The 72089-nt window shown below is 39.7% G+C and overlaps 2 protein-coding genes across 5 annotated transcripts; one reads left to right on the forward strand and one right to left on the reverse strand.

Moving 5' to 3' along the window:
- Positions 1-4526: 4526 nt before the first annotated feature.
- LOC137965854 (V-type proton ATPase subunit a1-like) lies at positions 4527-50485 on the reverse strand. The gene is made up of 18 exons (XM_068812221.1): positions 50206-50485; positions 48963-49007; positions 47599-47721; positions 47369-47476; positions 46866-46979; positions 46598-46771; positions 45350-45487; positions 35403-35510; positions 35169-35276; positions 34907-35055; positions 23289-23442; positions 22165-22325; positions 21113-21319; positions 20824-21007; positions 20647-20730; positions 5791-5984; positions 5630-5689; positions 4527-5152 (listed from the first exon to the last, which is right to left on the reverse strand). Exons 1-18 carry the CDS (start codon positions 50344-50346, stop codon positions 4948-4950), a joined length of 2457 nt encoding a protein of 818 aa, XP_068668322.1. The 5' UTR covers positions 50347-50485; the 3' UTR covers positions 4527-4947.
- Positions 50486-69161: 18676 nt separating this feature from the next.
- On the forward strand, positions 69162-71172 carry LOC137965982 (dof zinc finger protein DOF2.1). Of its 4 annotated transcripts, none has more exons than XM_068812406.1 (3): positions 69162-69352; positions 69698-69876; positions 70231-71172. In XM_068812406.1, the coding sequence occupies exons 2-3, from the start codon at positions 69859-69861 to the stop codon at positions 71005-71007; spliced, it is 795 nt and encodes a 264-aa protein (XP_068668507.1). In that variant the 5' UTR covers positions 69162-69352; positions 69698-69858; the 3' UTR covers positions 71008-71172. The 4 variants fall into 4 exon arrangements, with proteins under 4 accessions (XP_068668507.1, XP_068668508.1, XP_068668506.1 ...); XM_068812407.1 differs by having other exon boundaries at positions 69806-69876; XM_068812408.1 differs by having other exon boundaries at positions 69337-69352; positions 69809-69876.
- Positions 71173-72089: the final 917 nt, after the last annotated feature.

A 72089-nucleotide genomic window follows, 5' to 3' on the forward strand; every position in this document is an offset into this window, starting at 1 on the left:
CGATTTCTTCCTCTCCTCGTCGTCACCTCTGTTTCCGTCGCTGCCACTTTCGTCACCGCCGATTCCGTCGCCGCCGACTCCGTCGTGGCCGTCATCTCCGACGATAAATCCTCCCCGGCGCCGTAAGCCCCTTCCCTCGGGGTCGTCTCGGCGGAAAACCAGAACAGGGGAGAAATAATCTCCCCCTTCCTCGCGAGAAGATGATCTCGCACGTGCGATTTCGCACATGCGAGATCATAAAATAAAATAAAAACTTTTTCCTCTGGAAAAAATTAAAAATAAATTTTATAGAAATAATTTTCTATAAAATATTAGTGTCTCATGTTTTTTTAAACACTTTTCTAATTGAAATTTTTTATTAAAAATCATATAATTTTCAAAGTAAGATTTTTTGTACCAAGATGGGGTAGAAAACTGTATAGAAAATTTTTGAATAAGTATTTAACAGTTGATGCTGTAATACTTTTAGCATGAAATAATTTTCATTGCAATTTTGTGTTTGATATTTTATTTAATTAAAAATTTATCGATAAGTATAATAACATATTAGATTGATTATTAATTTTTATTTATTTCCCTAAAAGAGACAATAAAAGGTCCATTTTAACTTTCCTAAGAAAATTTTAAAATATTTCCTATAATTTTATAATAAGTCACTAATAGTAATAAGATTTTATTTAAAGGTTTTTTTGGGAATATGTATCATAGGAAAAATATTTTTAGTTTTTCCTAGAATATAAATTTTTATCTAGGGGCACTAAGGAGGCCATAATAAATTATGGCCAAATTCAAAAATTACAAAACAAGCTAGACAACAATTGGAGTAAAAAATATTAATATTAGTGCATTTTAATCCATTATTGAAATTCAATCCTGAACCTCCCCTATCATTATATTTTTTAAAAATGTATGCATAATTTTATATATAATTTATTCAAAGCCACCCTTACGTGCGAGATCATAAACAAGGAAAAAAAAAACTCTTTGTCCCTTCCTCATGGCTCTTAAATAAATTGAAAAGATATTTTAGTAGAAATACGTTTCCAGAGACTAGTTTTTTCAATAAATGTTGAAAAAACATTTTTAATAGAAATATAGGGACCATTAGTGCCTCGTATTTTTTCAAAATATTTTTCTAATTATAAATTCTTTTTAAAAAATCCTATAATTTTTCAAGTAAGATTTTCTTGCCAAGATGGTTTAGAAAACCATATAGAAAAATTTTGAATAAGTATTTGACAGTTGATGATATAATACTTTGAGCATGAGGCAATTTTCATAGTAATTTTGTGTTTGACATTTTATGTGATTAAAATTTTATCGATAAGTATAATAATATATTAGATTAATTATTAATTTTTATTTATTTCCTTAGAAAAGGCAATAAGAGGTCCATTTAATTTTCCTAAGAAAAATTTAAAATATTTCTTGTAATTTTCTAGTAAGTATGTAATAGTAATATGATTTTATTTAAAGAATTTATAGTTTTTATTTGGGTGATTGTAAATTGATAGTGATATTTTATTTAATTTTGTTGTGTTTGATTATTGTATGGAGTTTATTTATAATGTTATGCAGTGTATGGAGTGTTTAGATTATTTTATGGAGTGTATAAACAATTTCATGAAGTGTTTATGAAATGTATAAACAATTTTATGGAGTGTTTATGGAGTGTTTATGCAGATATTATGTATATTGATTATGCCCAATTTTAAGTAAAAGTCATGCCGAATTTTATACAAGTATTATATATATAGATTATGCTCAATTTTAAGTAGAGATTATGCCTAATCTTATACACATATTATATATATAAGTTATGCCCAATTTTATGTAGAGGTCATGCCCAATTTTATATAAAATGTATGCATAATTTTATATACATTTTATTCGATATATATTTTTTAAAAAGTTTGAAATGTATGTTGAGGCTCGAGCTCGGCTCGAAGCTCGGCTCGAACTCGTTGGGCTCGAGCTCGATAACAATTTTAGGCTCGAGACGAGGCTCGGCTTGAAGCTCAGTTCGACATATTTAAATCAAGCTCCACTCGAACATAGGCAGGTTCGGGCTCGGCTCGGCTCGATGCCACCCGTACTTGTAAGGACCCTCCACAGGCACACTAATGTACTCAAGACTATTCAGGCGTGAGTTTCGTCAGTTAGGCACCAAGCTTGCTCAGGTGAAGTGCGGCCACCTTCTCATCCAAGTGCTTAGGCAACACATACACCTTCTCATACTTGCCTGATTCCTTCTCGTTCGAGAACCAGGTTTCAGGATTGTTGCAGTTGTTCTGACCACAACAACCACTAAACACAGAAGATGAGAGGACTGGAATTCATTTTACCTGGTTGGTGAAGGAGCAGGACATGACGAAGCTGGGGTGACCAGTGGCACATCCGAGGTTCATGTGATGACCCTCAGCAAGCACAATGATACCGGAGTTGGTGTCAGGGAAGACCCAACGGTCAGTCTGGGGCTGGACGGTGATCCTCTTCACATCAGGGCATGTCTCAAGACCATGCATGTCAATCTCATTGTCAAAATGTCCGATGTTGCAGATAATGGCATTGTTCTTCTTCTGCCGCATCTGCGAAACCATGATAATATCCTTGTTGCCAGTGGTTGTAACAAAGATATCAGCCTCGCCAAGAACATCCTGAAGGGTGAGAACAGGGATGCCCTCCATGAGGACCTGCAGAGCACAGATATGGGATCAATCTCTATGACGATAACACGAGCTCCATGTCACGGGGTCGCAACTCCTTTGCTTAACCCGTGCGGCATTTGTGTGCAAGCTCCTTTTGCAAAGACACAAGTCAGCCTAACTCTCACTCTTACTTGCAAGGGCTACACTCACTCGCCCGATGAAAGCAATAAGAGAACTTAAGAGGACTCAAAGGACTTGCTCAAGAGAGATTGTATTACACTCCAATGAGTTGTGTACAAATGAGAGGCTCTCCCCTATTTATAGTTTTGAGGGGGAGCAAGGAATGTTCTAGATTATGTACACTTGTCATTGATCCAATGGGTTGGATCCTTCTAGACTATTCCACTACCATCTAACTATGGACCTTTCTAGATTCCTATATACAATACTAGGGTGTATGCCCAAGTATATATACCGGATCCAACTTGGTGTATGTGCGGGACCTTCTAGAGAGCTTCTAGAGATCCTTCCTTCTAGAGCAAGTGTTGGGCCATCCATAGAGGGCTTGGACTAGAACCTCCTCTATGTATCCTCAAATTGGCCCAATGGGTGGACAGTGGGCCTAGGTCCCGTGACATTCTCCCCCGCCTAATTCACGTAACGTCCTCGTTGCGTTCCTTGTACATCATGATCTGGTCCTCGAACTGCCACAGCGCCTCAGCTTTCTTTGTGAATTCAACCAACTTCTCCGCTGTTGAGAGTGCGGTGGCCAGGTCTTGAACTCCCCGCCTTTGCAACTCTTGCTCCGCCCAAGGTTGCAAACCGTCCATGAAGAAGAAGAGCTTGTCTTTCTCAGCCATGTCAGATATATTTAGCAGCAATGCTGTGAACTCGTTGACATATTCTCGAATAGACCCCGTATGTTTTAGCCGCTTTAGATCCTTCCGAGCTAAGTACTCCACGTTCTCTGGGAAGAATTGAGACTTGATCTCCTTCCTGAAATCTTCCCACGTTGCTATAGTGCAACGGCCTTCGGTCACATCACCGTACCTCCGTCTCCACCATAGCATTGCATCATCGGTGAGATACATAGTGGCTGTATCCACCTTCAAGGCTTCCTCTGAAATCTTGGCGGCTTTGAAGTATTGCTCCATTTGCCAAAGAAAATTCTCCAACTCCTTGGCATCTCGTTTCCCATTGTAGCTCTTAGGTTCTGGGACTTTGACCTTTGGAGCAAACTCCCTCGGTCCAAGCCCTCCCCCAGAAGCTACCGCCTTCTCCAATAGGGTCAGTCGAATTTTGACATCTTCGAGTTCAGCTACTTCTTCGCGGAGGCTAGTCATTTCTCCTTCTTAGTCATCCTCAAATTGGCCCAATGGGTGTACAGTGGGCCTAGGTCCCGTGACATCCAGCCTGCTTAACTATCAACCCTCCTTTTTAATTAATTTATATGACAAACTTATAAAATCAATATTGATAGCTAAAAATAAAGAAAAATCTTCTGATTACCTTGATTATGCATATCAATTAATTGTCACATAAATCAAATAAATTTGAGTTCTTGATTAAGGATTTCAATTTTCTTTCTTAGCCTATGAATAAGCGTGTAATCGATATAAGAATTCAAGTAAAATTTGTTCATGCCTTTGCTATATATAATTTTATATGGTATCACAGTCAAGAGTTCTTATCTTTGACTTAACTCTTGATACCATGATTACATAGATCAAGTAATTGATGACATAAATTATAAAAATTTGAATCATTGAGTAAGAATTCAAATTCTCTCTTCTGAACCTATAAATAAGCATCAGAATTCATCCAAGGACGAACTACATAAAATTTCTTTATGCTTTTTTTATTTTTCATGAGCTCAATTTCATTTTTGCACAGATTCTTACATTTTATTCATTGTTATTCAAGTAATATACAAATTGTTGAAAAGACAAAGATCCCTTTAAACTCAAAATTTTGAGAACCAGTTTCTGGCAAACTCGACAATCTTTTTGTGTGTTATGGAAATAGGATCTCTAACCTGAATCACAACTAGAGATACCAGGAAATCGCAAATCTTCCTCATTTTACATTACAACAAAGGCTGCCATAGTAAGCGAATTTACAAATTTCAGCTGTTGAATTTCTGAGCAGCATCTTGATGAAGAGCTTCTGAAACCATCTGAGCAAAGGAACTTCTGAAACAGTGGCAGGGAAGTGACTTCCATCAGGTTGTATGCTTGGTGCTGATTCAATATTCTCCAGTTGAGCAAAATTGTTATGATCACCATAATATCTAGACTATTCAATCTTCCTCATCTGAGAGTAAGGCAAAAGAGAAGGGTGTGAATTTGTAGCCGTCTCCTTGGTAGAATTTGTTTTGGAACTCAACCCAGTGAAGCCGCAAGGCATGAAGAAAGGCACTAAGAGATTCCATCATCAACAATATGAAAGCAGTGGCAAAGGCAAAAACTGTGAGCCCCACTAGCCGAATTACAATGTTATCGTACCTGTTGATCATGATCAAATGATTGTCAACCATCAACTTGAGGCAGGGAGTAATCAAGATTCTTACTAGTTATTCTTTAGAATCTTCTTCATGTTCAGAAACTGTTGAAAAGAGGTGAACTCAGGTACTCCACCTGTGTTCTCCTCGGGAATAAAACCCTAACTGTTAACATATTGGCCCATGTAAATATGAACCAATGCATATATCAGAAAGAAAAAAAATCCCCATTTTGTTTTTGAACCCACAGTACTAGCCAATAAAAGCAGCCGGACAGTCTAAAATTTGAAGCAATCCTTTTTAAAAAAAAACTACCTACAGAATCAATCCAAACCAAAGGAAAACTTCACTATAAGAAGAATTAGAAGAAGAGAGGAGAAAAAAGGTTCGGAAGACCAGTCCAGACCCATTTCTTGTTGCAGTATGATAAGGATGAACATGTGCAAACGAAATCTACCAAAAGCTAAAGAACAATACCCACCCCCAAGTAAGGAGTAGTAGTTTCTCATAGAAAACGGTTGACAACTCTGAGTGAGCCAAGCTGCAGAGTTAAGAAAAAAATAGTGAAGAACTCATAAACAAGCTTTAACAAAAAAAAAAAGTTTAAAAAAAATCCAAAATTGCCGGAAGAATAAGACTTGCCTCAAAGCCCATAGTCGCAGATAAGATGCAGTATTTGAGACAGCACTCAAGACAAATTCAATAGAATGTATCATTTGATGGACAAACACTTCACTGAAATTGAACTCCTCATGCTTTTGCCGTGCAGAATCAGGCTCAATATCCAGATCTCCCTCAGAGGTTCCAAGTATACCATAAGTACGACCTTGAAATCTCTAGAACCACATGGAAATTAATGGAATTCAGATATGCCAATTTTGAAAAAGAATAACATGTGATGTCCAGATGATGGAGACAAGAGTACCAAGCAAGGATAAGGCGGAGCAAAAGAAATGTAGTTATTTAGCCCAATGAGGTACCCAAGATTTGAATTGTATTAATTAGCAGGTTTAGAAAATTGGGTGAATCTTACTTGTAATTTTGTTGTTATTTTCATCGGGTTATGTTTCAAATGGCTGTCTTGGTCCTTAAGAATTAATTGGTTTTATTTTTAATTTGCATTTTTTAGTTTAATAGGCCTTTTTAGTGTTAGTTTAAGGTCCACTAGGGTTCTTTAAATTTTAATATTGGCCTTTAGTTTTAATCAATAAAATTTTTTAAATCTGGTCAATTAAATTCTAGGGTCGTGACTATTTAAAGCTACCAAAGTTCTGTAACTAAAACTTAACGAATGAAATTCCAGAATTTTGTTGCTTAGGCGTGAAGCCTCTTTCTCTTGGAAATGAATTCCAAAATCAGGTATGATGCCAACTCTTCTCCTTCTTTCTTAAAATTTTGCTTGCAAAATATTCTTCTTTCACTGTATTTTCCTTCCAGTTCTATTTCAGTGAGAGAGAAGCCATTTTTTTTTTTACTATAGCACAGTACTATAACAAATCCTGAAGTTGCTGTTCTACATCTTTTACCCTGTTTTCTACAAATTTCAGTACTGGACTATCTGCTTCAATTACGGCATCTCTCTATTAGTTTTCCCATTCACCTTTAGTTCTTTAATCAAAATTTGCTCTTCCTTATTTGGATTTGCCTAAATCAAAGTTGGACATGACAGCACCTAGCCAATAGAACCCAACAGACCGATCTGTTAGGTGCGGAAAGCTACCGCCTACAAGAGTGGGCGGAACCACTCTGACACCCACCCCGCCCATTCTTGACTATCTCTCACGGGATTCGAATGCGGGATGTGGTGTGCCCAGCTCTGATACCATGATAGCGGTTAGCCAATACAACCCAACAAACCGATCTGTTAGGTGCGAAAAGCTACCGCCTACAAGAGTGGACGGAACCACTCTGATAGGACAAACCTGAAAATATTGCATCTTTTCGTTTCCTAACCTGTTATGAGCCCTTTTTGAGTTTTATTTTCCTTTATGCCCTAGATTTGTTAGAAATTTCATCCGTAAGGTATTTCTCCTTCAGTTAGTACTTGTTATGCATGTTTGTAGGGACTTTAATACATTTTCACTATTTAAGATATTTTTATTATGGTGTTAGCATGCAATTGATATACCTTATCTTGATTTGTTTAGTCAGACCTAATTCAGCACCTATTAGAGCCCTAAAACCTGAAATCCTCATTGTTCTCATCAATTCTGTATTAGATCCTCGTTTGAGGCATTATTTTAGACCTTCCCATATCTTTCTTCCATTAACATGTGTATGCCCACTCGTAGTGGCTTAGACTACCACAAAACCATGTCCCCAGAACAAAACTTTTAGTGAGCATCAATACTAAGTAGGGTGAACCACGTAACCCAATTTGATAGATTTTCCAACAAGACCCAAGAGCATGTTGTTAAGCACCTAGCTAATACTACCCAAAAGACTGGCCTGGTAGGTAGCGAAAAGCCAAGTACTTAACCCCATGATCATAACAATACTCCCACCGTTATGAGTCGACATCCACGGTGGCCCACTCTAGCGACCCGGACCGCCTTTTTGCGCTACACAGGTCTCTAGGTCACTCCCTCTAGGTTGCCCCCTTGGGGATTCGAACTCACAACCGCGGTATAGCTCTGATACCAAATGTTAAGCACATAGCCAATACTACCCAAAAGACCGGCATTGTAGGTAGTAGAAAGCCAAGTACTTAACCCTAGGATCATAACACTTGTTACGAGCCTAGAGGCTGCTAATCGTCTCAATGGACAAGGGTAGAATGATAGGGAAAACGGTCAACCAAATCCTCATGAGTCATGTAGTACCGTTGTGACTATAACATAAGTTAGAAAAGGACCAACTCAAGGAAATCTCCCAAGAGGCCCATGTCAATACCCACGCCCTCCACATCAGGAATTTTAAGATGAGCAGTGGAAAGCCCCAAGACCATGACGTGGTACCAATTGGAATGACTAGGGGAGTGATAGTATTACGAAAGTTAAAGTAAGGCCCATAGTTATGATGGAAAACTTGAGCCAAAGGTTTTTTCGGATTAGTTAACTGATATAAATAGTTATGTTGATTGGCATGGTATGACGGATAATCAATGTGTGAGGTTTGCCAAGTTGAAGCTAACTTGCTAAGGCAACCTTCACTGGACTAATGTGGAAAGGCAAATTCAACATTCAGTCAGGATCCTTAACTTTCGGGATGAAATGAAAAAAAAAAAAACTCAAAGAAAAGTACCTCCCTACGTCTTTTAGGGATCTGTTAATGAACCAATTACAAACATTTTTTTTATAACTTTTTTTTTCAGGATCCTATAACCAATTGCAAGCATTGCAACAAAATAACATGACTATTACCAAATATATGAGGAAATTCGATGAACTGTGGTTTTCTGTGACCTTCAAGAAGACCCTAGGTTGACACTTTCTCGATTTTGCACAGGAATAAAACCTGAAATTAGACGTACAATGATTCCACTTACTGTGGACTCTGTTGATTGAGCATTCCAAATAGCCTCAAGTTGGAACAGTATGCTAAAGAATTTTTCACCAAAAGGTTTACTTCCCTAGTTGGGGAATTCCCTAGTAATAACCAGTCTATTATTAACAACTTAACAGTGTCAAAGGGCAGCAACTAGTCCAAACCTTAAGCTAACAAAGGAAAGCGATTTGCTAGTTCGAAGGGCAACACCAAATAAGTCAGTTAAAGGTGAGGGGGTGCAGGCCACTATGCCTATCAAGGTCCTACTAGGAACCCCTATACAAGATGGAGATGAAGAGGAATGTGATGGAGAATGCATTGTTCATGAATCAAAGTGAGGATGGTGTTGAGCCTACAAATGAGATGACTCACATAGAATGTAGTGAGGTGCTTGATTACTCAACCTAAGAACAACAACTTGCACACTAATAAGTGTAGAGACAAAAACTACGAATTGATCATCAATACAGGTAGTTGCATAAATGCTATCTCCAAAAATGCCATTAAATAACTAGGCACAAAAAAGTGGTTTGGGTTGACCAAACAAACATTTCAGACTCCCAAAAGCATTTGTTACCTTTGTGATTTGCTGCCTATATTGATTGCATATGGTTTGATGTTGCTCCCATGGACTTTGCACATATCCTTTTAGGTACACCACAGGTTTTTTTTTATCTAAAAGTCACTCATTATGGAAAGTCAAATACTTACATGTTTCTTTATGAAGGGCAAAATATAAAATTTAACCCCTCCAAATCCAAGGAAGTGAAAAACATCTCATAGAAATCCAATAAACCCAAGTTCGTGCAACAAAAGTTTCTTCATGTGCTCAATCATAGGCATTATGAAATAGAAGCAAAAGAGCATGGTATATATCAAAGGAAGTATGTGAACACGATATATAACACGACATTGACATTGTGTTGGGATCACCCTTACCAATTTGCCACATTATAGGATGAATCCAACAAAGTATGCTGAATTAAAGAGACAGGTGGATGATGTATTACACAAAGGCTTCACTACGGAAAACCTTAGTCCTTGAGGAATACCTGACCTTCTTACTCCCAAGAAAGATAATCGTTGGCGTATGTCTGTCGATAGTCGAGTCATCAACAATAGTACTATCACGTATAAATTCCCAATTCCTCGATTTAACAATATGCTTAACATGATGATAGAATCTGAAATATTTTCTGATATCGATGTAAATAATAACTATCACCAAATCCGCAATAGGCCTGGCAATGAGAGGAAGACAACCTTCAAGACAAATGATGGTCTATATGAATGGCTAGTCATGCCCTGTGGGTTAACTAATGCATCGAGCACATTCATGAGAGTTATAAACCAAGTGTGTTGGTCATTCATTGCCACTTTTTGGTCGACTACTTTGACGACATTCTCATCTATAAAAAAAACACAAGAGGAGCACCTTATCCATTTGGGGAAGGTGTTTGAAGTTTTGAGACTATAAATTCTACGTAAACCTTAAGAATTGCACTTTCATGAGCTCTCAAGTCCTTTCTTTGGGGTTTTGTTGTGTTTGTCACGGGTGTATATGTTGACCCCAAGAAAGTCAAAGCCATTACAAATTGGCCTAAACCCTCTAATGTACATGAGGTTAGAAGTTTCCATGGATTGTGTTAAACACCTAGCCAATACATACCAAAAGACCGATTTTTTTGGTAGCAGAAAGCCAAGTACTTAACCCAGGACCATAACATCACACCCACCTTCATGAGCCGACGACCACGGCGGCTTAACACTAGTGACACGCTCCACTGTTACATGGTCATTGAAATCTGGATCGACGCGATCGCCCACGCCGGGAGTCAAACTCGCGACGTAGCGCCTGCTCTAATACCAAATGTTAAGCACCTAGCCAATACATACCAAAAGACCGATCTGTTTGGTAGCGGAAAGCTAAGTACTTAACCCAAGACTATAACAGATTGGTGGCTTCATACTGTAGTTTTATTCTTGGGTTTTAACACCATAACGACTCCCATTGCCGATTCCATCAAAAGAGGAGAGTTCAAATGGTCTAAAGCAGCATCAAAGGCCTTTATTGAGGTAAAGAAAAGAATGACTAAAGCACTTGTACTTCAGCACCCTGACTTTTCTATGGTCTTTGAAGTTTCATGTGATTCCGCTATTGTAAGCATTTGGTAGAGTCCTTAGTCAAGAACTATCCCGTTGCTTATTTTAGTGTGAAATTAAATAATGCAAAGCAACAATATTTCATTGATGATAAAGAAGTTTATGCGGTAGTCCAAGCTTTACAATATCAGCGCCACTATTTGCTACTGCAAGAGTTTATTTTTCATAGTGGCCATCGAGCCCTTAGATACTTGAATTCTCAGAAAAGCTAGGGTCACAACATGTCAAGTGGTTTATTTGCTACTGCTGGTGATGAGAATAAAACCATTGATGCACTCGGCCGTAGAGTTGCTTTATTACATTTCACAAATGTGAAAGTCACAAGATTTTCTATTAAGAGTGAGTAATGGATTGTAAAGCTTTTCAAGATATTTATATGTCACTCACTAAAGGACATCTTGTTGTCAACGCAAATTTCAAAATTCTTGATGTGTACTTATTTCGAAGGAGTAAGTCGTCTTCCCATCACATCTTTACGTGAATTTTTTGCTTGGGAGTTGCATGCGAGTGGAGCCGCAAGACACTTTGGTCATGAAAAGACCATTGCCGTGAATGATATATTTTATTGGCCTAGCCTCAAATGAGATGTAGCTCAAATTATAAGTTAATGTCATACCTGTCAAGCCAAGGAAAGGAAGCAAACTACAAGCTTGTACACATTGCTACCTATGCCACACACCCCTTGGCAAGATGTTAGTATGAATTTTGTGCTTGGTCTTCCTAAAAGTGTTAGGGTCATGATTCTTTCAATGTTGTAGTGGATTAGTTTTCTAAGATGGCACATTTCATTCCATGCAGCAAAACCTCTGATGCTTCCCACATTGCAAAGATCTTTTTTCAAGAAGCTGTCCATTTACATAGTCTTCAAAAACCCATAACATCTGATAGAGATGCAAAATTTGTGAGCAATTTTTTGGAAAACTCTTTGGAAAAATGTTGGGTACAAGGTTGCGATTTTACTTTCCATTCCATCCCCAAACTTATAGGTACACAAGAGTGGTTAATAGGAGCTCAGGTGGTCGTATCAGGTTGTTACTTGTTGAATATTTCAAAAATTGGGATCAAATGCTCCACGTGGCTCAATTTGCTTATAACAGTTCGATCAATCATTCCATAGGATTTAGCCCCCTTGATTTGTGAAGACACCAACCCAAAACATGCATTGACTTCATTCCTTTACCTTGAAAATCGAAACCCTAGAACCAATTGAATCCTTCATGAACGTATCTCTAATTTGCATGCTAATATTCGTAACTAAGCTTTTACAAATATGCAGTTGATGTACCAAGAGTTTCAAGAAAGAGATATGGTTATGGTGAGAATTAGACCTGAAAGATTCTCAAAGGCACTTTCAAAAAATTGCATGCCAAGAGTGTCAGTCCTTTCAAGATAATTCAAGATAGTAAGCAGAAATATAAACATGGCTGGAGCTGTATCCAATATGGATTGGTGATGACCGAGAGGCGTGAGAGAGGTGATTTGGGCGATTTCGGAGAGAAATTTAACGTTACGCGTAATGTGCACCGGTGAAACGCGTAACGTGCGCCGTTAGCTTCGAATGTGCTAACGTGCGCCGATTTTCGAAAATGAGCCGAGATCTTTCTCCAATCACTGTCCCTTCGGCTGATGACCGGAACCCTCGACAACAGACTTCTGGCAAGGATGCTGACTCCTTCTCCGACGCCGATCGACAAAAAGAGGTTGACTTTCCTAGAAGACACAGAAAAACATCAAGCCAAACGCTCGGAAACCTTGAATCTTCCCTCCGACAAGCCAATGGAAACTCCTACGGAAGATTTCGAAGCCAGCTGGAAGACAATCTCCGGGCGAAAGAAAAGGAACCTCCCTTTCCGTTTCAGCTACGGAAAAAACCGAGTTATAGTGGAGAAAGTCGCCCGGAGCTCTAGACAGGTGATTCGCATCTCCTCTGCCGTCGGATCGAAGATGTCCTTCATCTGTGTTCCGATGGAAGCCGCTTCAAGCTTCGTCCTTCAGTTCCAACGAGCCAAGAACAAAGCTAACCGAACCCGTGAACTTTGGACACGGGATTCGATTTTCTTCCTGTCGGTGAGCTCTTTTCGGGGACAAAGAGAGTTTCGTGTCGTCCATTGGCGTGGCTCAACAGTGCTCGCCAAGATCTATATTCCCGAGGCCACCAACTCGGGATTTGGCTAGAAGGAGTTCGAAGAAGCCATCCGGAGCCTCTCTCCGGTGTAGACTCCGGCAAAGGGAGCCCCCAGATCCAACGGTACCACCCGAGCCTTCCCCACCTTGAATCTTCCCTCCAACAAGCCAACGGAACCTCCTACGGAAGATTTCGAAGCCAGCTGGAAGACGATCTCCCGGCGAAAGAAAAGGAACCTCCCTTTCCGTTTCAGCTACGAAAAAAACCGAGTTACAGTGGAGAAAGTCGCTCGGAGCTCTGGACAGGTGATTCGCATCTCCTCTGCCGTCGGATCGAAGATGTCCTTCATCTGTGTTCTGATGGAAGCCGCTTCAAGCTTCGTCCTTCAGTTCCAACGAGCCACGAACAAAGCTAACCGAACCCGTGAACTTTGGATACGGGATTCGATTTTCTTCCTGTCGGTGAGCTCTTTTCGGGGACAAAGAGAGTTTCGTGCCGTCCATTGGCGTAGCTCAACAGTACTCGCCAAGATCTATATTCCCAAGGCCACCAACTCGGGATTTGGCTAGAAGGAGTTCGAAGAAGCCATCCGGAGCCTCTCTCCGACGCAGACTCCGGCAAAGGGAGCCCCCAGATCCAACGGTACCACCCGAGCCTTCCCCCCCCCCCCCCCCCTTTATTTCCAAGCCCCATCAACGGAAAAACAACTCCTCTGAGCCCATTTCTCCCCACCACCAGCCCTCCCCTTCCTTCGAAATTACCTAAACCCCCTAACCCAGCCATTCAAAACCTCTTTTCAGAACACCATATTCCTTTCGAAAAATCCAAAACCATCCAAATCTCTCCCAACTTGCTCCATAAAGGGTGACAATCTCTGGCCCGCTCTACCTAGTCCACACCCCCTCCAGTATCGTCAAATCCAGCATACTTCAATGGCTGAACGATTAGCTTCACTTCCCCTACACACCCAGAATTTCCTACCTCAACCCCGATTCTTGGCTTGTTCACTTTGAAACCCAGCAAGAGTCTTCTGCGGCCCTTGCTCTCACACCCCACACCCCCTTGGGCATCATTTCGATATCAAAATGGCTCCCCTCGACTCCTTCTAGTCAATTTGGGCAATGGGCTACAGTCACCGGCCTCCCTGTGGAACTATGGCACAATGAGGTCTTCACGAGCATCATCTCGGAGTTTGGTGACATAATCGCTCTGGACCCCCTTACTAAGCACTAGCATCATCTTGATGAGGCCCGGATCCTCATCAATCCTATTCATCCTTGCGAAGGATGCAACTTGCGATGCATTATGGTGGATAATGCCCGATTCTGGATTCGTATTGAGTTGACAGATATGCAAGATTTCAGAAATGTGACCTCGAGTCCTACAACTAAATTCAGAGACTCTCCGCAACCTGTCCACACAATGAGAGCAGCAACCCTGGCCTCTTCTCCCCAGAAGATGCGTCCGGAACCAGCCAGTCTTATAGTTGGCGATGACTCTATTCCAGCTGCCTCCTTGGTTGTCCCTCCCTCCAACCTGCCATACCACCCACCCACTAGTCCATCTCAACCCACCACAGATATTATCCTTGATAGAATCTATTCCACCCCCCAGATACCTACAACTGCCATTCACCTTCCCACTTTACCCCCCAAAATAACCACCCCTCCATTAAAAACCCCCCCATTAAAAGCCCCACAGGCATTCCTATAACTCCATCCCACAGTCCTCACACCCCTAAAACCACCACTCAAATAATGAGCTCTCCCCCTCCACCACCTCCGAGATATTCCCACCCCAAAATTTCTCCTCCTCCCCTTGCCAACTACCAGCGCCGGAATAGAGGTCATCCGAGACAGCTTCTCCAGGATGGTCCTAGTGCTATTTCTAGATACCCCTGCAATCCCGAGATAGGGGACTTCATCCTTCCAAAGACGGGTGAAAGAGCTCAGAAGTATGTGGCTGCTCTTCAGATAGAACAACAAAAATTCGACCCAGAAACCTGGGCACAGATAGTGGAGCTTGCCAAGGTGATGGGCATCGTCTACACGAAGCCCCTCAAGGGAGATAACCACCTGTTTGAGAAATCCAAGAAGACTAGTGATCAATGTTCATTATCTCTTGGAATGTTCGAGGAATTGGATCCGTGCGTCGTCGTGCCGCAATTCGGGACCTCCTTGCCTCTACCAAGGCAAATGTTGCTATTTTTCAAGAAGCCAAGGTGGCTTCTCTACCCCTTGGATATATCCATGAGTTGTGGCCTCACAAGGAGCCTGGATGGATTTCTGTGGATGCGATTGGATCGGCTGGCGGCATTCTGATTGTGTGGGACACTAATATCATTTAGGTGATCGATCGTTGCTGTGGCACTTACTCCCTCGGAATCAAATTGAGAGATAAAGGATCGGGGAACATTTGGTGCCTTGTGGGTGTGTATGGTCCTACTAGACACCATGAGAGACATCTCATCTTGGATGACCTTGTGAGGACTTGTCAGAGGTGGCCCATTCCTTTGATGCTTGCAGGAGATTTCAATGTTATCCGCTTTTGCCACGAGAAATCCCCGCCCTCCCGGAGAATCACTACCTCCATGAGGCTATTTGCAGACTTTATTGGCAGCTGGGATCTTGATGAGGTTACCCTATCTGGGAAGACCTTCACTTGGTCAAATGGCAGACAACCCCCCGTCTTCTCCAAGCTTGACCGCTTCTTAGCCAGCAACGATTGACTTCAATTATACAGCAATGCCACAGGCAAAGTCCTTAATAGGGTTATTTCCGACCATTGGCCGATTATGGTAGATACCCACTTCGGCGGTTGCGCACCCCGCCACCCCCTTCTTTCAAGTTCAACAATGCTTGGATGGCGTACCCCTCTTTTGACTCCTCTATCCAGTCCTTCTAGGAGAGGATGGTCGTGACGGGGCCCGACCGAGTGGAATTTCCCAGCCAAACTCAAGATGCTAAAGCCGTTGTTGCGATCATGGGCCTCTGCAAGAAAGGCCTCTTCCTCAGCCGAGAGAGCAGCCGTCCTTTCTCAGATTTCCAGTCTCGACTTTGAAGAGGAATCTAGAAGCCTCTCTTCCTCAGAAGTAACCCAGAGATACGCCCTTCAAGGGCAAATGCAGTCCTTCGCTCATAGTGAGCTCGTGCATTGGAAGCAGCGTGCAAGATTTAAATGGCTCGTTGAGGGGGATACCAATACTAAATTCTTCCATGCAGTCGCCTCTGCTCGGAGAAGAGCCAACCGCATCACCACGCTCAACGTCAATGGTGAGAGTACCTCGGATCGATCCCTTATTTCAGACTCACTGGTGAACTTTTTTGCAAAATTATACTCTGATGGCCAGCTAGTTCGCCCTTTCTTCGAAAGGGTTCATCTCCAAGCTATTCCTTTGGTCGCAGCTAGTCTCATCGAGCTCCCTTTCTATAGTAAGGAAATTGAAAAAACAACATTGGGTCTTCCTTTGGATCGTGCTCTGGGCCCGGATGATTTCAATGGGGAATTTTATCGCCAATGTTGGCCCTTCATCAGAGACGATATTGCCTGCATGGTCCACTCATTCTATCAGCATGGCATCAGATATAGGAGTATCGGAGCTTCGTTTATAGCCCTCATCGCTAAAAAAGAAGAGGCAGAAATTCCTTCTAATTTTCGGTTGATCAGCCTCACCACCAGTGCTTACAAGGTGCTTGCACGCCTCCTTGCCAATCGCCTCAGGGAGGTTCTCCCTATTGCCATCCATCATGGCCAGAGTGCTTTTAGCAAAGGGAGAAATATATTAGACTCGGCCATGGCATGTCACGAGCTCATCCACCATTTCAAGGCTTTAAAGCTTCCCAGATTCATCCTAAAGTTTGATTTTGAGAAAGCCTTTGACAGAGTTAATTGGAAGATTTTGGACACTCTCCTGGGGAAGATGGGATTCAGGGGAAAATGGAGTTTCTGGATTCAAAGCTACCTCTCCTCTGCAAACTACTCCGTTCTTCTCAACGGAACAACTTGCGGTTATTTAAGGGATCCAAGGGAATCAGGCAGGGAGACCCCCTTTCCCCTTTGCTCTTCAATGTGATAGCGGAATACCTATCATCTTTGATCTATTCGGCCAAAACCCTAGGTTGGTTCCTCCCCACGACGGACTATGCAGCCTTTGATGTGCCGATCCTTCAGTTTGCAGACGATACAATTTGCTTTGGGGTTGGTACTATGGATCATATCCGAAAACTGCGTGCTATATTGGGACTATTTGAACTGGCTTCTGGTCAGAACATTAACTAGAAGAAAACCACCCTCCTAAGCTATCATATTGACACACCTGTGCTTCAGGGTATGGCTGACTATTTAGGGTGCTTAGTGGGAAACTTGCCAGTTACATATCTTGGTCTACCACTCTTTGATTCTCGGCCTTCCGCGACGCTTTGGTCCCCCCTTATTGAGAAATTTGAGAAGAGACTAGCTACTTGGAGGGGCAAGCTTTTATCTACTGTTGGGCGGCTCACTCTCCTCAAGTCTTGTTTGGCAGGACTGCCAAACTATTTATTATCATTCATGCATTGTCCGGCCTCTGTTTGCAGCAAGATTGACGCCATTCGTCTACATTTTCTTTGGAGAGGATCAGAGGACACCTTCAGGTATCATTTGGTGAGTTGGAAAGATGTTTGCATGCCCCGAAATCGGGGTGTTTAGGCATTCGGCCTACGAAGGAGATAAACAATGCCCTTTTGCTCAAATGGATCTGGAACTTCAACATCAAGCATAACAACCTATGGGGTGATATGGTCAGGTTCTATCTTCAACCTTCGGGTGCCTGGTGGAGGGAGGATGGCGCTACTCGGCTCCTAACCCCGATATGGAAATCAATTCAAAAGATCCTCCCAATATTCAGAGATGCAACTTCCTTTCACACAGGCAATGGAAGGACCCTCCTCTTTTGGTTGGATGAATGGTGTGGCCCCCGCTCCCTCTCCAAGGATTTCCCGGTGCTCTCTAGGGTGGCGAGGGACCATTCTTGCTCAGTGGTTGATTCTTGGAGAGATCGCACATGGAGTCTTACATTTCGCCAGGGATTAAATGATAAGGCAACTACGGCTTTTTGCTCTCTCCTCTCCAGACTCAGCAACACTACTATTCGTGAGCAAGCAGGTGATAAACTGACATTGAAACCCAACATTAATGGCCGATTCACAGTTGCATCCGCCTACTCTCACATTAGAAAACAAGATTACAGCATGCATGAGCACAAGGCAAATCTAGCATGGAAGCTCTCAGTGCCTAATAAAATCAAGTTCTTTGTATGGACGACCATCAAGGAACAAATCCTCACCTCTGACAACCTCCATAAAAGAGGTTACACCGCCCCCGATCGCACTTGTCCCCTTTGTGGTGTGTGCGACGAGACAGTCCAACATGTTCTCTTACATTGCAACTTTTCATGGCAAGTCTGGATGAAGATATTTTAGAAGATTGGCCTCCAAATGGGGCTACATCAGGACCTTTTCGGCACCTTTGAGATGGTTATGGGGATACGCCTTCCTAAGTTGAGCAAGATAATTCTCTTGGCATGCCTTGCGCATGTCCCATGGTGTATATGGCTAGAGCGAAACAACCGGAGATTCAACTCCAAGGCTAACAACCCAGATAATATAGCTTCTCAAGCAGTGAGCCTTATCTTGAGTTGGCTATATTTTAGGAATGAGTTTGCTTCTCTATCGAGCGTCTCCCTTCGAGAAAATTGGGGCTTGATCGCGCACATGGCGGGCCCCTGTAGGAATCCAGTTATGGCCACCTGGGATCCTCCCCCTTACGACTGCATCAAACTCAATTTTGATGGTAGTGCTTTAGGCTGTCCTGGGCCGGCTGGAGCTGGTAGTGTTTTCAGAGATAGCAATGGAGACCCTATTCTATCCTATGCAGGGCCGGTGGGTATTGCTGATTCAAATACTAATGAAGCGAGTGCTTTTCTATTCGGCCTCCAAATCTTTAAAGAGCGGCTCCATGGCAAACTGATTATTGAAAGTGACTCAAAGACTGTCATCAGCTGGTGTTCAAAAGAAAGTTCCCCTCCTTGGTGCCACTGGCCAATAACTAATTGTATTGCTGACATTGTGTCATCCATTCATTGTAATTGGAACCTCGTTCCTAGATCAGCCAATTCTTTGGTTAATAAATTGGTAACATTCGGAACCTCCCAGCAATCTCTCATTGTTTGGGAAGGCTTCCCCTCGTATAATCTGCTTGTTTGAGCTCTCATAATAAAATTCAGCATCATTTAAAATAAAAAAGATAGTTAGCAGAATTGGAGTTAATGCATTGCCACAAGATATAGGCATTAGCAATGTCTTTAATGTGGAAGACCTTGTTTTGTACACCCCCCAGCCAGCATCTCCCAGTCCTCAGTATTTTCACCCATACCCAACTTTTACCCCTCTTCAACATTTACTTTTTCCAGGTCTAATCCTTCCTTTGGTTTTGACACTCCAAACATCCTTGATGAGCAAGTGTTTCCACTTGAGCTGAAGAGAACAAAAACTGTCTATTTTATTTGTGCAGAAAACTTGATTCCGACAACACTCGGGTTACAGAGACAGAACTCTTGAAGCAGAATGTAGACCTTTTTATGAAGTACAAGGGCTTTATTTCACCAGAGGTGAACTTCTCCATGCCAAGGATGGGGATCAAGAGTTCCAAACAAGTACAAGGAAGAAAAAAGAAATAGGGCTATTTAGCTCAACGAAGAGCCCAAGATTTGAGTTTTATCAGTTAGCAGGTATAGGAAATTGGGTGGGTTTTAATTGTAATTTCATTGTTATTTTCAGTAGGTTATGTTTGAGAAGGCTTTGTTAGGCCCATAAGAATTAATTGGCTTTATTTGTAAAATTTTTAGTTCAGTGGACCTTTTCAGTGTGATTTAAGGTCTATTAGAATTCTTTTAAGTTTAATCTTGGCCTTTAGTTTTAATCTGGGGCATTAAATTTTAGCATTGTGGCTATTTAAAAGCCACCAGAGTTCTGTAATTGAAACTTAATGAATGAAATTCTAGAATTATGCTGCTTGGGTGTGAAGCTACCTCTCTCTCTTGGAAGTGAATTCCAAAATCAGGTGCTACGCCTCCTCTTCTCCTTCTTTCATTGTCTTAAAATTTTGCTTGCAAAATATTCTTCTCAAACCCTAAAGTTTTTTTTCCCTTTTGACTTTCTTTTCTATAAATTTCAGTACTTCAACTTCAGGACTATTTGCTTCAATCATAACATCTCTCTATTAATTTGCACATGCACCTTTAGTTCTTTCATCAAAATTTGATTTTCTTTGTTTGGATTGCCTAAATCAAAGTAGGACAAACGTGAAAAAATGCATCTTTTCCATTTCCTAACCTGTTATGAACCCTTTTTGAGCTTTATTTTCCTTCATCCCGAGATTTGTTAGAAATTTCATCCCTAGGGTATTTTCTCCTTTAGTTAGTGGTTACTATACATGTTAGTAGTGACTTTAGTACATTTAAGTTATTTTTCCTGTGGTGTTAGCATGTAATTAATATACCTTAAGCCTGAATTGTTTAGTCAGGCCTAATTCAGAACTTATTAGAACCCTAGAACCTGGAATTCTTGCTGTCCTACATCACCAGAGCTCTTAAATAATTCACTTTTTCATTTAAAAAAAAATAATTCACTTTTAAAATTAGCTGACAAGATATGAAGAGTTTGAAAAATATCCAAGTTCTAATCAACCTCAGAGTGAAGTTTCCTCAAAATGAAAGGCTTTGGGAAAAGCATCCAAGGAACTGCAACAATAGCCAAAAGCAACAAAATAATCTGCAAAAGAGATGGTGTAAAATCGACCAAACAAAATCCCAAAGAGAAGATAAAAAAACGAGTAATAAATAATAAATAAAATTAGAAACTAACCTGGAAAGGTCTCTGTCCCCAGAATAACTGATTCTCACCAAGGTCATCAGTAGGACTCAAGAACATATAAATCATGACATGGTACAGGTCAGCCTGGGACCCAGTGCACCACTTGATGACAATTAGAAATGCAAGATAACCAAAAAGGCTATTAAGAAAGATCATCTGTGGCACAAACTGGTATCTGCAAAACAAAGAACATGTAATTTGATATTATTTACCCATTCGGAATTAGAAGAGGATACTATCTAATAAGAGAAAAGAATTACAGAAAATAACTGATACCCACCTAATGTCCAAACTGCTCCCGAAAAATTTTGCATTGAAAAAGCTCAACATAATTCCTAAGTTCATATGAACTACACCAAACAAAATGGACATCTTCATTTTAAGGGAATTCAGGAATGGCAATTCAGAGCGGCTTCCACGCCAGCTTGGATCCACTCCAAATGGGTATGGTTCCCGAACTTTGATTAGACCAACCGTGTGAGCATCACTGAGCAAAGAACATTTATTAAGCTCATATTTAGAAATATACATGCACTATCAATAATGACAATATATTACACTTGGAAGAAACAAATCAAGACACCATCATGCCAGTCCTACTAGACTTCTTTGTTTTTTTTTTTTTTTTTTTTGAAAAGCATTCTGCTAGACTTTTCAACACAATTAGTTCCACTTTGGAGGTTCTCCTTCACAACTAATGATGCTATGAAATATTCAAAGAATATTCAATCTTGAAAATGATCAGGATCACAATCTTGAAAATGTCTGCATGTTTGCGTGTGTGCACATGCGTTGGAGAGAGAGAGAGAGAGAAGCTTAATGATATTGTATTTCAGAATATTGACTTTCCAATATTAAAATAGGGTGCAAAGACAGATCAACTAATGAGCTTGGATAAGGTCCCAACAGTTCCCACTTTTAGAATTTAATTAAATCATGAAATCATCACAAACATTTGTAATATAGAACAAGAAGATGCATAATTGCAGCTGCCTAGAACATCTTTAATGGCCTTCACACAGAACAGTATTGATCAATCAAGTCAAGAAAGGTAACTTCTTTTAGCAGGCAAAGACAAGTGAAAGTTGAATTTTTTTTCTGATGATTCTTTCAACCTAAAGTAGTATTGCATGAAGATTACTACAGAAGTTTGTTTCAAAGTAATATTAAATAAAATAAATCCGACGGTAATTACAAGTATCAGGCCAAATTGACATTCCAAATAGTAATTGCAAGTATCAGGTTGAATTGACATTCCAAATTGAGTAAAATTTTTTCTTTCTTTATACAATTCTCATCATTCTTAAAAACAAAACGTGCCTAGAGATGTACCTGCAAGTAGGATTTCGACATCCATAAGCAGAAGGACCAAATATATGAAATGGGACAGAAAAGAACTCATTGTAAATCAAGCCACAATAGATTGAAAATATGGCCATCAAAAGGATTAAATAGCGTCCACCAAAGGCCATCTCCATAAAACTTCCAAGTTTCTGAAAGGACAAGTGCACACACCATTGACACATTAAACCATCTTCACTGAGATTTTTGCATGAACTTAAAACATTGAGAGTACGTCATTATCAACAATAGTAACTGGAAGCACATTTTTGGTGGGAATATGATCCTCCGAAAGTTAGGGAGAAGTCAGCAGAATTCAGGAAACATTGTATAAACAATTAGGTACAGGAAACAAATGAAATCTTCCTTATGCCATCTAGGAAAGGTTAAAAAATATCCAAAAAATCTAGAAACCTCTAGATTCTATCTACATTCTAGCTGATATCTCAGTGAAGTGAGGTGTCACAGGATCATGTTTAACCATTGGAGACTCTTATCTCCATTGGGAGCTGAGGGCTCTCCTCTCCCCTCTTCATTGTTTCTCTTTTCTTTGATTAATGAATCACCATTTAACAAAACAAAAATCTAGAAACCCTTGCAACAACCTGTAAGGGGCTTGTCCATAAACTCTTAAAACTTCAAAATTTTTAATGCAAACTTTTTAGTGATTTAACAGTGAAAATACATCTTGAGGAATGTTTAGGAACTTTTCTTATTTATCTAAGATAGCATTCTCATAAACCTCATAATGTGGTTGTACCTAGAACCATCTTCTCTCGCAAAAGTCAATTTTTTCTAGCTCTCATAATTGGTAATTATTAAAATCTTATTTAGACCAAATGGCAATACAAATTTTCTCAAAAATATTCTCCTTTAGAAGTAAATATTAGCTATTCCTCCTGTCTCAATGAGCCAACCATTTACATATCATCGATTTGGTCCCTCCGCATAGCCCATAGTAGCGGCAATGTAAAAGCTAAAAAACCAGCATTGGAGAAAGAGGCCACCTGACTTTCCTAACATGATGAAGAACAGCTAGACAATTCAAATCATCATATTTATTCCAAGTTGGAGCTCTCTTTCAAATTGAAACAGTGAATTTGATAAAACCATACCTGTGATCCTAGTTTTTTCTCACGAGCAATCAACATCAATGCCCCCAGTAACAAACATATCCCATGGCCCCAATCCCCAAACATCACAGCAAAAAGAAAAGGAAATGTAATAATGGTGTAAACTGCTGGATTTGCTTCTTGATACCTAGCAACACTGCATCACAATATTGTTTCTGTCAGTATCTTGCACCATATAGATCCAAATAGAATATAGCAAAATCAGACTTATTCAGAAAAATTCTCAGAATTCTTTCTAAAACAATAAATTCCTCACAAGAATTTTGCTAAATTCTCTGAATAATTAATATTCAGAGAAAAAAAAGACAGTTATTCCGAAGTTTCAATAAGATTTTGCTAAAATAGCTCATGATAAGCAACACCCAGCACATCAGGACACAAGGTTGCATCTGCCATTACAGAAAAATGCCTACACCATTATTCTCAAAATATCATAGCTTGAAGCATTGTATACAAGATCTGAAAGACATGCACTGAGGTAGAAACTTGGGCTTTGGCCACAGATAGTTTCTGTAGTAAAATTGCTTACAGTCATCAGAGATTACAGAAACACAAGCCAAGTATTTTTTAATGGAAATTTTTTTAGTAAGAAACAAAGAAGTTTGCAAGACTGAAGCCAAAATTAAGATTCGGGAATAAAATATACAACAAGACTGCTGAGAATCGCCTATCTTCACAAAATAATCTGCCATGGAATTTGCCAATTGCAGGACATGAGATCAAATAACCTCAAGAAAGGATGCAATATCACCAACATGTAGAAACAGCTGGTCAAATCTCCAACGCATACCTGCTACGCTTAGCCCAGGAAATAAAATTTAGAACCCCCCTCCAAAATCACCGGGACAGAGAAAAGTCTCTTGTATAAGATAAGGCCATTAAGAAGGCCATCCAATTCAGCCATAGTAGAATCAACAACCCCCCAGAGACCTGGTTAGTAGAATGGGCTTGAATTTGTTTTATTATAGCTATATCAAATCCAATCGATTTGGTATTTCTTTAAACAGTATTTCTAACATTTAATACACGGCAACTTAAGAAATGTTGACCAGGGTATCGGGCCAAATTTCCTCATGGCTTCTGACTAAGAAGTCTTTTTCTTCCTTCTAGGGTACCTCTATCCATGAAAACTTAAGCAATTTGGCAAAGATGCATATTGGGATCAAGGTCCAAGTCATGCAAGAGTGGACTCCCCCGGAAGCTGGTTACCTAAAGTTGAATTTTGATGGCTCTTCACTCGGCAATCCTAGGATCGCTAGTTTTGGGGGAGGTATTTCGGATCCAACCGGCAATCAGTGTTTCTTTTATGCCGGCCTTTTAGGCATTTCTGATTCAACGTTGGCTGAGCTCCATGGCCTCCTCAATGAGCTTCGCATTTTCAGAGACAATTACAGTGGTCCCCTTCACATTGAAGGGGACTCGAAAGTGGTCATTGGCTGGTGCGAGTGTGCTTCCCCTCCGCCATGGCACCATTGGGACATCTTTCGGGAGATTTTAGAAAGGGCATATGAGGAGTAGATGGGCTAACCGTTTCTTCTACAACATGGAAGAAAGGGTAAATGGGGTCCACCCCTAGCTGGCCACGATTTCTGAGATTGTCAACAGAGAGAATTTTGTTGAGGTGAGCACTACATGAAGAATTTTATTTTAGGGGGAGCATTGAGATGCCATGTGAACTCCACTGCATGCTTGGGACCATGCACGGTCCAACCTCGAATGACAAGATAGGCAGAGGAGACTAAGAAAGAACCACTCTTATCCGGTCACCAAATTAATTTGTCTAATTTGTTTGCTTGCATTCTGGTCAGTTGTAAGGCTTCCAAAAGGTGACTGGCTTCCAGAGCTTCAAGTTTCGATACACCATGACGAGGTTGAATATTCCATCTCCCATTATTGGCGACTTCAACAATAGTAATTCTCCTCAATCTTGAAATTCTGAAGAGGTTGGGAAAAGAGTTCTAAAGAGGCATATCACCCGACCACTAGTCTTCCCAGAATCTAATATTTTGACCATTTCCCACCAAATCAAAATAATGTCGAGCTTTGATAGCACCATATCTTACAAAGGTTTGGAGCAGATGAGCTGAGTCTCCAAATTCATTTTAGGAGCAGGGCGCGATTCATGTCTCTGGTATGTCGGATTCCAAGGCCTTCAAGGGTCTTTGGGAGGCAGATATCCTCCCAACTGACCAAATGGTACTTGAATTCTGAGCTGGTTCCACTCCAAAGAAAATGCTTCTTCATCTTATCCAATTGTCGGCAAACAGAAGTCGGGCAAGGCAGGAAGGATAGATAATGATTTGGGATGCCAGCAATGTTGATTTTAAAAGGGTTAGCCTTCCTGCCTTGCTAAGTAATCGACCCTTCCAGGAGGCAAGACGCATCTCCATCTTTTCAATAACTGGAGTCTAAAGGTCTTTACAAATGCGGCCCAAAAACAGAGGAGGACTAAGGTAGCTACAGGGGGTGGATGAGATTGAGCAACCAAGGACTTCAGCCATTTTCGAAAGGGAGTTTGGGTTTATATTGGACCCGATCACAGAGGTTTTCCCCCAATTTACTTTTTGACCTGAGCAAATTTTGAAGAGTCCCAGAACTGCCTTAATTCTTCTTCTGTTGTCCATAGTTCCTGCTCCAAATATCAAAGTGTCATTTGCATATTGGAGGATAGGGATATTGAAAGCTAAGGAGTTGCTGATTGGGTTTAGCCATTCACATTCTTTGGCTGAGAAGAACATAGCAGAGAGAGATTTCACCACAATGTTGAAAAGGAGAGGGGAGAGGTGGTCTCCCTTTCTCAATCCCCTCGAACCTTTAAAACACCCGCAAGCAGTGCCATTTAGGACAAGAGAATAAGTTGCAAAGGACAGGCAACTCCTGATCCAGTATCTCCAACGATCTCTGAAACCCATGCGAGTCATGAGGTCGTCCAAAAGGGTCCAATTTACCCGGTCAAAAGCTTTTTCTAAATCCAAATTCAGTGCAACCATTGATTTCTTCGAACGGGCAAAACGATCAATCAACTCATGAGCCGCCATTGTGGAGTCCAAAATGTTTCTGCCTTTCAAGAATGCACTCTGACCATGATTGATAACTAGAGGGAGCATTGTCTTGAGCCGGTTTGCAAGGAGTCTGGCAATAATCTTGTAAGTGCTTGAGATCAAACTAATAGGACAAGAGTCACCAGGGGTTTAACATTTCTCTTCTTGGGGATCAGGGAAATGAAAGAGGTACCCATGCTGCGGAAGGAGATGCCATTCTTGAAGAAGCCCTCAACTATTAGAGAAATATCTCCCTTAATAATTCGCCAAGCACGGTGGTAGAATTCACCGTTGAATCCATCTGGACCCGGTGCCCAGTCACAAGCCATGCCCAGGACTGCCCTTTCAATTTCTTTCTGGGAGAAGGGAACTTCAAGAAGAGATGAAGCAGAGTGTGGGAGGCGACCAAAGTGAAGTTGTTGGATTTTGAGCCGATTAAGATAATCATCTATGTATAAATCTATGAAAAAACGGAGTAGCTCATTAGTAATTTGGATCCTATCCCTAACGTTACCTCGTTATTGATGCATAAAGAGGTAATTCGGTTGGATCTCTTCCTTGTCGAGACGAGAAGTGAAAAAAATTTGTATTGGCATCTCCATCAGTTAGCCATTTAAAACGGGGTCTTTGCTTCCAATTGATTCTTTCCTAGACTAGGATAAGTTGCAACTCCTTTTGAAGCGAAAGGCGTGTGGAAAATTCAGATTGGATTAGATACCTTTGTTCTTCTGATGAGTCTAGATCAGCGATGCAGTTGAGGCGAGAGGATTTCTTAGCTCTAGCTGATTGACGATGCCGGAAAGACCAATCCTTGAGATTCTTTTTAAGGAGTTTGAGCTTTATCGGAAGAGACCATTCTGTTCTACCCCAAGCATGGGAGCTAGTCCATTAGTTCTTCAATAGCACATCAAAATCAGCATCAGTGAGCCAAGTGTTTTCGAATCTGAAGGGGGGCGGCATCTTCCACACGAGGTGGATAATAGGACGGGTCAATGATCGCATCCTACCCGATTGAGGACTCTTCTGGATACATCATCATAAAGATGAAGCCAATTTGAATCTGCAAGAAAACGATCCAACTTAGAGAGAATTGGATGTTGCTATCCATTGGACCAAGTGAAGGTCATTCCAGAGAAGGTAATTTCTTCCAACTCCCCACTACTGATTAAGTCAGCAAAGCCTCTCATAGAGGATGAGATGTGGGTAGCTGGAGGTTGCTTTTCATCACAATAACGAATTGCATTAAAATCCCTCACAAAGATCCATGGCAAGGTCCACTGGAGTTGGAAGTCAGAGAGTTCATCGCAAAAATTCCTTCTCTCGCGATAGCGGTTAGGCCCGTAAACTCCATCGAGGCACCACTGAGAGCCAGAGCAGCAATCACGGAAATGAACCCCCACCAAGTAGGTCCCGTGATGGGTGCTAATCGCATCAAAGAGAGAGGCATCCCATAACACCATTATTACTTCAGAGTGGCCAATCGAATTTACAGCCGACCATTGTAAGGAGGGGCAGCTCCAAAGATCTCGGGCGAGACTATCATCAGGACTTTGGCATTTAGTTTCTTGAAGCACTACAATAGAAGGTTTGAATTGTGATAAGAGGCGGCAAATTATTGCTCGCTTCCGCGAAGACCCTACTCCCCAGACATTCCAAGAGATCATAATCATTTGGAACTAATTTGTTGAACTCCCGCATCATCTTTCCTTCCTGGATTCTTGGATTTTGGCCATGGAAAACCACTCCCAAGAGACGAGCCAAATTCATCATGTTTTGCCATGTTTCCTCATCGTACCGTCTCCGTTCAGATTGTAGCTCTGTTGCCATCCTCTCGGTTGAAGGAGGAAGGGGAGGGTTAAAATGGTCAAGGGGGGATGTTCTGCTGGTGGAAGCAACCCCTGATTGCTAACAAGCGGGGCCAGTCTTTTTCTCTCTTTGGTAGGTAGCCAGAATTGGGAATGATGGAAGATCCAGGCTGAGCATGGTTCCAGAATTGGGCTCGGGTTCCGACGTATTCTCTGGAACTTGAAAAGAGAGCGGGGGAGGCATTTCAGCTGATTTCTGAGCCCAGGGGTTGAGGTTAGGCATTGTTTTTGCTATGGTGGTGTTTTGAAGAATTGGTGGAGCCGAGGGCCTTTCTGGGGGGTGGGGGGGGGTTGATTTTGCCATGGCTCGAGATAGATCATCTCTGAGCAAGGGCTGAAACCATCGGAGTTGTTGTCCTCATGGTAGCTGAAAAGGGGATTTTGGAAGGCCCCACAAAGAAAGTTGTTTGATTTTTATGAGGTGAAGTATGGGTATCTGGTGGTGATAAGAGAGGGGTTTTTTCTGGAGGGTGGCAGGCATATGGGGACAAGGGGTGGGGCTTCTGAAATGGGCTTGAGGTGCTCGAGGTCTGAGGGTGGGGCAGGATGTTGATGGCGAGGTAATCTAGGCACAGTTGAGCAGGCACACACAAAGACCGAGGGTGTGGTATGCGGGGGAAGGGGTTGGTTTTCGAGGTTTTCTTGGGGATAGCACTAGCCGGGGGGGAGATCAATGGTTAAGGGCGATTTTGGCGAGACTGAGGGGAGCTATTGATAGGATTGGCTGTCATCGCTGAAGCCAGTGTTGCAATCGATGTCTGAGGGAGGTGTGTATTTTGAAGGGGGTGGGTGGGTGTTTCGAGGCCAGGATTAGAGGTGGCGGGTGAGAAAAGGGAAAGTGGGGGGGTGATGTGGCTGCTTGAGAGAGTAGTGGCATTGGGAAGAGCAATTTGGGTTTCCAATGTGTCAGAAAAAGTTGGAATGGTACTTGGGGGAGGTTTGGTTTTGAAGGAGTCGGCTTTTCTAGCTGGAATGATCAAGGTTTTGAAATTTGAATTTGAATTCAAATTCAAAATATTTTTGGCTGAATCGGGTGAATGTGAGTTTGTGGTTTGGCCGTAGTGGCTTCAGGGAGAGGTTGAGGGCTAGACTCTTATCGCCGAGAAGTTGAGCTGATGAGTTGGTGAGAGTTGAAGGGCAGCCTCCATGTCTGTCAAAGATTGAAAGGAGATTAGCCATTTCGAATGACCCAAATAGGAGGTGGCTGGACGGTAGTTTAGTTTGAGTTTTTCGCCAACATAGTGACATAAGTCTTCACTGTTGCAGCACAGGGATAGTTCATCCATAACCACCGCCAGTTTTAGAAATTTTTGGTCCTCCAAGAGAGTCAAATGGAAGGTTTATGATGCTATTTTGGAGGGTTTTGAGGGTGGGGAGAGGAAGGTTGGAGGGAGGTGATGGTAGTGGTGGTGGTGGTGTTGTGGATGACAAGGGGACTGTTCCAGATTTCGGGAGGGGGGGGCGGGTGACGAAAAAAGGGTTTTTTGGGGGGTTTTACATGGGTTTTCTGGAATAGGGAGAAAAGAGAGTTTCGGAAGATTGTCCAATTGAAAGAGGCACCTGATTTCTCAGGTATGTCGATCCGCGCCATGATCAAGCATCCTCCACTTTGGGTGATTTTATATTCTCTGGCACCATGGTATTTAAAAACTGAAAGGGAATAGGTTATGGAGTTAGATCAAAACTCACTTTGACGAGGAGAGGAAGGCCCTTTGGTGGTGATAGAGTCGAAACATTGAAGGAAGTCGATTTCCACCGCCTCTGGAATCGAGATGGAGGCGTTTCGATCCGTTTCTTATTGTGATTCAGATCGAAACTCTAGTCCTTTCCCGGAGTCGCCGTAGTGAGATTTCCGAGTCACCGAAAGAGAGGGTGACCATCGACAAAGATTTTCTCATACCTTTTTTATTTCGTTGTATCATCGTCCATCCGTCTGAGAAGTCGTCTCTTCCACCTCTTTCATTTCCATCATCCTTAGCACCATCATCGCCGATGGCAATGATTGTCGGGGAAAGCCTTTTGCCACCATGGAAAGGGGAAATTTGCTTTTCTTCCTCTTACCGTCGCAGAGTAGAAAGGGAGCTGCCATCAGAGCCTCTCTGGTCCCCACGCACGTCTCGTTTTTGTTTTTCATGTTTTTTTCCGCCGGATAGCATGGGCATGCTCGTCGTATATCCCCTTTCCACGATCAACGCCTGGGGAGACCCTCTCCCTTTCTCCATCGTTTGCGATATCTCAATTTTTTTCTCTGGATCTTGATTATCCTTGCTCGTACACACGCTCGCATCGACGCGTCGTCACTCACTGTCGCGTCTTTGCTCCATCGTATCATCGCATCGTCGCTCTTCTCACATCGTTGCCACACAGCTGAATTGATTTTTGCCCCTATACAGTTAATAAACCTTAATCTCCTCATCTCCCTAACTAGACATCCTATGTACATTGATCTAATATAATTTAACATGCAGAACAAGATTACATAAAGAATATTAACCACTGAAGTGGTAAAAATACCCCTAGAGGGAAAAATGACCAAAATACTCTTGGATGTATTTTCTAACATTCCCTCTCAAGTTGGAGCGTATATATCCAGGAGTCCCAGCTTGCTGCAGAATGATATAAATTCTCGTTTGCCAAGGGCCTTGGTGAAGACATTTCACAATTGATCTCCAGACCGAACAAACAAAGTCACTACATCTTTTTTCATCACCGCATCTCGAATGAAGTGGCAATCCACTTCTATATGTTTAGTCCTCTCATGGAAAACTTCCATTTCTTTCTACCCTTAAGATACATTTTGATAAACTTAGCCCAATTAAGATAATTAGGCCCTGTCAATTTTTTCAAAGTAATCATGATGGTATCCTTTCCATCAAACCCAGAATTTACTCTAGCTAGGGTATAAACTTCTCCAGTCTCAACCATAATACTAATAGTTAATCACAAAATAACCAATTTAAGCTTCCAACCAATTTTAAGATTTATCACCAAGGTGGACCCCACTCACAAAATTAAGGTTAGGGCATAAAAACAGGATATGCGCACTTCAACAATCTAATAACCAGCAATTCACAACCATTACAACCAATATCATACAAAAGTGGAAGCAATTAGGGCTGACATCATCAATTAGGTGATGACACAGGCATCCAACACTGGGATGGGTGACACAGATCTCAAAAACCCCAATTAGGGCAATCAAAGTGCAGAGAATCCTTCAATGTTTCATAAAGACCAGTAACCCTAAGGTTATGGTAGAAAAAATAAAAATAAAAAGTTTAACTTTGATGACCAGCATCAAAACCCTGTAGTTTTTCTCCTTCCATCTAGGGGTGGCATCGAGTCGAGCCAAGCTCGAACCTGCATATGTTCGAGCTGGGCTTAATTTAAATACTTCAAACTCGAACTGAGCCAAGCCCAACCTCGAACCTAATATTGGAATCGAGCTCGAGCCCAAGAATTTTAACTGAGTTTGAGCTTGAGCTCTAGCCGGGTTCAAGCTCCAACCTACATTTAAAATTTTGCATAAAATACATGTCAAATAAACTGTACATAAAATTATGCATAAATTTTACTTAAAATTGGACATAACCTCTACATGAAATTGGGCATGATCTCTAATCATAAACCCTGCATAAATTTGTATATACACTCTACATAAAACTTTTCATAAACACTGTATAAAAATTTAAAATGAATGGCTTAAATTTTGAAATAAGAGGCAATAACTTTTGTTTGATCCAAACTCTATTTTAATATTTAAACATTTACTCCTTTTAACCCACCCAAAAAAAGGCATTTACAAGTCTTTGAAAATGTGGATTTAAATTAATCATGTAGATGTATAAAAAATTGAAACCGTGTCATTCAAAACACAAGTCCTATATCAGGACCATTTCGGGACCATGTAACGTTGAGAACATCATGCATTACATTCTTAACCAGTACACTACCAGCATTATATCTAAAGGATGCATTTTCCAGCCGGGAACTGTTCATGGGGCGAATCTGTGAAACAATACTTCTGTGAGGTAACCTCCCCTTTATCTAAGAATTTTGTATGGTCCATACGCCCACCACAGTTGGAACCGCATTGTTAGCTTAGTATATATATAATCAGCATCCACTGGTGGAGCTTGCTTTCTGAAAAAAAAAAATTGCAGACCAATATCAAGATTGGGTGATATTCTGACAGACAGAACCATTACCACCTCCTGTGGCATCTCACACTAGGAAGCTTGAGCATCTTCTTTGTCTGTTCGCCCTGTAATATGCAGCAGAGGTGAAGACCCCTGAGGAAGCTGCATTTTCTTGCGACAAGGCAAGGAGTACACTTCAAAGTTTACAATGCCAAATTCTCAAAATGGCTTAAGAGAATTGTGAAGATGAGTGCCCATTTTGATGACCACAGCACCTACCAACCAGGGGGACTGATAAAGCCCCAGAGATTTCATGTGTCACGTCTCAACTTGAAATAAACTCAGAGACATTGTTTCATGTAGAACCCATGAACAGAGTCCTGATTCTTCAGAAAGCCTGTCCTTGTGTAAGCAATGAAGCATTACTGAGCATACAAGTTATACAAATTTTGATATAACCTAGACAGAGTGCTGACTAAAAAGGGGGGGAGAAAGCATGCAGGGAGGTTCTGCTAACCATGATCATGTACACTGTTTTGTGGACCGAAAAAGAAAAAGGTTATATTCAAAGTCCAAAAAAGAGGTAGTTGAAAATTTATACAAACTGTCCAAAATCCAAAAGAACCCTGAGTGAGGAGCACAAGGCCCTTCTAAGGCCAAACAAAAAAAAATTGTACCCAGATCTAGAACTGTCGTGTGTCAAATTAAATTTGAACCCATGAACTGAAAAAAGAACGCAAAAAATTCATTAAATAAAATATAAAATTCGAGGCTAACTTTACAACAGTATCACTGGAATCCCCTTATAAAATAAATGCATAGCATATGGAGAATAAGTTCTAAAACCCATTTGGAATCACAAAAGCTGATTTTATAGATTGACAAAATGCAGCCTCAACCAGATAATTAACAAATACAGTAGGCTGGCACATTATGTTTGCAATCCATCACTTACCGATTTTTAACAAGCATAACCATAGAAGAGCTCATCAGTAACATACTGAAAAGCAAACACGACAAGAAATAACCGCAGAAGAGCTAATGCAGGCTGTCACTTACCGATTTTTAACAAGCATTGGAAACAAAACTGAAACAGAGGATACAAGAAAAAAACCGAAATTTTCACAAAACTGAACCTTGAGGAGCTCAAAATCATAAGAAAAAATTGGATAAACTTACCTTTTAGGTCAAATTTCTTCCGTCAGCAACACTAGAAGTCGGTTACATCCGGTTGAGAGATGAAGAGGCTGAGGGATAAGGTAGAACGAGGTCTAGCGAGGAAGAAAATCGGCATCATCGTCTACAATAGCGCAGCTAGTGTCACCGATTTTGCTCTCAAATTTTTCGAAAGAGGGTGTCTGAGACTGAGAGTTTCGATTTCGAAAGACTTCGTAATCAAAACGTTAAGTCGAAATGAAGCTCCCCTCCCGTCACTACCAAGTCCCGAAAGGCGAAAAGGGTTTTATTTAGTAACCAAGCCGGCTCACAAGCTCGCGAACGGAACCGCAGCTCACTCAAGTTCGGCTCAGTTATTTAAACCATCACGAATAGCTGCTTGAAGTTGATTCAAAATGCTTTCAAATCGAGCCGAACCAAGCCGGGTCCGAGCCGAGCTCGAGCTATTCGTGAACCGGCTCGGTTCGGTGCCACCCCTACTTCCAGCAGGTTGTCTTCTTCAAAAAAATTCAAGAATCGACAGTAGAATGCTCCCAGCAACAATCTACTACTCAGATACCATGTAAAAATCCAAATTTAAGTGAAGGAAGAGGAAAAAATTGAGAGAAAAAGAAGAAAGGAGAAGAAGAAATTTCTACAGAGCGTGAAAGGCTTTGTTGGGAATTGTGCATGAATTCTCAACCTTCTTAAATAGGTGTTTAGAGTTACAAGTTACAAAAATGCCCCTACAAACTTAATAAACTTCTCCTTATACCTCCCTAACTACACATCCTATGTACATGAAAATTTAACCACTGATACATGCAGAACAAGATTACATAAAGAAAATTAACCAGTGAAGTGATAAAATAACGAAAATACCCCTAGATGTATTTTCTAACACTAGCACTACATGTGGAATCTGAGAAAGAATCGGTTCCAAAATCAAAGCAAACGCTAAAAAGAGAATAACTAGAGATAGTATGTTCCTTCCTAAAAGATGTCAAGAAACAAGAACTAGAGGACTGAGAGAAGAGAAGAAGAAAAAAGAAGAAACAAGTGCTAGAAGAGAGCCAGGGAAGTGCTCTCGTTGGGGTTCTAAATTCAACCCCTAATCCTTCTTATTCACATAAGTGAGTGTAAGGGACAATTACACATTTACCCCTCTTACACTTAACTCCTTATAACAACCCATCTACACCTCTAACCAGAATAAAAGTGGACCGTAGACACATCTAAACATCTTGAACATGATAGTATTCTCATTGAAATACATACCATGTAAAAAGACCAAATTGTCCCTTATACTATATTTTAACAATTAAAAAATCATATATGTAGCACAGCGACAAAGCACAAAGGTGTCTGCCCTTATATAAGGTAAAAGTCCAGAAACAAACCCATATGCATCAACGATCTCCTGATATGCACTTGTGAACTGATTAGTTCTGAAATAAGTTGGAGGAGACTCAAAAGCATCCATTACATGAAATATTGACCCAACTTGTGAATTGCTATCAAGTGTCGCATGTTGCAGTGATTCCTGAATCTGTTTACACCAACAGATAGTGTTAGTTACTAGACATATTAAAAATACTATTCTCAATGGCAAACATAAGTAAAAATATATAATTCAGAAATTACAATTGTCCAAGTTGGTACCTGAGGCTTTGCAGAAAAAGGACACCAGCCTTCCCCAACTAGACATTTTTTTGTGACATCAAAATTAAGCATATTTAATGTATCATAAACAGCTTTCTCTCTTCTTACCTGTAATAAGAACATAACAATTTACAAATGAATCCCTCCTTGTCAAAGACAAGACATGATAGTAGCAATCAACCCATTCGTCCATTGATTAAAAGTGACTAGATCTTTCTCATACAGGTAACATACCATAAGGGTCCACTGTCTCAAATGAAAGCCAATGGACGAAAGTGCCTGATTTCTGTGCCGAAGCCCAGCATCCAAAGTGGCATGCAATTCGGAAAGACGAGACATGACCTGTGCACAAAATTAACTCGCAAACAAAAACTAAAATGGAAGAGGAGTTTGTGATATCAAAACAAATTTAAAAGAAATGTTTCCAATACATCTCGGAATACTCATTAAGTTTTCTGATTTTTCCATAAGCACCTGAAATTCAAGATTGGTGCTACATTCATGTTTTAACTGTACCATACTACTAAATAACTTATAAACTACCAATTTGAGCAAATTTGAGTGTGGAGGTTCTTCATTTTATTCTTCAGTTTTGTGGATAGCTAGAATAGTCTCGCATTATTTTTTTTTAAATGAGATGCTTTATTAAGAGGCACCAGGCCAAGGAGATTACAATGCCTGAGAAGGAAAGACTATCATAATGAGGGATTGATAAAAGACTGCTTCTCTGGCCAGCAAGTCAACCCAAGCATTGGCTGAACACAAAACATGATTCCAGGAGAGTACATTGGAAGCAAGTCCAAAATTTCAAAGAAAAGGTGGCGCAAGCGCCAAGGGGGAGGGAATGCTTAGTACACCAGTTAATTACATATAGGAAGTCACCCTCCACAATAAGATTGCCTTGGTGCTCTCTGAAAAGCCTGAGCCCATGACCAAGAGCAGTTAATTCTCTGAAGCACCAAGAGGACCAGCTAAGGAAAGCACACTTGAACCAGAGCTTCATCGGAAAATCCCTCCATAGCCAGCAGGCCCCGTGTTTCCCATGGAGCTGCCGTCAAAATTCAATTTGATGCAGTCAAGAGGGGGAGAGGGGGATCCAATGTTGTATCTTGACTGGTTTGGGGTAAGTTAAGGAGGCAATTTGCACTCAATTCTCATGGATGAATCCAGCTTCAAATTGCCGGAACTGCATCTGAGTAGTCAGCCAAGAGGCAATGCTGCTCAGAGCTTTATGGAAGGTTGCACTAGGAAAGTTATATTTGCCATGGAAGTGCCGTTGATTACACTCCAGCCAAATTGACCAGCAGGTGAAGACAATGCAAGCTTTCAACATTGTTCAACCTTTCCTAGTCAAAGTGGTTGACAGTAGCTGAGAGAGGAAGTCTAGGCAGCAATCCGAAGCACAGAAATTGAGCTCAAAACGGCCGAGGAAACAAGACAAAACAAATCAGGCAAAGGGACAGTAGACAAGAATAAGGTTTAACTGATTCATCCTCGCAGCCACACAGACTGCAGGTGATAGTTGGGAGGGCAGTGCCATGCTTGAGGAGGTTGCCCACTGTCAGAATTTTCTGTGGAGGGAGCTCCAGACAAAAACATTGCTTTTGTGGAAGGCAGATAAGGACCAGCAGCCATGTTTGAGCTAGAAGGAGGCCTCTGCTACTAAGATAGTTGAAACCACTTCACACAGAGAAATCTCCATTTGCATCCAGGGCCCAAAGAGGGAGGTCATCCAAGTGTCTAGGGAGGTAGCGCTGCTGAGGACTTTCAGGAGGCAGAGCACTTCATCAGCATCGGAATCACTAAGACCTCTTCTTAGGCCAAGGTTTTAATCTGCGTTGTGAGAGCTGGCATTAGGAATAGCCTCGGCTACAGTTATATTCGGCTGCAAGGTGAGGTAAAAAGCATTGGGGAATTGATCTTTGAGTGATGGCCCACCCACAAGTCTAGTCAAAATCTAACTCTATCTCCTCAACCAGCTTGGAATCTCCACTCTCCATGGATAAGAGGAAAGAGGCAAGCAATGGCCCTCCAAATCGGGGAAAGACAGGCTAAGTTACCATCACCAAACCACCAAGCAAGCTGATCAACTTGGATCTTATGACGAACAATAGGAGCCCAGATGGAATTGGGTAGAGATTGATTTTCCAGCACTATTTCAGCAACATGGCTTGGTTCACAATCTTGAAAGGTCTAATGCCCAAGCTTCCCTGGTCTTTTGGCTGGAGGATATCCCCCCATTTTATGAGATGGTGTTTGAACCCCAAATCAGCGCCTCTCCAAAGAAAGAGTCTCACTAATGTTTCGGTTCTTTGAGCAATACTAGTCGGGCAATGGAGGAAGGAGAAATAGTATTAAGGGATCCCGCTGAGAGAAGATTCGATGAGATTCAATCTGCCAACCCTAAGGAGGAGCCTCCCCTTCTAGGTTGAGAGGTGCATGTCCAAGCTCTGGATGACGGGGTTTCAAAGAACCTAATCAGGTCTTGAGAAGGACAAAGGAAGACCCAAGAAGATGACGGCAAGCGAGCTAATCTGGCAACCAAGAGTGGCCATATTGTCAACAGTTTCTTGCTCCAGATCAAAGCCAAAAATACTTGATTTCCTCTTGTTAACCTTCTGGCCAGAAACAAGTTCAAAACATGGCCAGAATTGCCATAAGGTGAGCACTTGGTCATGTGATCCATTAATAAAACTATATCATCAGCAAACTGAACGATGGGAATGTTCAAGACCGGGATACTAGAGATACTTTGAGGTCAACCAAGGTCCCTAGCCTTGAGCAACATCCACGCAAAACTTTCGCCCATGATGTTGATAAGAGGACGGAGAGTGGATCCCCCTGTCTGATTCCCCTCGAGCCCTTGAAGTAACCACAGGTGCTTCTATTGATGGGAACTGAGTATCTAGTGGATGCAATACAACTTTGGATCCAACAACGCCATTTCGAGCCAAAACCCAAAAGGGCCATCATGTCATCAAGATGTTGCCAGGATACTCTATCAAAAGCCTTCTCAAAGTTAAATTTCACAATCAATTATGGCTCAGAACTCCTAAAACTATCAGCAATTTCATGCACTGCCATAGCAGAATCTAGGATACTTCAACCTCTATGGGCAGATGAGGTCCTGCGGAACTCCATTAAGCCTAGAGGCTAAGATCCTACATAAGTAATTGTAGGGGCTAGAAATGAGGCTGATTGATGGAAAATCCATTGAAGTTTCCATGTTTGGAGTCTTCAAAATTAGGGCGATGAAGGAGGCACCCATGTTTCTGTATGTCATGCCGTGAGCCTGGAAGTCTTTCATCAAGACCACTATGTCAGATTTGAGGAAATCCCATCCCATTTGAAAAAATTTCCCAGTGAAACCGTCGATACCAGGAGCTTTATCCAATGGCAGAGAGAGAACAGCAGCCTTGATTTTGTCCTTAGAGACAGGCATCTTTTAAGGCATCAACTTGGCTGGATGGGAAATGGTTGCCAAAGGATCTGAAGTCGGTTCGGTGTTTCGTCCTTATACAAATCTGAAAAGTATCTCAAGTTTTCATTAATAATCTCCGATCTATCTGAGGTCAAAACCCCATTGATTTTGAGGGAATTGATCCAATTAGATCAGCGACGGGTTGAGGTGACGGCATGGTAGAAATGGGAATTGATGTCCCCCTCAGTGAGCCATCTATATCTTGCTTAATGCTTCCAATAAATGAAGTCATGATGAATTATATCTTGAAGTTTATTTGCTGAATTCATACGAATCAAGAATTCAGAATCAGTCAAGGGTCTACCTTCCTCCAGGATGTCCAGAGCAGGAATCTGAGCCCAAATAGACTCCTTTTGGCAAGCAAAGGCAGACCTTGACTCCTTTGACCAGGACTTTAATATGGCCTTCAGTTGTTTAAGCTTCAAAGAGAGAATTCCTCCAGCAGCACCATGGGCATCCAAAGCTTTCCACCAACATTCGGCCATACTCTTGAAGTTTTCAGTCCAGCCAAACATTCTCAAAACGGAACGAATACCCTCAGGCATTTGAATGGGTGTCAAGCAAAATAGGCCAATGATAAGATATAAGCCATTCCAAAGTTTTTATGGCGGTAACAAGATAGGCCCAAAGCCAAGAATCAGAGGCAAGGAATCTGTCCAAATGAGAGAGGGTAGAATAGTCTCACATAGATATAGGATTAAAAAAATCCCATGTTTATTACTTGAAAAGAAGCCTCCTAACTTTGGCTAGTCATTACAGGATGGTCCTGGACCCAACTCATTAGCCACAGAATTTGCTAATCTCGGAATGAGAGACCAAAAACAGTCACAAAGATTGACAAAATCCAAAATTTCAAAAAAGGTATCCCAATATCGCCACGGAGGCACAAAGGCATTCTCACACCAACCAATCACCACCTTGGAGTCTCCCTCAATCAGGATAGGCCCAAAGCAGTGATCTCGAAAGACACAACTCATTAAGAAGGCTTTGAAGCTCGCTGTTGTGGAGTCCGCAATACCGAGAAAGCCGGAAAAGGAAACGATCTGGTTCCCAAGAGAATCACGAATCACGCCGTCGACACCTGCTAAGCCAAGGTTACCGAAAGAAGATTCGTCAAAGTTTTAACATAAGGACACCAGTAGGTGGTGGAGTCCACTCACAGATAACGGGAGGCTTTGAGGAAGTGTGGAGCTGGGCAAGGCACCTCCAATTATTTCTGATGGTAGATCCCGAGAAAGGGGTGAAGGCTTTGTGAGAGTGAAGCCAAATAGCAATATTGTCTGAAATGGTTTCGATGATTCTATCTTGAGTGCTGAATTTGGCATTGAATCTTCTTTGATTGCGCTCTAGCCAAAGACCCCAGGGGATGAATGCGGAGAGGGCAGAGATCATCAATTTCCCGAGACCGGGGACAGGGGTCTCTGCAAGCATTTGGCAAGTGGCGACCAAGTCTCCTAGGAAGCAAAGATGTAGCCCAATTCTGCTAATAATCAACGTCCAAATCTCCCAAGAGCAAGGGCACATGAGAAGCAGGTGCCTAACAGTTTCTTCAGTTGCATGGCAAAAAGGGCAAATGGGGTCAACTCCGAGCTGGCCACGAATTCTGAGATTGTCACTGAGAGAATCTTGTTGCGCCAAACACTCCACATGAAGAATTTTATTTTTGGGGGAGCGCTAAGAGGTCATGTGAACTCTACTGCATGCTTGGGACCACGAGTAATCCCACCTCGAATCACAAGGTAAGCAGAGGAGACTGAGAAGGAGCCACTTTTATTTGGCCACCAGATTAATTTATCTGATTTGTTGGCTTGAATTCTAGCTGGCTGCAAAGCGACCAAAAGGTGGCTGACTTCAAGGCCCTCAAGCTCGGATAGACCACGACGAGGTCGAATGTTCCATCCCCCATTATCAACGACTTCAGAAATGGTAATATTCTTTAGTCTTGAAATTTTGAAGAGGCTAGGGAAGGCGTTCTGAAGTGGCATATCACCCAACCACCAGTCTTCCCAGAATCTGATATGATGGCCATCCCCCACATAGTCGGACAGTTGATGAGAAAATTGGAGTGAGGAGATAGAGAGACCTCCACATAGGAGATAAATGTCTTTTGTTTCCCCCCTCGATCCACCAATTCGAGGAAATGTCGAGCTTTGAAAGCACCATATTTTTCCAGGGTTTGGAGCAAATGAGTTGAGTCTCCAAATCCATTTAAGGAGCAAAGCTTGGTTCATGTCTTTGGAGAGACGGATTCCGAGGCCTCCAAAGCTCTTCGGGAGGCAGACTTCCTCCCAATTGACCAAATGGTGCTTGAAATCAGGGTTGTTTTCTCTCCAGAGAAGTGCTTCTTCATCTTATCCAGTTACTGACAAACCGAGGCTAGGCAAGGCATGAAGGGTAAATAATGGTTTGGAATGCCAGCAATACATGATTTTAAAAGAGTCAACCTTCCAGCCTTGCTAAGCAACCGACCCTTCGACAAAGCAAGCCGCAATTCCATCTTCTCAATGACTGGAGTCTAGAGATCTTTGCAGATACGGCCCGTAAACTGAGGAAAACCGAGGTAAGTACAAGGGGTGGATGAGATTGAGCAACCAAGCACTTCTGCCATTTTTGAGAGGGAGTTTGGGTTTATATTGAACCCAATCAAGGAAGTTTTACTTCAATTTACTTTCTGACCATAACAGATTTTGAAGAGTCACGACACTTTATACATCAGCTAGTGCATCCACCTCCACTGAGTCTTCCAGGGGATGCACAGGACTAGCAAAGGCAGAGGCAGAGGTAGAGACAATTCAGGCCAAGGATGAGGCTAGGGGGATGGAAAATTTGAAAGAAAGTGTTCATTGTGGATGCACAAATCATTACTCGGACAGATGTTAGATCAAATTGGGAAAACCTGCATGGGAAAATTCTATTACACATGACAGTATTGCACCTGTGCTTGATGTCACTGCACTTGTTCCACCTGGTGCCACAAATGAGATGCAACAATTAATTCAACAACAACAACAAATTGCTTAGCGTATGGCACAACTTTCCGTCACATCCCCCATTGCATCTTTAGCATGTACTCCACCTCCCACAGGTATGTCTGCATTTACTGTGAGTCATTCACCATCTTGGGTACTTGATTCAGGAGCAACTAAACATATGTTAGGTATGTCTTCCTTATTCTCTTATTTTAAAGAGTCACTTCTTATTAAACATGTTAATCTTTTTGATAGATCAATTACCCCCGCACAAAGAGTGGGAAGCATTACTTCTGCCTCCTTTCCATCACCTCAGTCCGCCTTGCTTGTTCCTAAATTCCCCTTAAACTTACTGTTTGCCAGTCAAATTGCTAAGTCTATTAATTGTTCTTTAACTTTCTACCCTACTCATTGCGCCTTTCAAGATCTTGTGATGAGGAAAACGATTGGTTCAACTCGTGGGAGTGGACGAGTATATTATTCGGACAGCCATATACCAAATAATACCTTACATGCATTACACACAGCTGATTCACCGTTACAATGGCATCTCAGATTAGGTCATCCATCACCTGCCAAGTTGATTCAAGTAGTTCCAGAATTTCCTTCCAATATTACTTTTCGATGCAAGTCATGACAACTGGGCAAGCATCACCGAAGTTCTTTTTTAGTTTCACCTCATCAGACAAGCAAACTATTTGATCTTGTTCACTCAGACGTTTGGGGTCCTTGTCCTGTGACTAGTCAGTTCGGTCATAGGTATTTTATGTCATTCATTGATGATTTCAACAGATGTACATGGATTTATCTCCTTCGAGAAAAATTTGAAGCCTTTGATGTATTCCAACTTTTTTATAATGAAATAAAGTATCGGTTTCAACCTCAATCAATACCTTGCGTACAGACAATGGCCTTGAGTTTATGAATCAAAAATTTACTTATTTTTACCCCTTTCAAGGGACTATTCATAAGACATCTTGTGTGTTCACTCCACAACAAAATGGAGTAGTTGAACGCAAAAATCATCACTTAAAGTGGCTCAAACTATAATGATTCATATGAATGACCCTGAATCATATTGGGGTGATGTTGTACATACATGTTTTTTTATAAACAAAATGCCATCATCAGTTCTTGATGGTAAAATTCCCATTCAGGTTTTATCTCCTTCTGCACCTCTTTTTCCTGTACCACCACGTGTATTTAGGTGTGTCTATTTTGCTCATATTTTTTAACCATTTAGGGATAAATTGTCTCCTCGTGCTATCAAATGCATATTTTTGGGATACTCTCTGACAAAAAAATGATACAAATGTTTTTGTCCATCTATGAGAAGAACATTAGTATCTGTAGATGTTACGTTTTTTTAGGATGTCCCATTCTTTGAGTCTTCTAGGTCTGAGACAATTTCTATTGAACCCTTAGTTCCTAGTTTTGTCATTCTTGTTCCAGTTGATGATTGTGTTCACCCCACACGTGATGCTCCTATTGAGAATCCACTACAAGTATCTCAACACCGACAACCATTATCTTAGACTACTCCAGACCTCCCTCTCACATTGGACCATGACTCTTCATCATCTCCTGATCCTGAGGTAAGTGATCTACACCTTCTTATTGCTCTTTGGAAGGGTGTTAGGAAAGGTACTCGTCATCCTTTATCTCATTTTGTATCCTTCAACTCCTTGTCTAACAGCTATCGTAAGTTTGTTTTGTCCTTCTCCACTTGCACTATTCCCTCTTCAGTGCAAGATACTCTTTTGTCTCCTCATTGGAAGAAAGTTATGGATGTTGAGATGGAAGCACTGGTTGATAGAGGTACTCGAGAATTATGTAACTTACCTCTAGGAACTGTAGTTGTGGGGTGTAGATGCGTATAGACCATAAAATACAATGGAAAGATATAAAGCTCAACTTATTGCAAAAGGATATACTAAAAATTTTGGAGTAAATGTATTTGAAACTTTCTCTCCAATTGCCCGACTATCTTCTGTTAGAACACTCATATCAGTTGCAGTGAATCAAGGGTGGTCTTTGTTTCAGCTTGATATTAAAAATTGTTTTCTTGTATGGTGATCTGAAGGAGGAGGTGTACATGGAGCTATTTCCAGGGTATGTTGCATAGGAGGAGACGAACAAAGTACGTAGAGTCAAGAAAGCTCTATATGGCTTAAAAAAAAGTCCACAAGCATGGTTTGAAAATTTTAGTCAAGTGGTTATGTCCATGGGATTTCTCAAAAGCCACTGTGATCATTCATTATTTGTTATGAAGAGATCTTATGGGACTATCATCTTACTGCAACTCACTTTCAGACTAAAGATCTAGGTCAACTTAAATACTTTCTGGGTATTGAAGTTGCAAGAAGCAAGGAGGGAATTGTTTTCACTCAGAGGAAATATGTAATAAACATGCTTCAAGAATATGGACTTCTGGGAGCTAAACCAATTGATACACCCATGGAAGTAGGACATAATCTTCATGATGATAACAGTCCAGAATTGAAAGATAAAACAATGTATCGGCGATTAGTGGGCAAACTTATATATGTTATGGTCACCCGATAGGATATCTCTTTTGTGATGAGTGTTGTTAGTGAGTTCATGGAACACCCACGTAAGATCCATCTGGAGGCAGCACAGAGAATTTTAAGATATCTGAAAGGAGTTCCAGGGAAAGGCCTATTCTTTAGGCCTAATGATCACTTGTGAATAGAAGTCTTTTCTAATGTTGATTATGCAAGCTCAAAGCTTGACAAAAAATCAACTACTGGGTACTATGTATTTCTAGGAGGAAACTTAATCAGTTGGAAGAGTAAGAAACAAAATGTTATCACTCGATCTAGCGTAGAAGTAGAATATAGAGCAATGGCTCACAATGTAAGTGAGCTAATGTAGGTGAAATCAGTTGTCCAAGAGTTAGACTTCTTTCTTAGAGATCCTATGTTAATGAATTGTGATAATCAGGCAGTAATCTTCATTACTAGCAATCCAGTGTTTCATGAAAAAACAAAACACGTAGAAGTAGATTGTCATTTCATTAGGGATGCAGTAATGACGAAGGAGGTGACAACCCCATATGTTCAGTTTGGAGATCAACTTGGTGATGTCTTTACTAGAGCGTTGGGGAAGCGCAAGTTTTCAAACTTCTGTGATAAGCTGGGTCTCTTTGACATATTCGCTCCACCTTGACGGAAGTGTTGAAAAACAACTACAAGTTGCAATTTGGTCATTTCACCTGACCTCACTTTTATATTTTGATGTAATCTTGTTCCTTATGTTGAATTATGCTTATAGCCCAGATTTCATGTAAATAGGACATGTAGAGTGGGAGATAAAAGAAGATTAGGGTTTTACTTAAGTGAGGGGCATACTTGTAATTTTTTACTGTTCTACTTAATAAATAAGCCTGGGAATGTGCACGACACCTAAGGCAGTTCAGTTTTTTGAGCCATTCTTTCCACTCTCTCTTCTGCTCTCTCTTTCTTTCTATTTTCATCTCTTCGTATCTCTCCTTACTTCTTACAAGAACAATATGATGCTAACAATGATTTCAGGCTGAAAGCATAAAAAAACCAGATGTCTAATTTAAACAAATGGACTCTATATCTGGTTGAACCAGTTGATAAAACAAGGCCACAGCACCAGATCACTGTCCAGTTTGGGTTTTAAAGCACCACTTATCACCATATGAAATGTTAAACCAGAAGGAATAAAAACTGTATCCTCTATACCTCTTGAGTTATTTGCCTCTGTTTGGTAATGTCTTCAGGAACAGGGTAGCAATTTGCACCAAATGCTTCACATATTTTCAGTATTTTAGATCTAGCCTGCTCTCCTGAAAAAAAAACCACAAATACAGTTTTTTCAACCTGCAAAAACACAAATTTGTTACAACATGAAAGAGGAGGAGGAAGTTAGACTTAGAAAAGCCCAGAAATTTATGCAAACTATTCTTTTTTGAAAATATTGAATATAAGATAAAGAGAGGTAAAAAATGTACAAGGTAAGGGTGCACCTATTTGAAATAAGACTTGTGTGTCACTCAATAAGTATCAATATATCCAATTCTAAGAGTCTCAATACAGTACCCACCAAGACACCCGCTCTTGGTCCAACGAAGCCCAAAACAACCAGTACGTACTAAAAGAAAAGAAAATACAAAATGTACACAGTGGCCAGTAATGCCTAAACTTGATCAAGAAAGAGAGAATCCAACCACCAGCCCTTGTCAGGTAATTCCACTCTTCACCAAGAAATCAGCTGTATAATTGGCTCCATCAGAGAAAGACTGCCCAAAAACATGAAGCATGGAGCTAATGCTTGCAATTTCTTCAAAGAATGGTAGAAGACACCATGGTGGTAAAGTGTATTCCCTAAACCCCACCCTTGACAACCATGGAATCCTCTCACACCAGTTCTATGTCAGTCAAAGCAGAATCAATCACTCCAAATTAACACAGAGTATACAGGAAGGATCCTCCTATGCATACTCTGACCAGCCATTCTCCACAGGTGGGTTACCCATTGAGCTACCACCAAAAATGAACCACCTCATTCTTAGAATTTGAGGAGGTCACCGCTGAACTCAAATTGCCTCTAGCAACAATACTAAATGGATGATGTGACTGCAAGAACTAGCTGGTCCACAAAAGGGTATAATGGATTATCCTTTTTTTATCAAGTTCTTCTCTCAAAGGCTATTTTCCCCTCTTATGACTTTTCCCCAGATAATTTCACCAATATTATTTTCCAAATAATAGAACTACTTTTCTCCACAATAAATTAGTGAGTGGCTGGAGCAAAGCATGAAAAAAGAGAGGGAAGATGCAAGTAAAACGACCTCCAAAATTAGTAAGAAAGACAAACCTACTCTATAGTTAGCAAGAAGAAGAATTTGCAATATTTGTCATATAGCAGTCTCTAGACTTTTGATTCTACAATCATCAGAAGAATTTATATAGAAATAGAAGACAACAAACCATTTCAGTAGATACTGTGTCCATCACTTTCACATCCACGGGTGCCCGATGGAAGAGCATATTACCCCTCGTAGCACGAAAAAGCATTCTTTCAAATCTTAAAGCTTTTGATTTACATAATATTCCACTAATAAATCTCAGTCCAGCTGTACTTGGTGGTTGAGGTTGCATTTCCTGTCATTTATTCGTGTTTCAATAGATGACTTTACCCCCTTCATATTTATGACACAAATCATTTAAAGAAAGGGAAAATGAAAAAAAGGAAGACCTTTTCAAGTAAAGATGCATTCTCTGAATAGTCTTCTTTGGCATATATATTTTCATCTAATTCTGTCTCCTCTGCAGATGCAGGGCTCTTAGCTGAAACAAGGAAGCCACCTGCCTGGAATCAAATGTAGGTGAAGGCACAATACAGACCATATAAACAGGACAAATGAAGTCAAATATTATGGAGAAAAATGCAAGTGAAAAAATATTGGAAATACATCCGAAAAGAGAAAAATATTTGTCAACATAATTACTGATGGTTATATATTGAGATTTGAACCCTCGTGAGTACAAAAATTCAGAAAGTAAGTTGCACACAATAACTGAACAAGAATATCTGAAAAAACGAAACAACTCTCAGATGTAGCACATGAAGCACTGGCAACTCAACTTATTGAAAGACCACTGTTGGAGAACTAGGAGCTTCATCACAAAAGAAATTTTCTTTCTTTATGCAAAGAAAGAAGACAAAAGGGGAAAGAGACAGAGAAATCACAGGAGTACCTTCTGCACAACCAACTTGAATTCCAGAAGTTCATTATAAGTTTGCCGCAGCTTATCACTATTTGCATTCATTTCAAGAAGCTCAGTTTCATGTTCCGCAAGTTGGGACTGGGAGAGAAGGGGGAGAGAGGGACAGGGAGACAGAGAACAAGTAGAGGTCCTTATTAGCTTGCATCTACAATGATTTTATCCAGAAAGAAAGATAACAGAATAAACATTGAAATATGCACCTCTAGTTCCTCCAAATCAATATTTTGCTGCATAGGAGGATGGCCAGAAGAAAGTACCCCAGCCTTACTGATTTGATCTTTGAAAAAGCGTAACTTCCGTGACATCTCCGCACATCGTTTAACCTGTCAAGTAGCTGTCAGCAAATCCTAAGTGCACCACAGGAACATAATGTGGAGAGTAAACTCCTCAGAGTTAAACTTTGTTATTCAAAATTTTATTCACTTAAATATTCTTTTGAAGTTTCTTCAGATGTTCAATAGTCATATGAGGGGATTTATGGGTCTTTGTAGTGAGGTCTTGGGTTCAAGTCTCATTGGGGGTATTAGGTGTAGTGTGTGTGTAATCAAAATTCAAAAACTAATAATCATAAATGGGGGTATTAGGTGTAGTGTGTGTGTAATCAAAATTCAAAAACTAATAATCATAAAAGATAAAAATAAAAATCTCACAAAATTGACTGAAATTCATTTGACCACCCCGAGTCCTACTAAGTGTCCTATGGGGGTATGGTACCAGGGCAGGCCCAATCATCCCATCCCCACCCGACAGAGGGGGAGGGGGAGGCCCTCTCTTCCAGTCCTGCATAGTTAAGAGAAGAGAGGTCACCTCCCCTCTGCCCACTCCTCTCTCCCATCCCAGCATAACTGGGAGAGGAGAGGTGGCCACTACCTCCCCTCTACCCTGCATACAGATCCTCCTTTTTGTATTAAAAAAATAGTGTGAGGAAGTGGAGCTTCCTACCCCTTCCTCCCTGCTCTATGAAGGAAAAGGGCTAGAGAACAGAATGGAGCTGCCCTCCCTTCACTCTCTCTGTACGCAGGCAGGGGCTCCTCTTTGTACGCAGAGAGAGAGAGAGAGAGAGAGAGAAGCCCCCCCCCCCCCCCCCCCTCTCCTACAAACAAGGGGAGCAGGCAGGGCCCAACTCCCCTCCCTCTGGCACTTTCTTGCCCAGGTGAGAAAGATAAAGAGAGGAGAAAAGACTTTCCCCCTCATTCTGCCAATGAAATCCATTGCTGAACCTCGCCCTGAACCCAGGCTTTTCTCCTAACCCCATCCCTACTCCACAGAGTGGGATGGGTTCTCTATCTCCAAATCAGGCAGAGCAGGGCAGGGTGAGTTCCCTATTTAATCTACTTGGCACCATCCCTACCTAAGACATCAAATTCCTAATGTTGACTTATAGCAACATTATTCGAGAAAAAAATCATACAACTCTAGCTTTTATATAGAAGCTAAAACTGGAATCTTGTAAACTATAACTCCTGACAAACTTATTCTATGATGATAACCTGAATAAAAGAGAATATAAGTCAGGAAAACATCCAGATGTTATGACTAAATAAGAACAGCTCCCGAGCCAAACCTGATTCACAAACGTTCTCTGAAAAGGGCTTTTATCAGCATTCAACTGCCAAAGTGAAAATTAGGACATCTGATAAGTAAAAAAATAGAAAATACAAAAACACAAATCAAGCATGAAGATGTATATTGGATATGAAGCATCTAAAAGTAACTGCATTTAGATGCTTTTCTAATAAAGAAATTGCAAGCTAAATTAGATTATGAAAGTTTTTTCATTCATTTTGTGTGAATATGTATTTCATGGTTAATACACTTCGAAGAGAGGCTAGATCAATTCTCCAACAAGATTAATAGAAGATCATATGCAAATATCACTATGATTATTAGCCTAGAAAATGACAATATATGATCCTGAAAATGTCCAGCGTGAGGGAGTGTAATTTGGTGAAGACACCAAATATAATATCAAACATATACAAATAACTTTTTTTTTCTTTTCTTTTTTCCTTTTTTTTTTAGTGGTTGATGAATTAATAAGGTCAACATGTGTTGGCCCACAGATAAGTTGCTCACTAGTGCAATTAGACCCACATTTCTTTTGTCTTGAAATTGTAGGATCTTAATACATTTAATCCTGTCTGCAGGTTTTTGTTCTGTGCACATTTTCTACTAAAATGAGACAACAGAATGGAACCTGACATACATCAGCGTGGAACATGGTATTACTTGGTTCACTTCAGATCTCATCCGGATCATAGGTTGGATGTTCTCACCAAAGAGAGAACCTACCACGGGTTAGCAGAGAACAGATTGATGGTAACTTTTTTTTCGGAACTATAGGTAATTGGAAGTGCTGGAACCTAACATAACAGATATGATAAAAACTCTCATTGATAAACATGTCAATCAATAAATAGAATTCAGAATTTACAATTTTGCTAGCATAGCGAACACTTTCTCCCGGCGAATTTTTACACTTCTACCCATTTAGTCAAACATTTATCCGCTGCCCACTTCTCTCCATTCAATGTAAACCAGAACGTTATACAATGTACTAAAACTAGTTCCCCCGTGTAGATCTCATCAAAATTCATATACATGCGGCCCGACGAACCAATAACCGGTAAAAGAGGTAAAGAAAAATTATTGTCAGTAAATAAAACATAAAAAAAGCAAGATCCCAATCACCAAAACATCGAAGTAGCCAATACAAAACAGTATGCCAACCAAAGAGACGGGATAGCAAAATTTACCCACCAAAATAGATCTTAAATGGTGAGAGATATAAGATATGGCATTCTTACGTCCTTGAATTGGATGATTCCGAGTTCGCCGAGGTAAGTAATGGCTCTGTGAGCAGTCTCCGCGGGGATGATAAGCTGAACAAAGCTCATCTTCTCCGAGCGAAGAAAATCCATTTCCGGCAAATCCTCGAAAGACCGCATTTTCCATCAACCGGAGGAGATCTCCAAGGCAACTCGTTTCAATTTTCCTGCATCTCAACTGCCATTGGAACGGAGAGAAAAGAAAAATTCCCGTCACTTTCACGATGGTAAGCAATTTGCCTTGGCAGAAAAAAAGAATCGAGGCACCAAATGCTGATTAAGAACTCCACTGGGATTCTCCCCGATTAACGATTAATACCGTCAGACCCACAAAGATAGCCACGCATTTCCAATGGACAACATGCGGGTCGGTTCAGTTCAGAGAAACCGCTGCGCGTGAACCGACCCGACAGACACTCCATGGTTGACCAAAAGTTCAACGCAAAAAACGACGGTTTGCTAACCCCTTTTGTCGGTCAAGGGTCGAGCCAAATTTATTTCCCCACATACTTATCAAACATAGTCCAGATACAAATTGATATATACAATATCAAATATAGTCCAGACCAACCATGTGGTGCGTATCCACACTAACTACTTTGGTCAAATTTCAAGTTTACCCATGGTCTCTTACATTGACCCTTTAAAATAGGATTATTTGCTCGAGTTTCTAAGTATTATCAATTTTTAAATACGAACCTTAGTCCATATGTGCACTAACCCTTTAATTTAATCATATTTCATTTTTATTTTATTTTTTTATTTCATATATTCATGATTATTTTTAGATTTTTATCATTTATTAATATTTATTATAAGTACAATGAAGTATTTTTTACCATTTATTAATATTTTGTTTAATTGCATTCCCTTTCATGAGACAGTAGTTGGTAGAATTATTCCAAGTCTTTCTGCTGGGAAAGAAAAAAAAAGGGGATTAATTAGGAAAGAGCTCCTAAGAGGAGAGGGATGACTCGACCTCGGATTAAATACAAGTGAACCAGGTGAACTAGAGCGAGCAGGAGGAGCAAGCAAATAGAGGCCTCTCATCCGATCCACCTCTAGCAGTTAAAGGCAGGTATTCATAACCGATCTTTGATCCGCCGATTCAAGCAATGAAGCTACCAGTGGGATAAGCATGAATGAGCCGATACCTCCCTGACCGAAACCCGCCGACAGATGACATCAAATTACAGATGAGCCCCATCCACCGAGATGAGTCACATTTAAATTTAAGGTCGTCCGATCGATATCGATGAATTCTTACGCCTTACGCCGATTTAGGAGTGGTTGAAGCCATTATAATATAATGAAGCAAATTATTTTCATGAATAATGTAACTTTTTGTAATGAAAAAAGTTAGGTTTGTTGGTAGATGGGCCCAAGCCTACCCGAACAAGGAAGGCCCACACATCCATGTCGAAGATGGGCTCAAGGCCCACTTAACAAGGAGAAGGCCCAGAGGCCCACTTTGATAGAATTATAGTAAATAAAGAGTCATATCATAGAGATAACATTGATGTAATTAGTTTATATTTTAGGGACATAATTATAATATTATAGGATGAAGGGTTAGGACATAAATCCATAACCTCTTCTTCCTCTTGTTTTCTCCCAATGAGTCCCTCTCTCTTTTTCTCCATGACCTAAATCCATGTAGTCCTGAAAATCAACATGGTAGTAGAACATTGATTTTCAGGACATGTAGCTATGGTTTTCAGGATTCAAAAAACCCATTATGTTTTCTCATATTGATGATTCGTTTTTTTTTTCCATAGTCGGTGAAACTTCTTTTTAAAATTTTGTTGCTCGTTTTCTCCTTGATCAGAAAAATTAAAAGCTTGGTGAAAGATGTTTGATAATACCATGTCAAGTTCCGAGCATGGGTCTTTAGACTAAGCTCAACTCGGCCGCAACTCGACCGTGGAGGAGTTCTACTCCGAAGGGCAGCCTAGGAGGAAAGTAATGGGCAAACATAAGTCCATAGGAGCATTCCTGGGAACTAGGAAGGCTTAGGACATAAGTAACCTCTTCTTCATCATGTTTTCTCCCAATGAGTTCCTCTTTTGTTTTTCTCCATGAGTTAAGTCCATGGAGTCCTAAAAATCAGCAAGGTTTAAGAAAGGTTCATTGGACTTAAATAAAACCTCCTTTGGTTCACTTTTAAATATAACTAGTGCAAACCTTTTAAAGATGAGGATAAATTAACTATTTAATTCTATAAAATTAAATTCTTAATAAACAAAAGGCCCATTTCTTCTAAATTTATGTAATATTTATTAGATGCCCATAACATTGGTAGACTCGAGTCTAACCACATTTTCCTCAATTTTAAATACAACCATTGGACTTGATTTTAACTATTTAATTATATAATAGGATTGCATTCCTAATAAACAAAAAGACCCACTTCTCCTAGGATGGCTACTTTTCTTCTAGTGAAGGCAATACTCCCGTCTTCCTCTTCTACCTCTTTGGTGAGAGAGAATAGGAGAAAAGGAGAACAAGGGGGGTTCCCTCTAGCTTTGTTTTGGTCATGGCCATGAGGACATCATTGCTCCTTGAAAGGGAGGGGTGCCCCCTCTCCCTTTATCTATGTAGTGAGGGTGCATAAGCTTTAGGAGAGGCCCATGCACTACTCCTCTACATAAAAAGGAGGGGTGTGCCTCTCCTTCATTGGTGTTGAAAAAGAGGAGGGAGTAACTTCCCCTTGATGTGATATTTTTTCAACACAAAGGAGGGGAAGGGGCTTTCCCCTCCGGGGCATGACATGGTTCTCCCCTATCACATAGGGAAGTGGTGGGTTTCTCAAGAATCTGACACATATCAGGCTGCCTAAATCATATACATTATGGTCTTATTGAGCTGCATATTGGGTTTTCAAAGGTTGTAACCTCATACGTGGGGTTAAAAAAATGTAATAAATTACTCAAATTTATTTTACTTTCAAATATAAATATATACATACATATACATACATACAGAGGGTTGATCTAATATGAAAAGCCGTTTGGTGCGAAACGGCTATCTTAGTCGTTCAATCAACGGCTATCATGATCGAACGACTGTATATATATATATATATATATTATAAAATTAAATATTATTGTAATGGAGTAACTTGTTGTGGACGTAAAAGGGAATTGGTCAATGAAACAGTGTGATTGTTGACAACACTATAACACAAAGAAAATTACAAGTGATTTTAAGTCCTATCTCTAGTGACCATCTAACTCGATCTCCACAACAAATTCAGATCACCTTTGTAGAGGAAGTTAGTTGATTCCGTTTTGATGTCTTTGGTAATCTTCCTATGATGTTTGGACAAGGATTTTGGTCTTGTGCTTACTTATGGAGGATGAGTGTCAACAGAGTAACAACAAAAATGATATACTTGTTGTGACTCCTATTAAAAGAAAAGAAGAAGAGTCACATACTTGTAATTTATCTTATGATTCAATTTTTATTTTCAGCCCTCTTGTTAAAAGGGTATTTAAGAAATGTTTCAACTAACGTGACTATTTAAAGCCTAAGGGGAAGAATTGGGGCTTCACTTTGAAACCCTAATCCATTCTCGCTTTCTCCACTCACTCGAGTTTCTCTCCTTTTCTATGTCCTTAACACTCTTTTCTCCTCCTTCAGTATTCACTCTCTTCTCTCTTCTTCTCATATTCTTTTTCCTCAAAGGCTTCTTAAGGTTAAGATAATGGAATGTGTAGAATTTAGGATCCCATGTGGAGGACTTTAGATCGACGAAGAAGAACAACAACAACAAAGGAAGGAGAGGAGAAGGAGAAGGAGAAAAACCAAGATGGAGAGAGTTTGGATTAAGGGAGAAGAAGATGCGCCAACCAAGTGAGGAGGGAGGCTGGACAAATTTCTTGAGAAAAGAGGGGAGAGCTTCAATGCTCTACCTCTTAGCCAATGCCTTTATTTATAGCTTTACAATGCCCTTAGGGCTACAACTTGATAAAAAAAGAGACAAAAAAAGAGACATAAAACAAATAAGTATTTACACATTTATGCCATCTTTATAGAAAGTATCATTTTTTACCCATATGCCACCACTTAGACGTGTAGGCTTACTAGCCTTGAGCTTGTGGGCTTGAGCCCATCTTCCAACACTCCCCCTCAAGCTGGAGGAGAAAAAACATAGATACCCTACTTACCACATATAAAGGATAGGATTTTAGAGGTAACTGGTTTAGTGATGATATCTACTACTTGCTCTTGAGATGAAACATGTTTGAAGGAGATTATTCCTGCTTGAAACTTCTCCCGTATAAAGTGATAATCCACCTCAATGTGTATAGTCCTTTCATGGAAGACTAAATTTGAAGTAATATGAATGGTTTCTTGGTTATCACAATGTTGACCTATGGGACCTCCTTTATAAAATCCTAATTCGGTAAGAAGGGTCTTGATCCACAAGAATTCACTAACTGTGTGGGCCATAGCTCTGTATTTTGCTTCGGTACTAGACCTTGCAACCATATTTTGCTTCTTACTTTTCCATGTACCCAAGTTTCCTCTAACAAGAGTGTAATATCCAAACGTAGACTTCCTATCATCAGGTGATCCAGCCCAATATGCATATGAGAAGCCTTCTATGTTGAAGTGCGAATGTTTTTTATAAAGTAATCATCTTCCCGGAGCTCCTTTTAGGTATCATAATATTCTCACCACACTTACAACATATGATATGTCTGGTCTAGTTACCGTGAGATAGATCAATTTTCCCACAAGTCTTTGATATTTGCCAATATCAATATCTTCTCCAGTCGTTGCACATAATTTTACATTTGTATCCATTGGTGTGTCAACTGGTCGACACCCCTCCATTCATATTTCGTCGAGGAGGTCCAAGATATATTTTCTCTTAGACAATATTATCCCATGTTTGGATTGAAGAACTTCTATGCCCAAAAAAATAATTACACAATCCCATATCTTTAGTTTTGAATTCTTGACATATCATATTTTTCACTTCATGTATGCTATGTGTGTCAACTGGTCGATACCCCTTCATTCATGTTTCTTTGAGGAGGTCCAAGATATATTTCCGTTGAGACAATATTATCCCATGTTTGGATTGAAGAACTCTATGCCCAAAAAAATACTTAAACAATCCCAGATCTTTAGTTTTGAAATCCTGACATATCATATTTTTCACTTCCTATATGCTATGTGCATCATTGTCGGTTAAGATAATATCATCAACACATACAGCTAATAATATTTTTTCTTTGACAGTATCTTTAAAATATACCAAATGATCTACCGAGCACCAATAAAAACTAAATCGTAGAAGCGCTTGGCTAAATTTATCAAACCAAGCTCGAGGGGACCATTTAAGCCCATATAAGGATTTTTGTAACCTGTACACCAACTCCCCCTCAACCACATAACCTAGTGGTTGAACCATATAAATTTTCTCACGTATATCACCATTTAAGAAGGGATTTTTTACATCGAGTTGATATACGGGCCATGATGAGTTAGCAGTAAGAGATAAAAGGATACGTACCAAATTTAATTTTGCAACAGGAGACACAGTCTCCTCATAATCTATCCCATAACACTGAGTGTATCCTTTAGCAATGAGTTGGGATTTAAGGCAAGCAACAAACCCATTCGGGTTATGTTTAACCAAAAAAACCCATTTACAATCGACCAGTTTTTTTCCTTTTGGAACGATGCTAAGTACCAGGTTTGATTCTCATATAAGGCGTGTATTTCTTCATCCATAGCCGCCTTCCATTTTGGATGCTTCAAGGCATCATGATAGGACTATGGAATAGAATTAGAAGAAAGAGATGCAAGGAATTGAGAGCAATCGAAAGACAAACGATGGTCGGGCATAAAGTTGGAGATAGGGTGAGAAGTAGTACAGGAATGACATTCATTTCTTAAATCAATAGGCCGAGTATCAAATTTTGGCCCAAACATATGAGGGGAAGGACTTATTTCGGGTGGATTCGACAACTCCACAGGTGAGGTCGTGGCTGGTGCTTTAGGGGGTTGAGTAATATCGACATTGAAAGGCACAAGTGGACAATGAGTGGTAGGAGGAAATGTCAACCCTGGAGGAGCATCATGCGAGGAGTAGAAGGAGGTGTCCTCAAAGAAGGTCACATCCCGAGATACAAGCATCCTCCAAATGGTAGGATTGTAACAGACATATCTTTTCTGGGTGCGAGAGTACCCCAAAAAATACACCTCGTAGAACGTGGAACAAGCTTACTCTTTTTTGGGGAAGTGACATGTACAAAACATGTACATCAAAAAACCTTAGGAGGAAGAGAAAAGGGATCTTCACCATGAAATAAAACAAAGTAAGGAGTATTATTTCTAAGAACAGATGAAGGTAACCTATTGATAAGAAAATAGGCCATAAGTGTTGCATGAGGCCAATAAAAGTAGGGTACCTTCATGGAGTAGAGGAGGCTCTAAGCAACTTCAAGAAGGTAACGATTCTTTCTTTCAGTAACACCATTCTGTTGAGGGGTATAGGCACACAATGTTTGATGGATAAGCCCATTACCCTCATAGAATGATTGGAACTCACTTGATAAGTATTCCTTAGCATTATCAGACCTAAGGATTTGAATTTTCTTTCCAAATTGAGTCAACACCATAACATGCAAGGTTTTAAAAATAGGAAGGATTTTAGATCATTCTTTAAATAGATATAACCAAGTGATTCGGGTAAAGTCATCAACAAATGTAACAAAGTATTGAACTTGAGAAATATTAGAGATACACAAAGCCCATACATTCGAGTGTACTAAAGCAAAAGGAGCAACACTTGTAGTTGTAAGGTGAGGAGAATATCTACTCGTATGGTGTTTACTTAATTGACAAACCTCACAATTGAAAGTAGAAAGCGAATTTAACGAAGGAAGTAAATGACGAAGTGAAGATGCAGACGAATGGCCAAGCTGGTTGTAAAAAGTTGTGTTTCGATGTAGTGGATGATAGGGCAGCTAATGGCAGAAGAGTGAAGTAGTACAAACCCCCTTTTTCATGGCCGCCACCAATCACCCATTTCGTAGTTAGATCCTGAAATGTACAAGAAGAGGGTGCGAAGGTAACAAAGCAATTCAATTTTTTTGTTATTTGACTAACCGAATGCAAATTTAAAGGAAATTGAGGGACAAACAAAACATCTTGAAGAGGGATAGAAGATGTAAGAGATGAGGAACCCTTGCCTAGTACCTTGGTTTGGGTACCACTAGCAATAGTAACAAATTTACGGGGAAGACATGGAGATAAGGAATGAAGTATGTGTTTGTTACCTGACAGATGTTTGGAAGCCGCAGAGTCGATGATCCAATAGGAGGAAGATGACGAGGAAGAAAGCATGCCTGAGACAATGGTGGTAGTAGTAGTAGGTAACTGTGGAAAGGAGAACTCTATTAGAGACTTCATCTTCTGAAATGCTGCATAGTCTTCAGTAGTGAGAGTCACTTTCCCGGTTTGGGAGTCAACCTTTTCTTCTCGTTTATCAACATTAATGGAAGCGGGGTTAGTCGTGGCCCAATCAAGTTTGCCATGAAGTTTCCTACAAGGTTTCACAAAGTGGTTCTGACCACCACAGTAAGTGAAAAAGTGAGGCACAGTGAAGGAATGGGTCAGACCCATTCTACCACCTCTATTGTGAGCCCCTCTAATATTTCTATCGCGTCCTAGGTATGAGGATGATGTACCCCTATTGCCGGAGTACATAGCTAATGGACCATCAATGGGGGAAGTCAGAGATGGATATGGGATTTGTAGCAACGTGGCACTGATGTCGTTGAAGGATGGAAGAGCGGAGGAGCTAAGAAGCTGGGTCTTAGCAACCTCAAGGTGGGGCTAGATATTTGTCAAGCAAATGGCAGTTGCTAAGGCCATCGTTGCCTTTCTTGATCTACAATGTTTATTGAATATGGCTTAGCGATTTTTCATTCTTGGAGAAGGCCCCGAACTCGAGCAAAAAACTCATGAATGTTATCTCTTTGTTTAGTATTCAGCATACTCTGTAAGACATCGAATAATTTTTGTAAGGAGGTCGTACAGGAGTATAGCTTCGTAATTGTGTTCCAAATGTCCTTGGCTATTTCCAAGTGGACCACATTGTTAGCTACATGTTGTTCTATGCTATTGATGAGCCAATTAATAACCTGGTTATCATTTTTAACCCACTTGAGGTAGGCTACATCTTCTTCATCAATTGGAGGAGGGAGTTCGATTACGTGACTGAGAAGATCATGAGTAATGAGAACCTTCCGTATCGATTGTGACTTGCTAAGATAATTTGAGAGACCTCTTAATGAGATTGTAGTAATTCGGAGTATGTCACTCTTACTACTTGCATGCCCAATCTCCATCTTGAGGCAATTCAAAGGCCGAGGTCAATTGCAAGGGGCATCTTCAAATAACAATTACTCAATGTAATTTGAAGAAACCGTTGACCAAATCAGGCACCGACAATGGAAGGAATAAAAATTTTCCATGAGAGCAAGCACCAAATCATCAAGGAATTTGTGCTTTTGTGGGGACAAGATCCAGCCATCACTCAATTCCTCTTATATTCTTATAGAAAAACAAAGAGGAGAGGATAGATGCAAACTCTTATGCCTTAATCCAAACTTCAACACAAACCATGGGCAAACATGTGAGAACCACTGTCTTCTTTAGAGATACTTAGAGGCAAATCAGAACTCTAGGAAGCAAATTTTTACAGCTCATGGGTACACTCCAGCGTAAAAAAAAGAACAATCGTTGGAGTTCAAGAGCAGCAAAGTAATAGAGATAATTAGCTGCTGGAATTCCACCTCAAAGAAAATTGATCCAAGTTATATAAAGGTAACAGAATCGCAAATCATCAATTTATCATTCTTGATAAAACACTAGCAACAACTAATCTTGATCAAGCTTGTAATTTAGATACAAAAAGATTAAGATTATAACATCTTCTTAGTCATAAGAGATAAATCTTCACAACCTCTCATATGAAGATTCTCTTGACTTGATGTATTCGGAAATCAAGAATTCAAAAATTAAATAAAGAGTATGTAAATAATGGCCAGAATTGACTTATCTCTTCATGGTTGGACTCCTTCTTTCATGAAAAAAAATCTTGAACATACTTAATAAACAATTCCTTGTATACTTCATCAAGGGAGATTCTAAACTCCTTGCTCTAATACCATGTAGAATTTAGGATCCCATGTGGAGGACTTTAGATCAACAAAAAAGAAGAAGAAGAGAGGAATGAGAGGAGAAGGAGAAGGAGAAGAACCAAGATGGAGAGAGATTTGATTAAGGGAGAAGAATGTGCGTCGATCAAGTGAGGAGGGAGGTTGGACGAATTTCTTGAGAAAAGAGGGGAGAGTTTCAATGTTCTACCTCTTAGCCAATGCCTTTATTTATTACTTCACAATGCCCTTAGGGCTACAACTTGATAAACGAAGAGACATACAAAGAACAAGTATTTACACCTTTATGTCATCTTTAAGGAAATTATCCTATTTTACCCATATGCCACCACTTAGACGTGTGGGCTTACTAGCCATGAGCTTGTGGGCTTGAGCCCATCTTTTAACAGAATGTGTTGAAGAGTAGGCATGGAATATTCTTACGTGACTCTCACAGTAAGAAGTCTCACAGAGTTAGAATGAATATGGTAAAGTCTAAGAAGAGTCCCATAGAGGGAAATCTCACAAAAGAGTCCCAGTTAAAAATATTTTAGTTATGTTAGTCTTCTATTTTTGTTCAGTTGTTCAAGTGTTCTAAGACTTATCTTTTAGTATTTAACTTTGAGTGTAATTGGGATAAAGGTATTTTAATTATAATTGAATTCTACTTATTTCCACTATTATAAATAGAGGCTCATTGTACTCAAATTATATCAAGTTAGTGAAGTATTTCACTTTTCCATAAATTCAAAATGGTATCAGAGTGGGTTTTGTGAGTTGACTCGGTCAACCCTCAAAGATAATGTGATCCTTTCTTTGCTGTCACATTACCCGTTGTTTTCTTGGCGTTCACGCCTCCAATCTAAAATTTTCATAATGCAAATTATGATGGAAATATCTTTGAGTCTACTTTTCAACACTAAAATAATTTTGACAATTAGAGTTATTTACAAAGAGAAATCGATATTTGAAGTAGCAAAGGTCAGACAGCAAGAGAGGTTCGAGCAGTAGTAAAAAGCTTCAAATTTTGAGCCATTAAGAATGAGACTTTATATGGAAAATTATATATTAATTTTTTTTGTAAGTTTATTTTTTTTACCTATCCAACCAATTTTCAATCTGAGATTTCTAGTGTGAGACATCAATCTCAGAAGAGTCAATGGTCATGCTGGCTAAAAAAACTCAGTTCGGCCAAATTAAAGAGTCCAAAATCTATCAGATTTTTTCTCAAAATAAGTATATTTTATGGATAAAACTTATACTTAGATTAAAGGTATCGAAGTCTAGTTTTATAAGGAAAATATTTCATCTCAATTTGATCTATATTTAAGGATATATTTTCATTGGAGTTGGCAAAGGTCAAACTACTAAATTAAGAAAATCAAGAAGTCATAAAATATTAATAACAAATATTTTTATGTCAAATTAGGTATAAATTTGAATCTCTTTGAGACTAGTTTCATAAGCAACAAACCATTTGTGATTTTGACCTGTATTTTTGGAGATATCAATATTAGAAGTACCAAAGGTCAGTTCTTCCAAAAATCTCTAATTTTTTGCCCTTTTTTTTCTATTATCTCTCCATGCATTGACGTGAATTGATTTTTTTCTCCTAAAATCCAAAATTTTAGCCAAATATCTCTTCTAATCAAAGATTTTTTTTTGGAATTAATATCTCTGTGATGTGCTCATTCAAGGTATGTAATATCTTGATTCGAAGTTGTTTTCAAGTTTTGTATTTTTGTTACTTGGTTGTGTATCTTCCACATAGTTAACTCTGAAAAAATTATTGTCACCCAAAAAAAGTTATACTTGGTCAAATTTATTAAGTTCTACAGTTATAGTCTCCCTTAGTTTTTAAAAAAAAATGTTATTTTGGAAGTATGAGTGTTGCATAGTCGCCTCTTCCGGCTAAATGTGTTTTTCTCTAATATTTGTTTTGTTTATCTTGTGTTTTTATCACTTTGGTGCAATGCTTAGACCCAATACCTAAATAGTACATAAGTGTGCCCAACATCCAACTTGAGTGCAGTCTTCTATTCTTCACCCAAGAGGTGATTTGTATTTGGGCTACCCACTAAAAGTGAATAATCTCTTTGTTGTGCCCTAAAGTTGGGTTGTTTTTCTAGCTTTAAAATTGAGCAGAGTGTATTTCAAACTATGACCCTTTTTTACTAGCGTATGAAGCTTTGTCATATGGCTAGGAGTGATTTTCTTCTCCCATATTGTGTTTTGACCAAGTTGAGACTCTGTTTCCTTTTTATCCCCAGTTTGAGGGGGAGACGTAGAAAAACAAGTACAAGAAAGAGGTATTTTTTTCACATGTTGTGATAATTTTTATATGACCAGAATATTCAAGAAATGTGGACCACAAAAGATGGGGTTTTTTTGTATAAAGATGAAGTTTTTGCATCTATGAAGAATTTTTTCAACAAAAGAAAATCGAAGACCAAAAATCTTTTTCATTGAGAGTTGAAGTTATAAACTCCAACTTGAAGGGGAGTGTGTTGAACAACAAATATGAAAGAGTCTTACATGACCCTCACAGTAAGAAGTCTCACAGAGCCAAAATTAATATAGTGGAGTCTAAGAAGAATCTCATCGAAGGAGATCTCATAGAAGAGTCTCAGTTGAAGGTATTTTAGTTATGTTAGTCTTCTATTTATATTAAGTTGTTCAATTATTCTAAGACTTATCGTTTAGTGTTTAACTATAATTGGATTCTACTTGTTTACTCTATTATAAATAGAGGCTCATTAAACTCAAATTACATCAAGTTAGTAAAGTATTTATCTTTTCTAGAAATTCAACAAAATGCTAAGATTTAACATGGTATTAGAGTTGAGGTCTTAGGATTTCAAGTATTTTTGCCCGATTTTTGTAGAAAGTTGTATGGGACAAGTTATCGCTGAGCTGCTAACTTGGATCAAGATAGGTAAGTAATTTATCTTGTTTTTTTGTTATCTTCTATATTGAAGGAGTAACACTTCAATTAATAGCATCCTTTATGGTCTTTTAGCTGAATTTGTTAAGTGTTGACTCCCTTATTGATTTTGATGATAACAAAGCTTAATAGAGCTAACAATTATAAATCTAGTATTTTAAATACTTTTCCTTCTAGAGATAACAATTTCAAGGTCTAAATCATTGAATCAATACAAGTTTCTCAATGACCTCAAACATCATGTGAAAGTCAAGAACTCTTGAAAAAACACCCTCAGAAGATGAAGAAAAAATGAAGACTAGAATTTTAGGGCCTATTTGGAACCCACAAAAAAGAAAAAAAAAGGGCAGAGTTATTTTTTGTTGTTTGGCAACAGAAAGTCATTGAGAATCATTGAGAGAAGAAAATTCACTCTCTTAGTTAATAAATTTTATCTCAGAAAAATATGGAATTTGGAAAGAAAAGAAAAGAAAAGAAAAGGAAACTTGAGTGAAATTTTTAATCATTAAATTTTTTTAAAAAATGACTAATTTTATTTTATTTTTTATTTTCTGTGTGTATCCAAACAAGATAAACTATATTTCTCTTCCATTTTTCTTTCTCATTTCCGTGGACATCCAAACAAGAGAAAAGAAACCTTTATTTAATTTAATTTAATTTAATTTAATTTAATTTAATTTAATTTTATCTTTCCCATAGGTTGTATTTGGAACATAGAATGTGGAGAGAAAAGAAAAGAAAGAAAAAGAGATTTATTTTCTCTTGTTTGGAAGCACATGGAAAATGAGAAAGAAAATAGAAGAGTAATATAATTTCTTTTGTTTGGATACACGTGGAAAAAGAAAAAAGAAAAAAGAAAAGAGAATTAGTAATATTTTAAAATTTTGATGATTAAAATTTTCTCTCAAGTTTCTATTCTTTTCTTTTATCCGCAAATTCCATCATTTTCTGAGAGAAAATTTATTTACTAAGAGAAAAAGTGATTTTCTCTCTTATTTTCTTTTCTCTTAGTGATTCTCTGCTACTAAGCAACAAAAAATAACTTTTTCTCCCCTTTTTCTTTTCTTTTCTTTTCTCCAAACAAGCCTTTATTCTTCTCTTTTTTGTCTTTTCTCTCCACTTTTTGTGTTCCAAACACAACCTTACGATTCACTGAGAAATGTAAAAAACTTAATCTATATAAGAGAATTGTCAACTCCTTCCAAAACTTGAGGTACATTGCAAACTTGGAACTTTAGGACATATTTTGCATTCAAAAATGTTTTCACTAATTCATATACACATTTCATACATGTTAGGATCACTTTGGATCATTTATTCACATGCTTTAAAATTCTATTAGATGAATTGGCAATGTAATGATCGATCAACATCTACCAATAATTGATCAGCCAGGAGTGCATAGGCTAAAAATATAAAGCAATATTGGCCATGTTTTTTATGATGGATGATTGATCATCCAAAACATGGTCAGTCTGTGCTATAAAGCATGATCGATCAACCCATTTGGATTGATTGATCAACAGTGTCCAAGCAAAGCAAATTCTTACTGATTGATGGATCAACCTTAGAAATTGATCGATCATAGAGAACTTTCCTAGTCAGGGACATAAATCATGATCGATCATAGTAAGGTCATTGATTGATCATACTTGTTATCCATTGCCAAAGAGAATTCTAATTGATTAATCATACCATGTACATTGAACGATCAATTTACAATGTCAGACCCAACAAGAAGATATTGATCAATCATATCATCAATCAATAACTCACATTTGGGCAGAAAAACACTCATTACACTCAATTGATCAATCATCCGCTTTACATTGATCGATCAATGTAAAATTTTTTTTTTTTTTGAAAATGGGCAAAAAACGGCTAATTTGGCTTGAAGAACATACAAATACCCCACCAAACCTCCTATTGAGAAGTTAATGAGCCTTTATTGTTATATCCACAAGCATTTATTTTCAATCATTTGCAAATATTCTTGAAGTACATTTTTGAGAAAGAGTGAGCCAAACTCTGAAATAATATCCTCCATTGCATACACATTCGACAAGTTCCAACATTCTATATTGTGTTACTAAGGTTGGAGGCTTGGATCTCTCAAAGGAGAAGGTTTCTCTCCAATTGATAAAAGGTGTAAGTTTTTACCTTTTTTTTTTATTTTGTTTTTAGATACGTTTATCTAGAGCCTTATTAAATCTAGAATGAAAGAGCCTAGCTAGAGCAAGAATCTAGCCAATCTCTTGGGAGATTGTTTTGTAAATCGTGTATTTGAGCTACACGGGGTTTAAAGAGAGCCGAAATCTCTTTGATGCAAATTTCAGCTAATAGAGCTTGATTAGTGGAATTTCCCAAGCATGGGTTCTCAGGCAATGAATACCAATAGTGAAACATCGTTAACAAAACATTCGATGTCAACTATTGTGGTGTGTGAATGTTATATGCTTTAGTTTGCATGTTTGTATGATTTTACTTTCCATGCCATAAGAGTTTTAAAATTGTAATTCTCAATTCACCTCCAACTTTAGAAGCCATCTAGGCCAACATAAAGCCCATGCATGCCCTTGAACATATGTTTCAAAATCTCTACCTTTCTTGCCTTCTTGCACAATGCGAGAGTTGAGAAGATGATATCTTCCATGCTACTCTATCATGGGTAGATTGGATTCATAAGTAGGTTATTTATCATAAGCTTACGTCTTTCCCTAAAGTTTGTTTTTGCTTCTATTGGTTGTAAGGTTGAAAGAGAACAACAACAAGTTTTTTTTTTGAAATAGAACAACAAGGAGGAATCTCGTTGCTTGTGCTTTGATGTGTATGTGATTGATATTTTGGATTCAAGGAAGAAACTAGAGAAGTTTTCAAAAATTCTTCCTGAAACTCCCCTAGTGAATTGATACTTGGCAAAATGAAACTATGAAGGTTTCCTACTTGGTTAAATTGCTTCAAATAGGTTTGTTATTTGTTGAAGAGAACTATTGTAAGACCTTCTTCTCCATATATCAATGTTTGATATTTTGAATCTAGAAAAGAGATGCTAAGGAGTTTTCAAAAAGTCCTTAATGATATGTTAGTTTAAGTTTTGGAAATTTTGGATCATAGTGAACTTTGTTGGTTAGGATTACTCCTGGGTGCAATCAATTGAAGCACAATTTTTTGAGTCCTTTTCGAATAAGGACTTTGTATTTTATGGTCAAGTAAGACTCTCTTGGAGAAGATAGACCTATTGAATAGTTCAATGTCTTTGATGGAAGAGGCTTTATTAATTGTTAACCGATACCCATGTGTGTTGGGATGACATGACTAGTAAATAAGGAGAATTTTCGTAGAGATGACATAAAATTGTAATTATGCAAGATGGTGTATATCCTCTTTAGAATAATGTGGATGCATGGGTCGTCATACATTCGATATGAGGTGTTGTATTTCGACAATAGTGGACTAGCATGGGGTCTCCCTTAAAGATTGGCAGTGGTTGTGTCCGAGTGTCTTTTGGGGGGTTTCAAGTAATTGAAATTGATAATACAGGGTATAAAACTTTTAATTATTTTTTGTTTATTAATATTTACTTATACATTGCAGAGTCATTCCCTAGTAAATGTCAAAATTTTTAGAAAACAAATAGTTTGACATACCAAGGGAGCATTCAAGAGAAGATGGTATTATCCAAATTAAAATATGTTTTGTTTTATTTTATTATTATTATAATACATTCTCATTTTTATTTTAAAATTGCTCTGAGATTGAGAAATGTTGGATAACTCCAAACCATCTTACGGGTGGACTAAAGGATTCGAAGAACAATACGTATGTCTTATCATAACTTTAAGATTCATTATTTATATGCATTATTTTAAGAGAGTAATATTATAATTCTTTTTGTTATCTTTAATAGGACAAGATGCAACTTGATAGTATAAGAGGCCAAGGAAGTTGGTCACTTAGTTGAAGAGCATGCCGTAGTGTAGGTTGTACGTGGTCCTAGAGCATGGTCCATTAAGGGGTTGGGTTTAGCTTAGTTGCTTGTACTCAAGAAGGTTTGAGCATCTTCCTCTTAAACATCACATCTTGAGGACGAGGTGCATCAGACTTGGTGTTAAACCAGACTCACGAGCAGTTGAGGGATGTCTCTTGTGTGACAAATGAGCGGTGACAGTTGCTATAAGAGGAGTATGAGGATAAGATGATGGTTATGCAATCTCAGCTCTAAGATGACATATGTCGGCTTTTTTGGAGATGCAAGGAGAGTGTCAACATCATTTTTCATATCCTCCCTCAACTGATTTATTGTTTTTTTTTGTAATTTAAATTTTTATATTTTCATTTTTATTTTATTATTATACTTATTATATTAAAAATATATAAATATTGTTTCATAATTTTTTAATAGTAACCACTACTAACAAAAATAAAAAATTTGATGCTTAAAGCGTAATAATTTTTTTTAAATAATTATGGTAAAAGTTTTTTTTAAAAATATTGACTAACCTTTTTGCATCAAATTTAAACTTTTCCATTAGAACAAAAGTTTTAGTAGAAAAAACAACTAGAGAACTCTTCCCCTGAATATTTTGGTAGAAGTGTTTCCACTAGTGAATTTTTGTCTTCTTCTAATAAATAAAACTATTTTCTAGTAGTGTTCCATTTGTTGTTTATTAAACAAAACAAATATAAAAAAAACTTGTATATGTAATAAGGTTGTTTTATTCGTTTACCCTTTTACCCATTTATTAAATAGAAAGATATCGGTAACACCTATTCCGTATCAATTTACCTGATTACCAATCATGTAACGGTATTATTACGCTTTTTACATATCTATATAGGGAGGTCCTTATTATGCATGCTATTATATGACTTTTTATTGTATTTAGACATTATTAACATGTTGTAATATTTTTTTTTCAATTTTACATAATTTTATCTATTTTATTATTATTTTACTATTTTTTCATTTTTCGTTTACCCTACTAGTAATTGGGTAAATTAACAAATCTAAATACCTTCAAAAATAATTTAACTGGGTAGATAACAAAATACCAAAATATGATAATCTGAGCAATTTGTGGAATAATTTACATATTGTTCTATCTGTATATTGTTTACACCTCTAGTTATCTGCATCATTCATCACAACAATAGGGTGGTATATTTGGTCTCATGTTGGGTATGATAGATGAATCCATTTGTCTAACTTGTTTTATATTGGCTATATATTCCAATTAAATTATTTATTAATTTATTTAAATAGATATTATTTAATTAAATTTTAATTATTTAAATCGATATCTTAAGTATTCAGCACTATTTTTTGTTTTTTAATATTTTTTATTTAGTTAACAATTAATATAGAGAGTACCCTAGACGCCTTTCACACTGGGCCCACGACTGATGACGTTTGCCCCCGCCGCAATCTGGGTCCAGGGAAGAAGCGGCAATTCACACAACGAACCGGAACGGAACGGCAACGAAGCTCGTGTCTCACATGTGACGTGAAAGACGCACCGCGGGAGAAGACCGTATGATGCATCGATGCAGCGAGAAGGATTCCGTTTCGAAAGAGCGACGTGATGACGCGAGTCACGAGTCCAACGCCTCCGACACGGTGACCGTGTCGACGCGAGACGAGACGAGACGAGACGAGACGAGCCGCATAGACGAACGAAATGAAGCTACGAGAGGGAGAGAGAGAGATGGAGCAATGATCCCTTACTTGAGAAGGGAGACAATCCCCGGTGGTCTTCGTTTTCTTTTCACGGAAGCCCAAATATTCGCTTCCCACTCACTCTCATCTTCCTTCCCCTCGCCGGCCAGACACTGACACTCCGGTCCCATCTGCCACCGACATCACAGATGCTCCGGCCCCACCATAACTGCTTTTCACCAAAATACCACTCATGCCACGTGCGCAAAATTTACGTATTACTATTTAGAACGAGGCTGCGTGCAGCTAAATTAGGTATTTTTTTACGACGGAGGGGGGATTTGCAGAGGTCCAACGAAGAAGATGGGTGCGATAGAAACAGGAAATATTTTTTCTTTTCTGCCCCTAGTTCTGTTTTGCTTTGCTTTTCAACTGTTCGTTTCAATTTGCTGATGTAAGGTGTATCTTTGAGTAGTAGTTGTCCAAATCCGCAATCTTGTCCATGATAAAGATAGAACCGCTGTACAAAACCACTGTGAATCTCAGGTGGTTTACACCAGGCTCACCGTGAAACCACCGGGAAAAGAGATTAGAAGACCATTGATGACCTTCGCCAAAGCTCCGTTCAAATTCGAGTTGACTCGAGTCTACGTAAAAGAGCTTCCTCGCCTCGCCTCCCCTATCTCCGGTCAGCAAAATTGACTGCTGCCGTGAATCTTGGGCGGAAGAAATTAAACCGGCGGCTCCCCTTTCCCCATTCACGCTCTCTCTTCTTTTTGCACTACCGAGACCAAACCAGGATCCTGCATGGATTATCACCCTAATCTAGAGAAGATTCACATTGTTAATAACTATTAATTACGCCCCACGCCACAGCCTCCGTGTGAACGCACGCTTTTACGCTTCCGCTTCACGTGTGTATCGCGTGATGAGACGGCCTGTTGGGCCACATGGCTGCCGTCTAATGTGCGGATGGGCCCCTGGGCCAGTGATGGAGTCGTGAGCGTCAAGCTGCCCATTTATCGGCGCGGGGGCTGTCGTGTTGTCGTGGTGGGGCCCACTGATGAATCCGTTGGAGATGGACTCGAATTTTTCGTGCTTTCGCTGCGTGCAAGACAGACACATCGATCATCTCGTACGGAAAGTAATCATGACAGTCTTCGCTTCTGCTTCCTTCTCTCTTTCTCTCTCCTCCTTCTCTGCTCTCCTTCCGTCTGCTTTGCCTGGTGTTTATGTATATATTCAGACGGGCTTGTTCTTTATGTGCTGGTACCATCGTTCCTGATTCTCGCGGTTTCTCGACCTGAATTTGCATGGATGGACCATTCGCGTGAGCTACACCAGGTGAAGACTAAGGCATATGGCGATTGTACTCTTTTTTTTTTTTTTCTGAAATGATTTCCGGTTCTTTAGTGAATTGGTTTTTTTTTTTTTTTTGTTCTATTGATTTCCGTGGCTTTTGTAGCGGAATTAATCAGCTGTGATGAGTTTTTTCTTTTCTGTGATGGATCTTACTGATGTGATACGGCTTTGTTTAAAGTTTAAGATATTTCTGACTCAGACATGGAGAAAAAATTGGATTTGTCTTTTTGCGTTTTTTTCTTTCCTTTTTCTTTTTCCTGATGGTCTTTTTGTTAGTTTTGTGGGCTCTATTTTTTTAATTTTTCTTGTTTGTTTGCTGCTTTTAAGTCTTAAGCATTAGGCGAAAGACCATTTTACTGGCATTTGTTCGAAGAAGTTTTGATTTGAAGGTAGCCAGGGCCAACCTTGCCGTTGCTGAATTTCAACGAGAAGCAGAAGTTATGGATCGTTTCAAAATTTCTACTACCCAGAGAAACTACAACTGATTCATGAATTATTTCTTCGAGGTCCGACTGCTGAGAGAAACTACTACTGATTCATGATTTTTTTTTTCGAGATCCTTTTTGCTTTAATGTCTTCCTCTTTCGAGTCTAGCTCCGTGATCTGCAATTAACTCACTTTAAAAAGTTTCATATCTGGATACAGAATTTGAAAATCATTTCGCTCACTTTAAAGCTCTTTAAAGCTTAATTCATTCTACAGGCCTCCATTTTTTTTTTTTTTTGAATGGCTCTCCCCCTCTCTCCCATACTCTTCGTCTGTAAACTGACTTTGTTTACATCTGTCCCTCAGATTTTATAAAGAAAAAAAGAAGACCTTAATTACAGTTGCTCATTGCAATTTTTCATTCTTTTGAGCAGTCGATGGCTATTCATCGTTTGGAAGAAGTCTTGGTGGGTTCCAAACCTCAGCCTGAAAGAAGAGTAAGGCCCCAACCGGAACAAGCTCTCAAATGCCCTAGGTGTGATTCCTCCAACACCAAGTTTTGTTACTACAACAACTACAGCCTCTCCCAACCAAGATACTTTTGCAAGGCTTGTAGGAGGTACTGGACACAAGGAGGTTCCTTGAGAAACGTTCCCGTTGGAGGAGGTTGCAGAAAAAACAAGAGATCTTCTTCTTCAAAGAGGGCACAAGAGCCATCTATTGCCGCTCCCTCCAACAACCCACTCCATCCTAATCTCTCCTCTCTTGCGTATGATCCCAACGATCTCACACTTGCCTTTGCCAGGCTTCAGAAGCAATCCTCAATGGGTATGGATGACCATGACATATGCATTTTAGGAAACCCAAGTCTCACCCATACTGACGTCCTCGGGGAGCAGGGACCCACCAGCAACAGCCATGCCCTTCTCGATGCACTGAAGACTGGTTTCCTTGATGATCCAAATGGCTTCAACAACTTCTATCATGGTTTGGACGGGGTGTTGCCTTATGAAGAGATGGGTACTTCAACGGCGACCACAACCGTGACCACAACGAAACAGGAGCCTTACAGGGACAACAACAGGGGCTTAGTGGGATTCAACTGGCAGCACAATGGAAATGGCAACATTGGAATCACTGAGCCGGGAAAAGATTACTGGAACGGGAATGGGTCTTCTTGGCACGAGCTTCTGAACAGTCCGTTGGTCTAGATTTTGGCTGTCGGCAAATCTTTCCTAGCTTGGAAACGATGACCTTTGGTTCATCTTGTGATGTAGTTGGCTAGCTAGCTTCTTTTATTCCTCCTTTATCCCATTACCCCAGTTTTCCTTTGTTTGGTTGACATATTATGAATGAAATTCCAATTTGTTTTTAAACCATGGACGGAAGGAACATTGTGCAGTGATTTCTAGTTTTGGAAAGGCTTGGAAGAAGGTTTGGTTGCTGGGCTCTAATGCCTCGGAGTTTGTTAGAATTTTGTACTGAAGCGCCGTGGCAATTCCAACATATTCTTCATCATTGCTTCTGTCTATAACTATAAACAAATACTGTTCGACTCGTATTTTCAGGAAGATCTTCTGAAACTGAATGACATCCTCAAATTTTCATTTTTTTACTAATGCCATTGGGATCATGACGTGGGTGTTTCTCCTTACTACAAAATTAGCAGAAACAGCTTTGTCGCTAAGTTGCCCTACTGCGGAGATCCTACTGTTCCGATACTGTTTTGCAGGTGTATTTGCAGATAGTGGGAAGGAATAGACACAAGAAAGCAAAAGTATAAGTGGTTGAGATGACCATGCTCGGAGGCTACTGTAGTGTAGTGGGTGTGCATTACAGTGCAAGCGTTTACCGAGCTACCATCATTGATGTCAATGAAGTTGACGCTGAGCTTGTTAGGTCTGTTCAAGTGGAGATCAGAGCTGTGACTTGCCTTCAAAGAGCGGCCGGAGAAACTCATGATTAGATCTGGTAAAAATTCCGACTTTCTCTCTCATATTCTGGTACTTTGTAAAAGAACCGTGTAATCTCAGACCATGTCTCGAGTTATCAACTCGGTTCTTATTGACTAACTAACGAGTTCGGTTTGACATTTGAGCTTCAGTGAAAATTGAGCCCATCTAAAGGTCGAGTAACTGGAGAACCGATTCGTTTGAGTGCCACCCCTACTAAGCAGCAATTTGTTCAAGTTTTCTCATGAATCTGGGATAACTTATAGAAAGTGTAAGGGGCGAGTTTGATCCCTTGACTCAACCCAACTTGCTCCTCTCAAATTTGGGATCCACTTAATGCC

The sequence above is a fragment of the Aristolochia californica genome, unplaced genomic scaffold (genome assembly GCF_029961685.1).
Source record: "Aristolochia californica isolate CCGP_79_NKW_82.1479 unplaced genomic scaffold, dmAriCali1.0.hap1 SCAF_5, whole genome shotgun sequence".
NCBI classification, from domain to species: domain Eukaryota; kingdom Viridiplantae; phylum Streptophyta; class Magnoliopsida; order Piperales; family Aristolochiaceae; genus Aristolochia; species Aristolochia californica.

Coding starts and splice junctions, on each gene's coding strand:
- LOC137965982 (XM_068812405.1), top strand. CDS start 69,326: ATGGACCATTCGCGTGAGCTACACCAG. Junction 69,353..70,230: donor ATTCGCGTGAGCTACACCAG/GTGAAGACTAAG, acceptor TCTTTTGAGCAG/TCGATGGCTATTCATCGTTT.
- LOC137965854 (XM_068812221.1), bottom strand. CDS start 50,346: ATGCGGTCTTTCGAGGATTTGCCGGAAATGGATTTTCTTCGCTCGGAG. Junction 35,056..35,168: donor CTTTTTCTGCAAAGCCTCAG/GTACCAACTTGG, acceptor TGGTGTAAACAG/ATTCAGGAATCACTGCAACA. Junction 5,153..5,629: donor CTACTACTCCTTACTTGGGG/GTGGGTATTGTT, acceptor CATGATCAACAG/GTACGATAACATTGTAATTC.